This window comes from Lactuca sativa, chromosome 9 (assembly GCF_002870075.4).
Source record: "Lactuca sativa cultivar Salinas chromosome 9, Lsat_Salinas_v11, whole genome shotgun sequence".
In the NCBI taxonomy this organism is placed as follows: Eukaryota; Viridiplantae; Streptophyta; class Magnoliopsida; order Asterales; family Asteraceae; genus Lactuca; species Lactuca sativa.
Window position 1 is genome coordinate 30,614,785 of NC_056631.2, and position 72,089 is coordinate 30,686,873.

The following is a 72,089-nucleotide window of genomic DNA, read 5'->3' on the forward strand; positions in this document are numbered from 1 at the left end:
AACAGATGAGGCACACCCACATAACACGTATTTCATAGAAAATAAATCAGATCTACGAGATAGAAGAGAATGAATATATATTCACACATATAACAACAAAATTATACACATAACACGTATTTCATATAAAATACTTCATAATTATGCGTTAGAAGAAAGTAACTACACACTCACTTGATCAGAAGATGATCGGACAGCACTAAAGCTTGTAGAAATAGTATTCTTCGGCAGATCTGGAAGATCTTCACAAAAACCGGACTCCTTGCGGGCAGAGCTTCGGCTCGGGACTCTTACTTCTCGGGATCTTTGGGACCTCGGGACTTGCTTCGGGGCTCGGGAATGATACCGGGGCTTCGGGATAATTCTTGCACGAAAAACGATGCAAAAACACGAGAAAAAGGGAAGAAATGAGCAATGAACTCGGTTGCTCTCGACCTCCTTTTATAGGGGCTAGAACTTCAAATTACGCTGGGCGTAATATGAAATTACGTTGGGCATAACGACGATAAGGTCGCTGACTCCCCCAAGGATAATATCGGTTTATATATATATATATATATATATATATATATATATATATATATATATATATATATATATATATATATATATATATATATATATATATATATATATATATATATAAATTAAATATTGAAAATATTTAATAAACTTCAAAAATTCATATCTTCCTCATACGAACTCCGTTTTCGACGTTCTTTCTATCCACGCGTAGATGAGACTACGATCTACAATTTTCGTTTAGACTCAGTCGGCTAATTTTGACTTTATTTTTATTATTTATTTTTAGTAGGCCGGGACAGGAAAATTCCGTTATAAATTCATAACTTCTTCATCCGACGTCCGTTTTCGCCTATCTTTTTATCGTTTTACTCCTATTAACGAGACCTTCGATTCTCATTTTCATTGTTTCGGCTAAAAACCGCTCGATCTCAAATCGAGTATTCGGGCTCCATACTGCTAAGTCGAAACTTCGAAAAATCATAACTTCCTCATACGAAGTCAGATTTGGGCGTTCTTTTTATGCACGTTCTCGGTTTAACGAACTCTACGAATTTCATTTAGATCACTAAGGCTAAATATTGCTCTAACGTAAATTTCACTTTTTACGTCATTCAGCATTGTCGGTTCTGTCGCGAAACTTCGATAGGTCATAACTTCTTCGTTATAACTCGGATTTCGGCATTCTTTATATCTTTGGAATCCTTGTTTCGACCACTACATCTTTATGCAAAGATATTAGGATTAGCCCACACTTCAAATTTGACGCTTATTTTATTCTTAATTCATTAAATTATAATAATTAAGAAAATAAACACATAATTCACATAATTCACATAATTCACATAATACTCAAATATTTCATCATTAATACTTCAAAAAGAGTTACAAGGGTTAACCTATACTATTACATCAATGATAATGCCTAGCCTGGAAACGTGGGCGTTACAATTCTCTCCACCTTAGAATGATTTCGTACTCGGAATCACACATCAACAAACAAATGCGGATAGCAACCCATCATGTCACTCTCCGTCTCCCAGGTGAGATTCGGCCCATTCGTGTGTTTCCATCGGACAAGCACTAACTCGACCATCTTGCGTCGCAACTTCTTAGTCTTTCGGTCAACAATTGCCTTTGGTTCTTCAATCAAACTTTTGTTCTCATAGATTCTCAACTTCGAAAGTGGAATCATGTCGGGAACTTCCCTTGTGAACTTCCTCAAATAACACACATGAAAAGTGTTATGAATTCCATTCAGTTCTTCTGGTAGTTCGAGCTTGTAAGCTTGGTTCCCAATCCTCTGAAGAACTTTAAACGGTCCAATAAACCTTGGACTTAATTTTCCCCTTTTACCAAATCTTATAAGTCCCTTCCACGACGAGACTTTAAGCAAAACCGAATCCCCAACTTCAAAAGTCATCGGTCTTCGCTTTTTGTCAGCATAGCTCTTTTGACGATCCTGAGCTGCTAACATTCTTTCCCTAATTATTTTCAACTTCTCAGCAGTTTGATGAACCATCTCCGGTCCCATAAACTGCTTTTCCCCAGCCTCAAGCCAACAAGACGGCGTACGACACTTCTGTCCATACAAAGCTTGGTAAGGTGTCATCTTAATGCTCGAGTGGAAACTATTATTGTAGGAAAATTCTACCAAAGGTAAATGTTCATCCCAGTTACCTAGGAATTCTAGAGTACATGCTCTCAGCATATCTTCAAGCGTTTGTATCGTTCGTTCCCTCTGACCATCAGTCTGCGGATGGTAAGCTGTACTTAAACACAACTTGGTACCCAATTCCTCTTGTAGACTTTTCCAAAACCTCGAGGTGAAACGGCTATCATGATCCGACACAATCGTTAACGGAACACCGTGAAGCCTCACAATTTCCTTCACGTAAGAATTTGCAAGCTTCTCCATAGACCATTTCTCCTTGGCTGCTATGAAATGCGCACTCTTAGTGAATCGATCAACGACCACCCAAATCATGTCGTGACCATTCTTTGTTCTGGGCAGTTTAGTGACAAAATCCATAGCAATGTCTTCCCACTTACCCATAGGCACAGGCAATGGTTCTAAACTCCCGTACGGTTTCTAATGTTGTGTCTTTACTCTCGCACAAGTCACACACTCAGCCACATACTTTGCAACATCAAGTTTCATCGTCGGCCACCAGTAGTAGGGTTTTAGGTCCCTATACATTTTAGTGCTACCGGGATGAATCGAGTACATGGTTTTGTGAGCTTCTTCCATCAGAAGATCTCTGAATCCTCCTGTCTTAGGTATCCAAATCCGATCTTGGAACACCTTCAGTCCATGATTGTTTACACCGAACACCAACATTTTGCCCAAACGTTCTTGCTTTCGGTCATTCTTTTCAGAAGCTTCCTTTTGAGCTTTCTTTATACCTTCCACAATGGTCGAGACAACTTCAATTCTCAACGCTCTTGGCCTTTTCCTTTCAAGACTGACTTTCCGACTGAGAGCATCAGCAACAACATTAGCCTTACTGGGGTGGTAAAGTATCTCGCAGTCGTAGTCTTTAAGTAATTATAGCCAGCGTCGTTGCCTCATATTCAATTCCTTCTGACCAAAGAGATATTGGAGACTCTTATGATCAGTGAAAAGTTTGCACTTTGTGCCATAGAGGTAATGCCTCCATATCTTCAGAGCGAAAACTACCGCTGCCAACTCCAAATCATGAGTCGGGTAGTTCTCTTCATGCTCTTTTAGCTGTCGAGACGCATATGCTATCACCTTTTCTCTTTGGGTCAAAACACAACCCAATCCAACCCCAGACGCATCACTATAAACAGCGAAGTCTTCAACTCCATCGGGTAGAGAAAGTATCGGTGCCTCGCATAGCTTCTTCTTTAGCCTCTCGAATGCTTCTTTATGCTTATCACTCCAAGCATAAGTAGCTCCTTTGTGGGTCAAAGCTGTTAATGGACTAGCGATCGAAGAAAAGCCTTAGATAAACCTTCGGTAATATCCGGCTAATCCCAAAAAGCTTCGGATCTCCGTGGGACTTTTCGGTTGTTCCCACTTCATCACAGCTTCGATCTTTGCTGGATCAACCATTATCCCTTCTTGGTTGACCACGTGACCCAAGAATTGGACTTCACGAATCCAAAAATCACATTTGGAGAACTTAGCATACAACTTCTCCTTCTTCAAGACTTCTAACACTTCTCACAAGTGTCTGCCATGCTCCTCTTGGCTTTTCGAATAAATCAGAATGTCATCTATGAACACTATCACAGATTTATCTAGGAACGGATTACAATCTCTATTCATTAAATCCATGAATGCTGCTGGAGCATTGGTTAGTCCAAACGACATAACCAAAAACTCGTAGTGTCCATATCGGGTTCTGAATGCAGTCTTCTCTATATCCTGCTCTCTTACTTTCAGCTGATGATATCCTGACCTTAGGTCGATCTTTGAAAAATAACTTGAACATTGTAGTTGATCGAACAGGTCATCAATCCTCGACAACAGATATCTATTCTTTATTGTTGCCTTATTCAACTCTCGGTAATCAATGCACATTCTCATACTTCCATCTTTCTTCTTCACAAATAACACCGGAGCTCCCCAGGGTGATGAACTAGGTCTAATGAAACCTTTTTCCAATAACTCCTGAAGTTGCATCATCAACTCCTTCATCTCCATCAGTGCTAATCGATAAGGTGCTTTTGCAATTGGCGTTATTCCGGGCAACAAGTCAATACGGAATTCCACTTGTCGATCAGGCGGTAATCCAGGAAGATCTTCGGGAAATACTTCTGGATAATTACACACAACGGGAATATTCTGCATCACCTTCTTTTCCTTCTTAGCATCGATCACGAATGCTAAGTATGATGTACACCCCTTGGTCAAACATTTTCTGGCTTTCATTAGAGAAATGATTCCAGAATTTACTCTGCGTTTATCTCCATACACCATAAACGATTCCTTCCCAAGCGGGTTCACTTTCACTATCTTCTTCTTGCATAAAATTTCGGCATCATTGGCGCTAAGCCAATCCATTCCAAGCACAATGTCGAAACCATTAAGTTCTATAGGCAATAATTCCTCACGGAACTTATTCCCATTCAGATCAATTAAGATGTTTTTCATACAATGGCTAACAGGTACAAACTTGCCACTAGCAATTTCGACTAATAAGGCATTTATCTAGTCTAACAACAGGCAAAACTAGTTTTCTACCAAATTCATGCGATATAAAGGAGTAGTTGGCTCCAGAATCAAATAAAATTTGGGCAGGCAATGTATTTACGAGAAAAGGTACCTGAAGCGACATCAGCTTCATCTTTAGCGGCTTCCAGTGTCATCTGGAATGCTCTCGCCTTTGGCTTTGGTGGAATGTTGGGTCTAGCTGCCTCCTTCTTCTTCGGGTAGTCCCTCGACATGTGTCCCTCCTCACCACAACCATAGCAAACCTTCTTAGAGAGGGTGCATTCATTTACATAGTGCCCTGGCTTTCCACATTTGTAGCATGTGGCCGCTAGCTCACATTTTCCATGATGCTTCTTCTTACATTTGTCGCACCATTTCGCTTCGCCTCCACTTCCCCTCGAACCAGACTTCGAGAACTTGTTTTTCTTATTGGACCCTGAAGTTCCATCGAACTTCCTCTTTTCACCAACTTTTATCCTTTCCAGACCCTTTTCCTTCTGCTGGGCCTCCACATTCTTAGCTACACGAACTGCCGTTTTCAGAGTAGTTGCCATCTTGACTGTCGGACCAAAGTCGGCAGGTAGTCCATTAGCAAACCTCTCAATCTTGGAGAGTTCCGTTGGCACTAGGTACGGAAATAACTTCATTTTCTCAGTGAATGCAGTAGCATAGTCATCTATGCTCATCCTCCCCTTCTTCAAGTTTTGGAACTCATTGTTCAGATCAATCAGATCTATCTCTGAACAATACTGCACCCTTAGTTGTTCCAAGAACTCCTCCCATGACATTTTCAGGGCTTCCCCTCATGGCATAGTATCTGCCAACAACTTCCACCAAATCAATACTCCAGTCTTCAGTTGTCTAACTGCAAAGACAGTCTTTTGTTTGTTGTTACAGTCGCAACTTTCAAATACCATCTCCATTTCGGAGATCCAATCCATTATCTCAACAGGTTTTGGGCTCCCAGAAAGACTTGGCGGCTTGGCGCCCAAGAAGTTCTTGTACATTTGTCCATCCTTGTTGTTTCTCCTTTCCAGATCGTTCCTTCGTTCTCCTTGAGTCCCAACTTGACTCATAATGCAACTATTGTTCCCTTCCTCCAATTGCTCGGGAATCAATTCAGGTTCCTCAATAGGTATGATAGGTTCGTCCCTATTATCATGCAACATCTGTCGCATCTCATCCCTTTGTTCAGCTAACATAGCCCGAATCATGGATTGCACCCCAGCCATTGTTATTGGTTCTGGTGTTGCTGCTACAACAGGTATTTGCTCAATCACTGGCGGTTGATTCCTGTTTTCATCCGCGTTTCCAACGCCACTCCTTGTTCTCACCATTTTTGATCTACCCACCGAATAAGGTGAAATTAGATCCTCATTCACGATAAATAATCAAATCATCCTTATTACTCCGAAACGTTTACATGCTAGTTCTAATAACGTATACATACGCTTAGAATCCTAAACACATAAACCTTCAGATCCGGTTGGCAACAAACCGTAGATACGAACAAATAATATCATATATGACAACATATAACATTTAGCACATAAAAGCATTTTAGGCAACTTTTCTAAAAATAAACTAGTGCTCGTGTCTAAAATCCAACAGACACACATCTCAAAATTCCACTTAGCATTCTAAGTTTAAGTCTAGAAATCCTACAAATTCCTAGTTCGCTTAAACTAATGCTCTGATACCAACTGTAACATCCCCCTCTGGCACGTATCACAATATTGTCCGCTTTGGGCCACTCGGCATGAGGACTTCCCAGGGGGTCACCCATCCTGGTACTACTCCCGCCCGAACACGCTTAACTGCAGAGTTCCTATGGGATCTGCCGCCCTCACGGCTTTAAAACGCGTTGTGATAAGGAAGGTATCCACACCCCTTTTAAGGAATGCTTAGTTCTCCTTCCCAGCCGATGTGGGATCAGATCTAACCCACTTTAATGGGGGGTCGATATGTTCGACAGGGACGTCGAACCCTATAATGGGGGGTGAAAGTGGGTTAGATCTGATCCCACATCGGCTGGGAAGGAGAACTAAGCATTCCTTAAAAGGGGTGTGGATACCTTCCTTATCACAACGCGTTTTAAAGCCGTGAGGGCAGCAGATCCCATAAGAACTCTGCAGTTAAGCGTGCTCGGGCGGGAGTAGTACCAGGATGGGTGACCCCCTGGGAAGTCCTCATGCCGAGTGGCCCAAAGCGGACAATATTGTGATACGTGCCAGAGGGGGATGTTACAAAGGCAACCCAAAAGGACCATGCACCATCGGGTCAAGTACATACCAAAATAGTTATGGACTTAGACACTAATCCAACAGTCTCCCACTTGGATAAGTCTAATAACTATTCTGCGTATGACTTCAGATCCCGATCTGCAATCGTAGCTTTCCAAAGTCGCTGTCAACTCTAATCTTATCAGATACGCGTGTCATTTAGATAAGGGATCATATATTCCTCCATTCTAGATATCGTATAGACTAAGACATGGATTTAACTCATTCTTTCTGTCTATTTGTTGTTTCCCGATTTCCGATTTATGACGACTGACAACTGACTATAATTGAACACATCAACTTAGTCCCGGCTTGGCCAAGCGCTTAGGTGCCATCACTAAATCATCGAGGGGCCCAAAGATATCGCTTTTATCCTACCTTGGATAAAAGGAACGGATAAACTTTGACTCATTGCTCGCTTGCACTCACTCACCAAATCACACACAACAATATGTTTTATAACACCAAATTACTGGTGCATTTACATATTATCAATGTGCAACCGACTTGCAAGATACAACTCACATACCTCGGTTTTAAGAATATAAGATATTATCGTCTCACTAATCACTTGTGATAAAATCCATGAAATGATCCAAGTGAGCATGGGTTTAATCCAATGCTCAAATCATATTCATAAGCACTCATGAACGTTGCAGCAAACATTTGCTTATGTCTAATGCTCTTCACACAATCCACACACCAATTCACGACAGTCTTTATTCATATCTACTTCCAACATATGAACGACTGTGGCCCGTTTGAATAATTTAACTGTTCTCAACCAATTAAATTATTTAGGAAGCCAAAACATGCAAAGTGAAACACAAGAATAATACTAATCCCATATGGCCTCAAACCTTTGAGTATAAATAAAACACCTTTTATTTATCACCATATCGATTACTCATTATTTGTTGTTTCGGGTAATCAACTTCTTACTGGAATTATTACAGCACTTGTCCCATGCTCTTAGCATGCACACAATGTTTACCTATGGTTATTACTTTGTGAAATAGATCAAATGAACACATTTCCAATCATACTCATGTCACAACTCCTAATCCTTTTTCACAAGTGAAAGAATATCAAATTCTTGCCACTTATAGAATATGTTAGATTCTAACATTTTATGCAATGATCCTTTCATAATATCACTGCACTAAAGTCACAATGACTATTGCCAATGAAATTACAAAGTCCTCTATCGGAAATTATTACAAGAAAATTCCATATATGTGATGTCTCTCACTCAAAGTACATTCCTTTGAACATCCTTTTGCATAAAAGTTTCTAATCTAGACATTGATTCTCAATATCCAACTCCCAATATGAAAACGTTTCCATATTTTCCATATGACAACTCATTCTTAATAGAATCTTTTCTATTCATAATAATGTCGATATGGTCCATCCAATACTATACTTCCAACTACTCACAAGCGACCAATCCTCAGCGGGCTTTGGATTGTCCTTTGATAGTTGTTTAATTATCTTAGTCAAAACGATTCTTGTCCTTTTCCCTCTAAATGCGCTAGACATTTGAAAAATTTTAGAATGGTCAAATATTATAGCATTTGCAATCGATCCTATACCCGAAGCGTATGGGACACGATGCATAATGTCTTACATGAAGATTTAATACTTTATCAATCTTCTGCCATAATATTTTATGTGCTACGTTCTCACAATTCGAATTATGAAGAGGAATGCCGTAATCATAATCGAAATTTAAGAACATACTATGTATCCTTGACTAATTTATTAACATTCCACAACCTAAGCCTTTAGATTTGAAATGAAGCATAATATTATCTCCCTTAATTATAGAAAAACAATTATTCCATCCTTACAACTTTGCAAAGTATGACTCTTGTTTTCTATAACTAATATTGCTAACTTGCAATGCTTGCCTTAATAATCATGCAATCATAACATTTATGCTCCCACTATCACGATGATTATTATAAACATAACACTTATGCTTCCACTAGCTTTGACATGTATTCAGAAACAGCTTAACTTTCAGAAAAACAATACCTATTGAATTTCTTAAGTCCATGTTTCTAATACCTAATGCTTTGATAATCCTTTATCTAAGCTTCTCAAACTTATACACTTTTTCCTTAGATAGCTCACATGTGTGTCTAAACAATTCAGACTAATTGCCAAATCTCACAATTCGAATCATGGAAAGGGATACCATAACCAAAATCAAATTCGAGAATCCAATTTTCACAATTACTATCTTCTTAAAATCTTTTTTAGTGAAAGAATTTCCTCACAGTTATTATCATGAAAGAGGGAATCTTATGACACTTAGATTTTAATGGTGTATGTGTTCCTTTCCATGTGAATTTGTTAAAACCAAAGTTTATGAAAAATTCAAACTCATATGGACCGAACTCTTAATCTTGATTTCTTGCCTTATGGTAACACGGTTGCCCACCATGTCTTCCAAATAGTTAAACAGCTTACTCTTTCCTATCAATGTACTTTTCATTGATCAAGATCCTTGCCTTTTATGCATTCAAATAAGAACTCATAGTGCTCACATGCATAATTAACTCAATTGGAACGACATAGAAACAAGCTAATGTCAACACGATAGGTTGTAAACCTCAACTCGTGTGCTAGTGATGATCGATAAGGTTTATTCTTGATTAGTTCTTAAATTTTTCAAGACCATTAAGACTCCCACTGACTCCTTGACATATAAGATGCTCTTGTCAATAAACATTTCTTGACAAACAAATATTCAAGAGTTAGTGTAGCTTTTATCAAGACAAAACACTTCATAAAATTGGTCCTAGTTGGTCTTTGTCTTATCCAAGACATCACAACTTTCCACATTTCAAATGTGCGAGAATAAGAAAACCTTTTTCCAAATTCTACATTTGATGAATGTTATAAACCTTCTTAATACTTGTCGTTCAATGTCACAATCTTAACTCTAAGACTTGTTTTGGAACGAAGTATGATTGACTTCTTGATTTAACCATTTCTTCAATTCTTGATTCCTCTTCTTAGACATACAATTGTACTAAGACTCACTTAGAGGATCAATTGAGATATGGTTCTTAATCATTAAGACCTATCATAAAACATGATAAAAGGTACTCTTCCTTCTTCTTAGAATAGAGAAACTTTTATCTTTCTGCCTACTTGATTCTTCTTATTCGTTCTGCTATTGATTAAAACTTTTTCAATCAATTCAGAATTACACTTAATCTTGTAAGTATAATCACATTTACTAAACTTTTAGTAAATCATGACAAATATCTTTATTAGTCTTGTGGTGGACTTGATCAACACACAACTTTGTGTACTCAATTTCCTTGTCCTTCACTTGACACTTTGTCAACGAATTAGTCTAATTTCCAAATATGAAATTTCTCATTCATTGTGCAACCAAGTTGCACGATTCCAAGTTTCTTTCCAATTGAACCTTGGGCGATGAGAAACTCTCCCTATTTGGTAAATTCTTTGACATTTCCACAATTATCATAATTAAGAATCACATCCATTCGTGGTAGAAATATGCAAACATCAATTTTCATAATAATTTCATTGCAAGGAAATAAATAAATAAATAAATGAGTCAAACCAAAATTTATTTTATTCATAAAAGCAGCGGAAAACATTTGTCCTTACAATGCAAAATCAACTGAAAAACTATGTAGTCAAATATTTCTAACAATTCTATCATAACTTTCTAAGCTCAAAATCTAATCTTCAAGTCCATGCGATCGAGATCCATTTCTTTGTGATTAGACTCATCTTGCTCTTTCATCAAGCTTCCTCTCTTTTCACTGATCCTGCAAAAAATTCAAATGCAATCTTATCACATCATGTATTAAGAATCAACGAATAGGAACTTAATGGTGTTAGATAGTGGATTTTACCTGAAGCACAACCATACTCTTTGACTCTCCCGTCTTCTGGACTCTTCAGGCTCTTAGGGCAGACTTGTGTCCAACGCCATTTCTCTTGGCAGCAAATGCAGGTCAGTTCTCCTAGAACGTCCTCGGAAGCATGGTTGGTTGACTTTCCCAACAAATACGCTCCATTGCTTTGCCAAATCATTTCTGATTCAGTAGCAATGAGCAAGTAAGTTAGGTCAATGAGGTTTTCGTCATGATCCATCATAGAATACTTTCTTTTGAACTCATTATATGATTTGGGAAGTGACTGCAGAACCCAGTTCACAGCCAACTTATCAGGGAATGACGCACCCAACATTATCAACCTATCGATGTGTGATTTCATTCCTAGAACGTTGGTACACATGGGTTTACCATCTTCTTGTTTCATTTCCAATAGGGCTTTAGTGACATTGAACCTTTCAATTCTTCGATCTTGTGGGTTAGGGAGAATAATTGGAGGAGGTGGAGGAAGTGAAGCATGATCTCTTGTTCCTCGATTGAATCGTGGAATATCATCTTCATGTGGAATGCTTGTTCCACGGGATTTGGGAAGACCATAGTTGTCGTACTTTGACATCTACAAAACGGGAGAAAACAAATTTAAGTTAGTTGATTGATTGAGTCCTTAATAAATCACCCAAATGAGATACTAAGGTTAGGACCCAACACAATATTCTACAACTCGGGAGAGGGATGTCGTAACCCAAATTGCAGAACATTTGAAGGTAAGTGAATGACGATTCACTAATTTTCCACCATGAAAAACGAAAAACCGATTAAGTTTTAAATGCTTTGAAAACTCCTAGATCTTTTGAGATTCATTGAACATTTCAATGGCATGTTTAAATCTCGATATGCCCCTCTAGTTTGTGACTGGGATGCCGAGGATCACAAAGCGGGTGTGAATAACCATGTAAACTTACATGGTGCCCCCACATGTTACAGTCACCTATTCGATGTGCCGGTTAACCACACACGCTCCACCGAACTATGAAAAACATTGAATCACCCTTTGCTACCTTTGCTTAGAACCATTTAGTGTGCCGGTTAACCACACACACTCCACTAACGTCTTTGCAAGGGCACAAAGTGTAATTTCATGGAATTGCATCGATTCACTTTTGCCTAAAATAACTAAGATTGGGAATTTGTAAAACATTTAGTTACTTTTGTACTTCATTATACTTATAGTGGAAGGTTTCTGTCCTATCCTACCTGTTCGGCTAACGACCATCCACTAGTCAAGAGTGTGGTAGGTAAGAGTGGATACCCATTCAATCGCCATTTTATAGGCAATTTCCTTAAACACCCCTTATAGACCAGCTTCGTGAATGAGGCCTACTAACGGTAAGACTGACTTTTACTCATACATATATATAATGTTAGACTTTTAATGTTATATATAGTATAGAGTGTATTTTACACTTTTAAAATACTAGGTGGTCAAACTTAATAATTATACTTTTAATTCAATTAAATTGCAAACCAAAACTTTATGGATTTATTAAACCTCCTTTAATTATACACCTTAATTAATTAATAAAACCATAAGGGTGTGATTTGAACTTTTCAAAACAATACTAGGGTTTTAGAATTTAACATTCCTAAATCAAACTTTTAATCAACTTTTAAATTCCAAAACTTGAGGGCAAGTTTTGAAACATTTCAAAACATTAGGGTTTCAACTATTTAAATTTCAAAACAAAACTTTTGAGTTCAAATTTAAACTATAAAACCTAAAGGGGAGAATTGAAACTTTTCATAACACAAGGATCAAATAACAAATAATATAAATTAAACAATTAATTTTATCATTATCTATATTTGACCTAATTTCAATTTCTTGCAAAATAAGTTATCCAATTAATACAAATTATGAAACTTTAATCATATAAGGAAGTTATTATCTAATCAATTGGTAATTATCTTTTATTTAATCAAGGATATACTCATAAATATGTATAAAATCGGATTTTAATGACCTAAAACAGATAAGGCAAGTATCCATGAGTAAAACAGCAAGAAATCCCGAAATCCCCTCTTTCTGACGCTCAAACTCGCCGAGTACCCCTATGGACTCGTCGAGTAGGGGCCTACTCGCCGTGTCCACAATGGGACTCACCGAGTTCATCAGGCAGGGAGGCCAAAAAACGATTTTGTAGCATGAACAAACATACAAGGCATCAATACAATAGAAACCAATCAAGGCTCTGATACCACTGATGGATTTTATTCATTAGAACATCCTATGTGTTCATACAAACCCTAATGCTTAGATCTAGGTTTCTCTATTGTACATGCAATTCATCCAAGACTATAAACCCTAGATCTAGCATATGATAATCAGTATAACATATAAATTAGGATTTAGATCATACCTTGATTGTTATGTAGAAATAACAATCTCAAATCCTCCTTGTAATGACTTTAGAAAGCTTAGAGTCATAAATGTCACTCCTCTAATGGGTCACAAACACCAAGAAAGGAGGCTGCCCAAAAACGTCTACAAACCCTAGAAGGAGTCTTAGCCACATTTTTGGGGCTTAAGGGCACTTTATATACATGTAGGTTATTAGGGTTTTGAACTAGGAAACCCTAAACTGACTGCTTAAGCTCTAAGCAGCCCATGGACCCTTCTTTAATAAGCCTTGGACGATTTCTAATGGGTTTCCCCATAGAATTCGTCCAACCTTATATTATAAGGTAATCCATGGCCCAATTGCAATTATCTTATAATTACAATTCTAGTCCCTTAAGTTTAATTAATCTCTTTTTAGTCACAAACTTAATTCTTATTATTTCTTGACTAATATTAATTAAACAATATGATTTCTTCTTTAATATATTATTCTCATAATATATTAATAAATCATATTTAATCATTTCTCTCCATAATTCATCCTATCAAGTTGCTTTGGTGAAGGCAACCCAAAAGGACCATGCACCATCGGGTCAAGTACATACCAAAATAGTTATGGACTTAGACACTAATCCAACAACTTATACCAATATCAATTAACTATCTTACGAATACAATTACATACAACAAAAATTGAAAATCTTTCAACTGAAAGATCCTACCCTACAACGGTTGGACTCAAACAAGAGTTGCACAGTAGATCCGAATCAAGCAATCTAAAAGTATTTAATCCTTGTGGCATGTAACCTAACGTATTTGCTTAATAGTTAATTATCATCAATATAGGTTTCACGTAGCATAAAACAAGCAATATTCAAGCAGTGAAACCTACTAGAAATAAGGCATCATAAAGATCAGACAATCCTCACACGCAATTCATAAAGATCGTCACTATCAAGCATCTCTACCAATACACATATCAGGCATAAAAGACATCTCTCCTAAGCATGCATTCTAGCATTCACCCCTTACTAGATCCTATTCTAACTCCTAGTATGAATATCTTATTATAACACATATAAAATGTCCACAACTATGGGTATTTTGGGAATCACTTACTTGAGATTGGTTGATTACTTGCATCATACCTCTTTCCTTTATAAAAACCTTTTTAGAAAAATTGTTTTCTTTTAAAAGATTTTATCAATTCCTCAGGTTGATTTCAAATAGATTCGAGAGTGTGCCCAATCCCACAAACCAAGGGTCTAATACTAACTTATAACGTCCCAAATTTAAAACCAAAATTTTCATTTAAAAATAAAAATATTTATTAAAATACAACTTCAAAGATCTAGATAAAACCATTTGATTTAAAAACATTTATCAGAGTATCGTCAAAAGTTAATAATGTGCGGAAATCTCCAATGGATGCGATGCAATCGAGGCGTACCCCTCCTTTAATATAAGAAACCCTAAAAACATTTAAACCATAAACCGTAAGCAGAAAGTTTAGTGAGTTCTCCAAAATACCACATAACCATACGAGCCCCGCTCACAATATATCGGGTCCCGCCCATCCCAGCATAATGAGCCTCACCCATCGTATCGGGCCTCACCCAACATAATGGGCCTCGCCCAACAAAACGGGTGCCTCCCAACATAACAAATGGGCCCTGCCTACAATGAAAGAGTCATAAAGACAACTAGCATCCTACATAGTATAGTGAGAAAACTCACCAGAACTACTCAACAGAAGTTCAAGAGCTACATCAGCACCAGAAAGACAACCCAAGCTTCATAAAGCTAAACATAGACAAATCCTTAGCCAAATACTCATTATTACCAAGTTTAACCAAAAGTAAAACTAGTCAATGATCAAAGTCAACTCAGATCACCCCTACGTCATGGCAATTCCTCTTCCATATGGTGATCACGTCCAGATAAAACAGATGCATTGCAGCGCGCCACCACGTCGTGGGCCTTCCCTGGCTACTTCGTGGTTTTAGTCAGAAAGATTTTTCTTTATTAAGAGCTTAATCCTTAAGGACCAAAGCTCATATCATCATATTTGGTGCCTAATAGCTTCATAATGGATAAAGTTTCCAACTTTATCCATTAGGATGGTCCAAACAACAAAGATCTAGTCTTTAAGTCTCAAAGGGACCAATAATTCATTTTTCTCAACTTAATCTGTTAAGTCCAAGTCTTCAACCTTTAGATCTAAATCAGCATGGTGTTTAGATGGATAAAGTTTCCAACTTTATCCATAATAATGTCTCAAACTTTCTAGATCTAAACTTTAATACACCAAAATGACCTAAAGGACCAAGATAACTTGCATGGCTAAAAAGAAAAGCAAAAGATCATAACTTTCATAGTCCATGAGGTCCAAGAAGCATTCTAAACTGATCAAAAGGTATTGGAATCCACTCAACTCCAAGATCACCCATAAAACTGACCAAAAGTGCCAAAAACCACAAATGAAGATATCTAAAGAGTTAAGGAGCAAGATATGAACTTTATTTCCATTAAGCCTAAATCCTTTACAAAATCAAATTACGGTCCACAATCGTGAATTAAGAAACTAGGTTTTACAGAGGTTGAGATTCCTGAGTTCACGAGACAATATTTACCCCGTTAACTATCCTTTAGAAGTATACCCTCCGAGTTTGTTTAAATCTGAACCAATCGTCTTGGACATGGAAGATGAAGATGAGACCAATCCATCTTTTGACAACGACTCCTTGGATGATACGGAACTTATCTACGACACCATAGATGAAGACGAAACCATTGAAGAAGAAGTTGGTGATGAAAATCAAATATCATCCCCACGTTTTGTAATTACGAAAATTGGTGACTATAATGTTCTCGATGAGTTTTCTGGTATTTTTATCTTTTTATAAACATGGTCTTCCTAAGGCCACTCAAGAAATCAAAATTAAAGCAACTAATGAGCATATTCGAAACATTTTTGATCAAGAGTATTTTTCCATTTGGTACATTTATGTTCGTTTTAGAGTTTAGAAGTTGTTTGCCCTTTGAAAGCTGTGGTCAAGAAGATTTATAGATGATGACCGGAGGACGAGTCTCTTCAAAGAATGAAAATGATGGAATGGATGGAAATGATGGAATGTTGATGTTGGATGAGATTTTAAGGATAACATAAAGATTTATTTTTATATTAGTCAATATTATAATTATTTATCTTTACTAGGAATCTTCTAATCGGATAATATATGTATATTTTATATTGTTTCTAATTCCAAATAAGGATCATATTAGGGTTTTACTTTGGTTATAAAAAGGATAGTCGTATTTGTTTTTTGGACAATTGTTGAGATAATAAAGTTTATGAAAGAATTTTAATAAAATATCTTAATAAATAAATTGTTTGTGTTGCTTTTTGTTACGATCGAGTCGTCTTATTTCGGTTCCGTGTTTATTCCGCATCACTACTCTTACACCCCATTCTTGAGTTCAACTCAAAGAGAGAAAAGAAAGGAAATTGATGAAAATGAAAAGAAAATAAAAGAAATTAGTGGTCTTTAGTTTTATTAAAGGAAGGAAGTTGAGGGAAATGAGAGGATCACTTTCTCTCCTAACTTTCCTTCCGATTTGGGAGGATCTAGAAAGAAAGAACAAAATGATTAATTTTTTGCTTCCACTTCTCTCTAATTCGAAAACACAAAACAAAATTTTGTTTTCCATTTTTTTCTCACATGACTTTCTTTTTTTTTTTTTTTTTTGTTAAACTCCGAGGCGTTAGTGAGCTTAACCTTTGGGATGACTTGTGTGAAACCATATTCTATATCTCATTTGAGTGTTTGACATTCGTATCAATTCAAATTATCAAAAATTACATACTGACATTATTTGAACATATTTTATGTCATTATTTACTAAGAAAATATATGTAATAAAATTAAGATACCATACAAATCCTAGTTCAAATCAAACGGATGCAGGATTACTCCCGATTTAATAAAGGCTATATAACAATTTTAATTGGCGGTTTTAAGTTTTTCTTGGTCATAAAAATGCAATTGACGTTAGACTATTAACTGTTTTTCAATTTGTGAGAAGTGAAACATCATAAGTAAAATTTAATTATCACAAACAGTTAAAGTAAATATAAGAACCTGATATATGTTGTAAATAAAGTTTAGATCAACATAAAAGGACAACTAATATGTTATGCATTCAGATTTATTTATAAATTGATGTAATAAAAAACATAATTAAGCTATGTACATAATCTTTAATATTTAACTAATATAAACTTTAGAGGAAAAGGAAGAAGGTAAAAAGAGAAGGGCGGTTGTTATATATCATTGTCGCTTTTAGACGGTTTTACTTTTTGGCCTTCAAATTATGCCGTCCTTTCCCCTTCAAATCATACTCTATTCCGTACTGATTCCTTTTTTATATTTAGTATAAATAAATATAATTTTTAATCACCTTAGAATAGAACATAATTTTTTTTACGTTTAAAATTATTTATTAAAATTATCTTTTAAGAAATTATTTATCAGTTCTAGCTAATCCACATTTTTTATTCGGTCTCAATTTTTTTTATTGCTTCTGTCCTACTGTTTATATGGTAAAAACCAGTTTTTGACTATAAATTTTAAAAAATTCTTTAAATTGTCAATAACTTTTTATTTGTTTTAAAATCAGAATGACATGATATTTTTCTAACATGTAGTTATTGTTTGCACTTCATTATATACTTTAACTTACCTTATTTGGCTATACATTCTTAAGTTACAATTCCTTGAAGTAGAAGCATCTTTAAAAAAAGATCATCTTATAATTGCATGGTAGATGTTGGAAACATTATTTGAAATAAATTATCTTTGTATTGAAAAAACTCATTAAACATATTCAAGACAACTTAAATAATTCATCTTTAACTTGTGAATGTTCAAATAACTTAAATAATTCATTTAAACTGTGACATCCTCATTTCATGGTCAATTTAAAACTTTTAATTTACGTTTTATTTATTTCAGAGTGTAAAATTTAATGCAAAATTTGTTTCCAAAATTTGATAATATCATTATCAAAGCATTTCCGAGAAAATGTTTTTCATTTGTATTTAAAATATGAGATGTCATCGTCAATACATATACATAAGCATAAATAAGTCTTAATATGGCTTACAACATCTTATTATACTAAAGCCCTATAAACTCCTCAAATCACTCATCGTCTAAGTGTCTTCGTACCGCTACCTGTGATACAAAGAAACCGAGTGGATCAGGTTTGAGGCCTGGTGAGATCATAGGGTTTTCAACCCATAATAATTAAGTTCTTTAATTATATATTTTTCATCAGATTACCCGATTACCTATTCTCGTTATTCTTATATATTGGTCCTAAAATACTAATCTCAATGGACATATCCTAAGGATCATCATCATCAACGCGTAGATAATACTTCTTGGGAGGATTCATTTAACAATATATGTCAATAAGGCAACCATGGGGGATATAGTGCATCAAATGAGCATATAATTCATTAAAACCTACAGGTTGTGAATCTACTAGTGTTTTCACTTAACTATCTAGAATAATTTGTGATCGTCATCTATACTTTGCTAGATGACTGGTTCATTAATAGTCAAGTCCTTTCATTATCGTCTCATCGTTTTCATCACTCATCATTACTCAATATATTTTATATAAATATATAAGAAAATACATATATGATCAAATCAAGTAAACATTATATAATTTATCTAACACAAATATCAAGTAATACATACAATAGACACACATAACATTTAATCATCTAGATATTTTATATCTATGCGTAAGTGGAAAGTAACTGTGGACTCACTTGTTAAAATCGATGACTGGAAAGTTGGACAGCATTTCACTTCAACACTTAGCCTTTTCTTTGATGTGACCTAGGTTCAATTATCATTAAGTCTTAGTTTATTATTTCTTATGACTAATGATAGTCTAGATTCCTCAGCAACACCAATGTCTACATCAAGATCTATCAAGTAAGGAGCCACTAGATAAGATCATATCGAAGGTAGGGTCCGTTTGGTATATAAAATATACTATTTGGAAATCTCATTTTAAACACCTCACTAAATCTTTTCTAGACATCACCCCCGTAAGTGGATCAATCAGCATAATGACTTGAACCACTGACAAATCTTATTTATAAATTCATAACAACGACTATGAGTATAAATATAAATTACACAAAAATAAAGTTAAGTGTAATTTAACTTACAGAGATTTCCTAGAAAAAAGTCTAAAAATTGTACTGACAGAACTTCGGCCTTCTAGTTACAAGTTTTTGGGTTCTTATAGGCCTAAAGGCTTCGCCAAAGACTAAAAGCTAAATGAATTCTTGAGATTTAGAAGTGAAATTTGGAGAGAGAAAAGTGGAGTTGGTGTGGAAATGTTTTGAACTTCGACTGTTATTTATATATGAAAAAAGCAGGTGCGTGTCGTGAAAGTTGTGGGGTAACAAAGTGCCCTTCTCCTGGACTGAAACATGTTAGGCTTGTCGCGCCTACTATCTGTGCATGCGGCTGCGTGCAAATTTTTATAAAATCTTTAAAAATTCATATCTTCTTCATACGAGCTCCGTTTTCAACGCGTTTTATATCCACACGTAGCTATCGATGAGATCTACAACTTTTATTTAGACTCTGCCAACTAATTGTGAATTTATTTTTAAAGTTATATTTTTAATAGGGATAGACTATTAAAGTCCGTTAAAAAGTCATAACTCTCTTGTCCGACGTCTGTTCTGGACTATCTTTATATCGACGGACTCCTATTAACGAGATCTTCGATTCTTGTTTAGATTGTTTCAACTAACAATGAACCGATCTAAAACTCAATTTCTGTGTTTGCACTGCTATGTTGAAACTTCGAAAAATCATAAATTTCTCATGCAAAGCCAGATTGAGGTGTTCTCTATATGTATGATCTCGGTTTTAAGATTACTAAGAATTTAGTTTATATTGTTTAGGCTAAAAAGCAACCTATCTAAAATTCACTTTTTACGACACTCGTTGTCGTATCGGGTCAAACGTGAAACTTCAATGGGTCACAACTTCTTTAATCTAAGCCCGATTTGAGCGTTCCTTATATTACCATAATCCTCATCACGACTACTACGACTTTCATCAAGGTTATTCAGACTAACTATTATTTATTTTAAGACGCGTATTTTATTTCTTATTTTATTATATCGCTTTAAGCATGTATACTAAATATAGCTACACATAGAACACATAATACTTTAGTAACTCTCTTATTGACTTTATTTAAATGTCATAATTGTTGAACATTACAAGCATATCATTTTATTAATGTTTAGCGAGAAAACGCGGGCGTTACATAAATCATTGGATATATATTAGAAAAGTGAATATGCCATATATTAGTATATAAACTTTTGTATCCAACTCAAACATACTATTTTGTTTTGATTATTTTCATTGTAATTGTACATGGTTCTTATGTTGGAATAGTGTCTAAGGCTGCAACTATATTAGGTAAATATTTGACCCGGTTGTGCATGGTCCTTTTGGGTTGCCTTCACCATAGCAACTTGATAGGATGATTTATTAAGAGAGAGTAAATATTATTAATATATTATGGGAATAATATAAAGAATAATATATTGTTATTTGATTAATATAAGTCATAGAATTAATTGGAATTAATTTGGTGACTTAAAGAGGTTAATTAAATAAAGGGGTATAAACTGCCAGTTGTTTGATAGTTAAGCTTTAGACTATATATCCTTATAGATATATAGTGGACGGATTCTAGAAGCTAGGATAGCTTCAAAATCGTCCATGACTTATCTAAGGAAAGGATTTGGATAGCCTTAAGAGAAGATTATCCAATTAGGGTTTAGGTTGTAACCCTTAAGGAGTCTACAAGTATAAATAGACCCCATAGCCAAGGCAAATCGGCACCTCACCAAAAGTAAGAGAACCCTGGCCGATTTCCTCCCCTCTCCTCTCTCCTAAATCATCTTCCTTGCTATTGGTGGTTGTAAGCCATTAGAGGAGTGACAATTGTGACTCTAGAAGCTCCAAGACAACAAGATCAACAAGGAATTCAAAGGTATGGTTCTAGATCTGTTTCAATGTTGTTATTTAACCTAATTAGCCATTAGAAGTCTTGGATTCAAAGCATGTTTAATTAGAAAGCCTAGATCCAAGCATTAGGGTTTTGCATGCGCACATAGGAAAGTTCTTATGGCTAAAACCCATCAATGGTATTAGAGACTAGCTTGGTTTTCTTTAAATTGTTGCTTGATTAACTGAAACAAACCTGCAAAATTTGATTTTTTGGTTTCTGAGTCATGGACTCGGCGAGTTCCAAAGTGGACTCGACGAGTAGGCCTGACTCGGCGAGTCCCTTTGTGCACTCGGCGAGTCCAGGCGTCAGGAATGGCCAGATTCGGGATTTTTTCATAATTATCTTATGGAAACTTACCTTAATCATAATAGATCAACCTAAATCCGATTTTTTTTATATATATGACTATTATCTTGATCTACTTAAAGGTATTTATCAACTAATAAAATATTTAATTTCCTTATATGATAATTAATTAGTTATTTTAATTATTTTGGTAATTATCTTTCAAAGAAATCTTGAATAAAATCAAATATAGATAATTAGGATATTAATTGTTAATTGGAATTATTTGTTATTTGATCCTCTATGTTTTAAATGTTTTAAAACTTTCCCTCAAGTTTTGAAATTTATATTTGTGATTAAAAGTTTTAATTTAGACAACTTAAATTTCAAACCCTAGATTTTAAAAGGTATAAAATACAACCCTATACTAATATGATATTACTAGAATAATATATATATATATATATATATATATATATATATATATATATATATGTATAACTAAATGCTAGTCTTACCGTTAGTAGGCCTCATTCACGAAGCCGATCTATAAGGTGGGTATAAGGTTGCGGCCTATAAAATGGCGCTTAATGGGTGTACACTCACACCCACCGCTTGCTTGATTGGTGGAGGGTCGTTAGCCGAACGGGTAGGATAAGGCAACCTCATCCTCTCATTAAAAGTATAATAAGTAATACAAAGTAACTACACATATTTTAAAATTTTCCCAATCTTAGTTACTTTAGGAAAAGTGAATTGATGCAATCCCATGAAATTACACTTTGCACCCTTGCTAAGAAGTTAGTGGAGCGTGTGTGGTTTACCGGCACACAAATTGGTTCTAAGCAAAGGTGGCAAAGGGTGATTCATTGTTTATCATAGTTCGATGGAGCGTGTGTGGTTTACCGGCACATCGAATAGGTGATCGTTACAATGAAGGCACCATGTGAATTTGCATGGTAATTCACACCCGCTTTGTGATCCTCGATATCCCAGTCACAAACAAGAGGGGCATATCGAGATTTAAACATGCCATTGAATAGTTTCAATGAATCTCATCCAAACCTAGGAATTCTCAATACACTTAGGACTAATGGTTTAGGTTTTTGTGATGGAGAATTAGTGAATCGTCATTCACTTACCTTTAATTTATTTGCATGTTAGATTACGGCATCCCTTTTCTAGTATGTAAATGTTATTGTTGGATCCTAGCCCTAATTTTTCTTATTGGGTGATAATTAGGGATTCTTATTCTAATCTATCTTTGTCCTTTCTATTTGTAGATGTCAAACGCTAACAACGTTGCTGCTAGTTCTTTCACATTGATGAGCCTTTGCCAAAAGGTCACCTTCGATGGAACGAACTTTAGCGAATGGATAAGATACATTCGCACCATTGCTCGCTATGAGGATAAGGAGAATGTCCTCGATGAGAAGCTCGAGAAGATCAACCCCGAAATCGCTACTCCGGCCGAAATCACCGCTTTTGAAACTCATGAGTGAGATGCAACGAAGGTACATTGCATCATGATTGCCACCATGAACTCTGAATTCCAAAAGTCCTACGAGGACATGTACCCGTACGAGATGCATCAAGAATTATTGGAGAGATACCACCAAAACGCGAGACAAGAGCGTTATGAGATTTTCACCAACATGATTTCCGCTAAGATGGGTCATGGAGAATCTCTTACCGTGCACTTGCAGAAGATGCAAAGGTATGTCGACCGCCTTCGCAAGTTAAATGTTGACTTTGGAGAAGACTTGGCGATCGACATGGTGCTTCACTCTTTGCCTCCGATGTACAACCAATTTAGGATGACCTACCACATGAACAAAGAAGAGGTCACCCTAAGCAAACTCCAAGGTCTTTTGAGGGTCGCTAATAGCAACTTCAAAGACAAGTTTGTTGCATCAACTCCCAATCCGCCTGCTGCTCCCGTCTTGGCTATTGGTCAAGGAAAGGGAAAGAAGAGGAAAGCTTCATCGAAGAACTATCGCAAGGTTAAAGCCCGAGATGGTGCCTCTTCTAGTGGGACCAAAGTTGATCCCGCTAAGCCCTGTCCTAACCCGAAGGAGGCAGAGTGCCACCACTGCCATAAGATAGGACATTGGAAGAGAAGCTGCCCAGAGTACCTGCAAGCAATCAAAGAAGGAAAGATCAAGCCATCTTTCGCAGGTATATACACAATTAAATCTAACAATTCTAATCATGCTATTTCTTGGGTTCTTGATACCGGTTGTGGTTATCACATTTGTTCTAATGTGCAGGGACTAAGAAGAAGTAGGGATGTGGAGCAAGGAAGGATCAATCTAATCATGGGGAACAGAAGATCGCCGCCTGTGACCAAGATTGGAGTGTATTCTTTAGTTCTTAGGAATAGTTTGTGTTTAGATTTGAACAATTGTTGCTATTCACCAGAAATGGCTAGAAACATCATTTCATTTCATGGTTTATATAGACAAGGATTTATATTTTCTTTTAATAATGAGAATGGTTCTATTTTGGCTTATCTAAATGGTGTCTTTTACTCTGAAGCTATACCATGTAATGGAATATATGAAACTGTTATGATTGTTGATAACTTAGGAAATGATGTTTTGAATATAGATTCTTCCACTAGTATGGATAAAGCATCCTTGTGGCATTGTCGTCTTGGACATGTCAACAAGAAACGCATAGCCCAACTCCAAAAGAATGGAGTATTGGAGTCATTCGACCTTAGGGAAGATGACACATGCGAGTCTTGTTTACTTGGAAAGATGACTAAGTCACCCTTCACGAGTACATGTGAAAGGGGTGAAGGTCTATTGGACCTAATACATACCGATGTATGTGGACCGTTTAGATCAACCACGAAGGATGGAAACCGCTTCTACGTGACCTTTACCGATGATTATAGTAGATATGGGTATATCTATTTAATCAAGCAAAAGTCAGAAATCTTTGAAAGGTTCAAAGAGTTCAAGAATGAAGTGGAGAATCAATTGGGCAGGAAAATCAAGATGCTTCGGTCCGATCGAGGAGGAGAGTACCTAAGTCTTGAATTCCACGATTATCTCAAGGAGTGTGGAATAGTTTCGCAATTGACGCCTTCTAGGACAACGTAGTTGAATGGTGTGGTAGAAAGGTGTAATCGAACCTTATTGGATATGGTTCGCTCTATGATGAGTCGTGTTTCACTACCTATCTCTTTTTGGGGGTATGCCTTAGAGACTGCTGCCCATATCCTTAACCGAGTCCCTACTAAGAAGGTTGCCAAAACACCTCACGAGATGTGGACAGGGAAAGCTCCCTCGTTGGCACATATCAAGGTTTGGGGTTGCGAGGCTTTCGTAAGACGAGATACTCACGACAAGCTCGAACCTCGAAGTGAGCGATGTATTTTCATCGGCTACCCGCAGACATCCTTTGGATATCTCTTCTATAGACCGAAGGACAATGTTGTCTTCGTTGCGAGGATAGGAGTTTTCCGAGAGCGAGAACTCATAAGCCAAGGAGACAGTGGGAGGCAAATCGAACTTGAAGAGATTCAAGAGTCGATAGATGAAGGAACCTCTACCGCTGGCACTCAACCCGAGGAGGAAACTCCGGTTGAACCGATTGACGAATCCTTACCTCTTAGACGTTCCGATAGAGTTAGAGTTCATCCCCAGTTTTATGGTTTTCATATTACTACCGAAGGGGACACGTATATTAGTGATGGTACACTAATAAATCTTGATGAACCTAATAGCTATAAGGAAGCCATGGTAGGCCCGGAGTCTGCGAAATGGAAAGAGGCAATGGATAGCAAGATCCAATCCATGTACGATAACCAAGTTTGGAATTTGGTTGATTATGTGCCCGGACGTAAGACCGTTGGGTGCAAGTGGATCTTCAAGAAGAAGACCGACGTGGATGGAAAAGTACACACATATAAAGCACGATTGGTTGCTAAGGGCTTTACTCAAACTCCCGGAGTTGACTATGCTGAGACCTTCTCACCAGTTGTGAAGATTAAATCTATTAGAGTGATGCTAGCAATCGCCGCATTTCATGATTATGTGATTTGGCAAATGGATGTCAAGACCGCTTTCCTTAACGGAAAGTTGGCTGAGGATGTTTACATGGCTCAGCCAGAGGGGTTTGTGGATCCGAAGCATCCGAATAGAGTGTGTAAACTTGAGAAGTCCATTTATGGACTTAAGCAAGCATCTCGCAGATGGAATCTTTGCTTCGATGAGAAAGTCAAAGAGTTTGGATTTGTACGAAGCGAAGACGAATCTTGTGTATATGTCAAAGCCAGTGGGAGTATAGTAAGCTTCCTCGTTTTATATGTCGATGACATATTACTCATAGGAAACGACATCCCGACTCTGCAGGAGGTTAAGTCCTGGCTCGGGATGTGCTTCGCTATGAAGGACCTCGGAGAGGCTTCTTACATTTTGGGAATAAGGATAGTAAGAGAAAGAAGTAAGAGACTAATTGGACTTAGTCAGAATACTTACTTGGATAAAGTACTAAAACGATTTAGTATGGAAAACTCGAAGAAGGGAGAATTACCGATACAAAGTAATGCCAAGTTGAGTAAGACTCAAAGTCCGAGTACCGAAGCTGAGATAGCAGAAATGAGCCGAGTACCATACGCTTCCGCAGTTGGCTCAATCATGTACGCTATGACTTGTACTCGCCCTGATGTAGCCTTCGCTTTGAGCATGGTTAGCAGATATCAAGGGAACCCTGGCAGAGCACATTGGATTGCGGTGAAGAATATCCTTAAGTACCTTCGGAGGACGAAGGAATGGTTCTTAGTCCTCGGAGGGAGTGATGACTTGAAGGTGCGAGGGTACAGTGACGCCAGTTTTCAGACCGACAGGGACAACTACCGTTCACAGTCGGGCTGGGTCTTTACCCTAAATAGAGGAGCAGTGACATGGAAGAGTTCCAAGCAGGAGACCGTAGCTGATTCAACGTGCGAATCAGAGTACATTGCAGCGAGCGAAGCGTCGAAGGAGGCAATATGGCTAAAGAACTTCATCGGTGATCTTGGAGTTGTACCCGCCATAAAGGAGCCTATGGAGATTTTCTGTGATAACGAAGGAGCGGTTGCCTTGACCAAGGAACCAAGGGATCATGGTAGATCAAGACATATTGACAGAAAATATCATTTCATTAGACATCGCGTAGAGGAAGGACAACTCGTAGTGAAGAGGATATCATCAGAAGATAACCCAGCAGATCCGCTTACGAAGGGACTGAGTAGGGTTAAGCACTTGCAGCATGCTAGGAGTATTGGGCTGAAGGGTGATATTAGCATAGATTAGATAGTATTAGAAACGTGTAATAGATAAATGTAATTATCATTTGATGATTAAATAAAAGAGTTTTATTTATGAGTAATGTTACTGTCTTATGTTAATTGGTTAACTATTGTTTCACTTTGCATGTTTTGACTTCCAGAATAATTGAGTTTATTAGGAATAATCGAATTGTTCAAATTATCCACAATCGTTCATATGTTGGAAGTAGATATGAATGAAGATTGTCATGAATTGGTGTGTAGATTGTCTAAATGGTTTTAGACATAGCAAAGGGTTGCTGCAACGTTCATGAGTGCTTATGAACTAGTTTTGAGCATTGGAACAAACTCGCGCTTGCTGGAATCACCTTATGGAATATGATATAAAAGGGTGATCGCAAGACGATAATATCATATAGTCTTAAAACCTAGATATATGGTTTGTTATTTGTTAATTGATTGTACATTGATAATGCGAAAACGCATCAGTAACTCGGTGTTATAAAACGCATTGTTGTGTATAGTTGATTAATGAATAAGTAAATGCATATAAGTCGAAGTTTATCTGTAACTTTTATCTAAGAAGGTAAAAGTGATATCTCGGCCGCTCGATGATTTGATTTGACTTATGTGCCGGGCCCGGTCAGAACTGAATTGATGTGTTCGATTAAGTTCTATGTCGAATAAATCAGAGATCGAGAAACCTAAATGCTTGACTAACCATTCCATAGGATTGTCAGCATGATATCTAACAGAGGACTGTACGATCCTTTATCTAAAGGACAAGATTGATTAGATCAGAGTTTGACAGCGTCTTTGAGAGCTATGATTGCAAACCAAATTGTACTTGTGCATATAGTTACTAGACTTATCCAAGTGGGAGACTGTTGGAATAGTGTCTAAGGCTGCAACTATATTAGGTAAATATTTGACCCGGTTGTGCATGGTCCTTTTGGGTTGCCTTCACCATAGCAACTTGATAGGATGATTTATTAAGAGAGAGTAAATATTATTAATATATTATGGGAATAATATAAAGAATAATATATTGTTATTTGATTAATATAAGTCATAGAATTAATTGGAATTAATTTGGTGACTTAAAGAGGTTAATTAAATAAAGGGGTATAAACTGCCAGTTGTTTGATAGTTAAGCTTTAGACTATATATCCTTATAGATATATAGTGGACGGATTCTAGAAGCTAGGATAGCTTCAAAATCGTCCATGACTTATCTAAGGAAAGGATTTGGATAGCCTTAAGAGAAGATTATCCAATTAGGGTTTAGGTTGTAACCCTTAAGGAGTCTACAAGTATAAATAGACCCCATAGCCAAGGCAAATCGGCACCTCACCAAAAGTAAGAGAACCCTGGCCGATTTCCTCCCCTCTCCTCTCTCCTAAATCATCTTCCTTGCTATTGGTGGTTGTAAGCCATTAGAGGAGTGACAATTGTGACTCTAGAAGCTCCAAGACAACAAGATCAACAAGGAATTCAAAGGTATGGTTCTAGATCTGTTTCAATGTTGTTATTTAACCTAATTAGCCATTAGAAGTCTTGGATTCAAAGCATGTTTAATTAGAAAGCCTAGATCCAAGCATTAGGGTTTTGCATGCGCACATAGGAAAGTTCTTATGGCTAAAACCCATCAATGGTATTAGAGACTAGCTTGGTTTTCTTTAAATTGTTGCTTCATAGGAACCTCCTCTATCTCTCACTCTCTTGATAGATATATAGTTTTTAAATCTCATATATATATATATATATATATATATATATATATATATATATATATATATATATATATATATATATATATATATATTAGGCGAATGCTCGCACGTTGCGCGGAACACCTATATAGTTGAAATCTTTAAAAATGTATGTTTTCTTAAAGATAACAATTACATTGTTGTTAAATTTGATATAATAATTTGTATACTAAGTTGATATAATATATTGATTATTTTGAACTATATGATAATATATACATCTATTGAAATTGCATAATCTCAATCAATTGAATAACCTCTACCTACGGGTTACTCATTAATGAAAATGGAAAAATAATATATGGTATAATGTTATTTATAATTATTGTTATTGTTAATTAGTTTTTTTAATTTATTAGTTTAACGTTTTAATTTCTATCATTGTAATTATTTAAAACATCAAACATTGTTTTTCGTTTTGAAAGATAACAATATAATCATTTATATAGATTTACTTTTAACTATTGTTATTGTATGTTATTCTAAGCTACTTATTTGAAAACTTTTAATGATTATAAAATATCTTTGGCAAATATTTTAGTTAAATTGATATTACACTTTAATTTTTCCATTTAGCACTACAATTTGTCACTTGTAACTATTCAAAAAATATTCTTTAGGTTTTCAAGTGGAGGTCAAATTTATATTTAAATTGTCCATGTAATTTTATATTTAAATTAACAATTTAAGTATTTTATTCAAACTCTTAAATCTAATAAATTAAGTATAATATATTAAAAGTTAAAGACATAACTTTATAAGTAGAAGTAAAAATATTATTTTAATATTGAAATTTAGTTTATTTATTATTATACTTTAGATTTGATATTTATTTACCCTTATTAACTAACATATAATCATTATTGGAAAGACACTATAATTTATCACTTTTAACAATTTACAAAATATTATTTGGGTTGTTTAAGATGAACTAAAATTTATATTTAAGTTGACCCTGAAATGTTATATTTAAATTAGTAATTTAAGTATTTTATCCAAACTGTTAAAAAGTTGTAGCTTTAAAATGATAATGATTTACATACAACAACATTTTAAAACCAATAAGTTAAGTATAATATGTTAAAAGTTCAAGACATAACTTTATAAGTAAAAGTAAAGATATTATTTTAATATTGAAATTTAGTTTATATATGATTAAATTTTAAGTAAGATATTAATTTAACTTTATTAACTAATTTATAATCTTTATTAGAAAGAAATTGAAAAGTCATGGGAGTTTCAAATGAATGTGGTTTTATTGAAATCTTTACAAATATATGTTTTTTTCTTAAATATAACAATAACGTTGTTAAATTTGATATGATAATTCGTATACTAAATTGATATAATATATTGATTACTTTGAATTATATGATAATATATACATCTATTATAACTGCATAATCTCAATCGTTTGAATAACTTCTTCCCACGAGTTACTCATGAATAAAATTAAATATAATATAAGGTTTTTGTTATTTATAGTTGTTGTTATTGTTAAATAATTTTTTAAAATTTATTTTTTAACGTTTTAATTTACATCATTATAATTATTTAAAATATCAAACATTGTTTTTTGATTTTAAAGGTAACAATATAATCATTTATATATAGTTATTTTAATAGGTAGAGTTGCAATTATAGGAAATATGTAAAGTTGCAATTCCTATTATGCCCTTCTGATCATTTAAATGTTACACTTTAATGCCAACAATTTTAGAATTTTTCATAAATCACCCCTTTAATAATAACCTTAGATTTAAATATTTAAATGATCCAGATTTGTTCTCGCGTTTTCAACCTTTTAGGTGTTCTCATTTGATCCTACTCCTATATATATATATATATATATATATATATATATATATATATATATATATATATATATATATATATATATATATATATATATATAAGTTCAAATGAGAACCAAAAAAGATTAAGAACCGTAGGAACCACTTATTTTGGTCTATTCTTTCAAACTTATTTTGCAAGAAAACTTTCCAAACCCTCTCAAACTCTCCTAACAACACTTTCATCTTTTATTATATCAGATTTACACACTATACAAACTCTATCTTCTCTCTCATCTCAAACTTGAAGAACGCATAAACATTACCATCAGTTGCCACCAGTCACCGCCCCCTGCTGTCGCCGCCTCCGACCACCGACGAACCATCGCTATCATATACAATTTTCAGCTTCAGATCTACGACTTTAGTTTTTAGATATATGATTTCATCTTCAGATCTACGATTTTCGTATTCAGATCTACGACTTTCATCTTCAGATCTACCATTTTCGTCTTCAGATCTACCATTTTCTCCTCCATATTTATGAGGTCTGGCGAGCGGTGATAACCACCACCTTCGTCCATCACTGTCACTGCCAATGGAAACACGTATCTGAAAAGATCTGATGAATATACTTCCATATCCACCATCGATCGTTACCTGGTCTAAGATCTGGAGTCATGAAATTGTTCCAACTTCACTTTCCCTCTCTAAAACACAAAACATCTTAGTTCTGGTGCAATTTGTTCAGAGCTGATACCACCGTCGTCACCATTAAGTTTATTTCCACCATCGCTACCACCACTGATGTCACACCACAACCTCCTACTGTCGACATCATGTTCAGATCTAGTCAGATCTGGTGTGTATGGTTCGATTTTTCTAGATCCGGCTTATATTGTGCTATTTCATGCATATATCTGAAGCTACAATAATGGTACCAGTAGCTGATGGTAGTTCCACCATCTTAGATATGTTCCAACGTAGTCACCTTCTCCATCTCTTTCTCTCTGACCTCCAGTGAAACAAATCAGCTATGTCAATTCTTTTTTTTTCCTTCTATTAAACTGTAAATCTAATGTTTTAATATCTCATTTATTGTTTATTTTTGTTAATCATAGTTTTTTGTTGTTAAGTTGTGGATCCATGCTTTTTTTTTCTTATTTGTTATAACATATGCATCAAATTGTTATTCATAGTTTATGTTTGATGGTTGTTATACTGTGAATTAAAACTTAGAAGATCTGTTATTATGTTAATGTTTTCTCGAATAATGTGAATTTATTTTTCTAAGCTGTAAATTATGATTTTTAATGTTTCAAATATTGTTCAGTTATGTTAAAGTTCGTTTTAACTGTGATCGAGTGAATTGATATGGTTTTAAGTAGTGAATACTATGAAAGAAAGTCCTAAACTATTTTTTTGTTTGTTTTTCTGTTAAAGTATGAATTTGATGTTTTAATCTCTCATTTTTCGTATAATTTTGTTCATATTAGTTTTAACTCCTATTAAGTTGTGAATGTATAATTTTTTTGAATTAAACTTTGAATTTATTATACTAGCTTGTGAATTGTCTATATTAAATTGTGTATTAATTGCAGTGTTGTAAAAATCCCGATTAGGTTCTGATTAATCTCCGATTAATCCCTATGCGCTACTTGACCGATTAGAAAGCGCCTAATGATTAATCGATGCATAGTAGAACCCGATGAAATTTTAACACTTTGAAGAATTTATATCTCAATAAAAACTATATGATGTATGATTAATGTTGTATTTATCATATTAACCTATTTTGTTATGATATTAGTGGAATTTACAAACTTTTATATGATATTAGTCATATTTAATTTTTTTTAATTTAACAAATTAGCAATTAATGGTCCCCGATTAATCTCCGTCTAGCCGATTAATCCCTTAACCCAGTCTACCGACTAGCTAATGTCGAACGATTTTTACAACCACGATTAATTGTAATAAGTGTTTTAATAATATGGATGTGAATTTAGTGTACTAAGCTGTGATTTTTGTGTTTTAAACTGTGAATTGATTGCATTAATCTTTGAATTTTCTTTGTGAACAACAAATTGACATACTTTTTGTGTATGAAAGTATGAGGTTATTTGTATTAAGCTATGAATTTTGTGTATAATTAAGCTATTATTTATAATTTTTTTGGTTGCTTTTGAAATAACGTAAATTTTATTCACGGCTTAATACATTAAATTTACAATTTAAAATATGAATGATTTATCTATAACTTTTTTTGTTAATTTTCTTCTAAATATATTTATTTTTTGTGTTGTATAAGTATGTAAAAATACATTATTTTTAATAATAGTTTTGCATAAAATTCAAAATGAGTGAAATAAATCGTTTTATTAGACAGTGAATGTACTATTTAAGATATTAATGTTTGACTTTATTTACAGATCTGATTTAGAAGAAAATGATGGTTGTGATGCTGATACAAATGGTTGGTGGCAGCGTATGATGGTGGTAGTAGTAGAGTTTGAATTTTTGATTTCTTTGAGTTTGTGAATTATTGTAAAATGGTTTGTATTAAGTAGTGAACTTTATGAATTAAACTATAAATCGACTATATAAACTTGTAATTTATATAAGTTTTGTGTTCAAATATGAGAACATTTAAGAATGAAAATATTATACTGCAAAAATTACAATTTTGCCATTTTTGTTTCAAAAAGAGAAAAAAAAGATTTTCAAATGTTTAATAAGAATATCATGTAAATATTTACTAACTCGTGGGAGGTTCTTAGGCTCTTAATATTTTATGGTTCTCATTTGAATATATATATATATATATATATATATATATATATATATATATATATATATATATATATATATATATATATATATATATATATATATATATATGGTTAGGTTCATGTGAGACGGCCTAATTTTGTGAGACCGTGAGACGCAATTTTTTATTTATTTTTTATTTTTTTTTAGTTAATTCAAGTTCCGAAAATAATATTTAATTTTTTTTTTTGGATTTTTCCATTTATTTTGCATTTTAAAATTATTTTTTAGAATATGTAAAGTGTAATATTCTATTAGAATATTTCACGTATTTTTAAAAAAAATGGAATTTATTTTTATTTATTTTTATTTTTTTTAGTTAATTCAAGTTCCGAAAATAATATTTAAAAAAGAATTTTTAGATTTTTCCATTTATTCTGCATTTTAAAATTATTTTTTAGAATATGTTAGTGTAATATTATATTAGAATATTTCACGTATTTTTCAAAAAAAAAAAAACGGAATTTTTTTTAATTTTTTTTAGTTAATTCAAGTTCGAAAATAATATTTAAAAAAAGAATTTTTGGATTGTTCCATTTATTTTGCATTTTAAAATTATTTTTAGATTTGGTTTCACGGTCTCACAAAATTAGAATGATCTCAAATGAACCTGAACATATATATATATATATATATATATATATATATATATATATATATATGTAGGGAGTGTTCAATCGAGAACATTTCTTATTGTGAGAACATTTGAGAACAAAAATCCTTCTTTCATTTGCAAGGTGACACTTTTGTAATTAAATAAAAAAATTATAAAATAATATTCATATAAATCAAAAAATAGTTAAAAACAATTAAAAACCACAAACCTACACCACTTACAACCTAACCAATATCGCCCACCAAAACCACTACCACCACCCACTACCATCACTACCACCTGCCACCACCACCCACACTCCCACCACTAACCACCACCCACCTCAACAAACAACCACCATAACCAACACCCGCCACTACCACCAACCATCACCCACCCACCACCATCTATCACCACTACCCGCTTCCACTACCCATCACCCATCACCCGCCAAAACCACCACCACCATCTGCCACAACCACCTACGTCCACCACCCACCACCACAACCCATTACCACTCCTCATCACCATTACCTGTCACCATCACCCCCACCATCATTACCACTACCACCACCACCCCCACCAACCACCACCCAACATGTGTACCCCAACAACCACCCACCACCACCACACACCACAAAACACCCACCTACATCATCACTACCTACCACCACCATCATCATCCACCACCACCACCAAACATCACCACACGCCACCACCATCACCCACCCATTAACACACTAACTCATCCACCACCAATGATAACCACCATTCTCACCTCCACATACCATACTTCACCACCCACTACAAACCAACTATCCCCCACAACCCCAATCATTCACCACCCATCACTACAACTCGTCACTACTACCCACCAACCTCCCCCACCCTACCACCACCATAACCCACCATGCACCACTACTCACCTCCCCCACCCATCACCACCACCACCCACCACCTCCCGCCACCACCTCCACCATCCCTACCAACACCACCACCACCCCACTTACCACCTGCGACAATCACCACCACTTTTACTACTAATTAATATCGACATCCACCACCTACCATTACTACCCATCACCACCACTCACCATCACCACTGCCTCCACCACTCGCCACCACCACCTGCCGCCACTACCTTCCACCACCACCCATCACCACCACCCACCACCATCACCCATCTCCACCACACCACCACCACCACCCACTACCTACAACCGCAAACACCATATTCAATTAAATGCATATAATCATATAAATCATGTGTGATCATATGTATATAATCATATATGATTTATATATACAAGATTCGTTTTCATGTTTTCCATTCAATAATTTTTCTCATGTATTTTATTATACCTGATTAAATGTATTTAATAACATATGATTAATGTGGACAAAGATTTGTTTTCGTGCTTTTGATTTAAGGGTTGTTCTCTTGTATATAATCACATGTGATTATATGTATCTAATCACGTATAATTTATATAGAAAAATTCTTTTTCGTCCATATAAATCATGTGTGATTTGATACATATAATCACATATGATTAGATGTATTTAATCATATATGCTTATAGTTGACAAAGAACAATTATTGGATCAAGTACGGGATAAGGAATCATGTCCACATAAATCATATGTGATTGGATAGATATAATCATATGTGATTATATGTATTTAATAAAATATTATTTATGTGGACAATATTTATTTTCGTGGTTTCATTTCAATAGTTAGTATCGTATATTTAATCACACATGATTATATGTATTTAATAGCATATAATTTATGTGGACAAAATTTGTTTTTGCGTCCTTCACTTAATAGTTGTTCTCATGTATATAATCACATGTGATTATATGTTTCTAATCACATATGATTCATATAGACAATATTCTTTTTTTTTATATAAATCATATCTAATTAGATACATATAATCACATGTGATTAAATAGATTTAATCACAAATGATTAAAGTAGAGAAAAAACAATTATTGAATCGAGAACGCAAAAATAAATCTTGACCACATAAATCATATGTAATTAGATACATATAATCACATTATATTATATGTATTTAATCATATATGATTTATGTGGTCAATATTTATTTTCACATTTTTTATTCAATAATTGGTCTCATGTATTTAATCACATGTAATTATATATATATATATATATATATATATATATATATATATATATATATATATATATATTCACATATGATTTATATACACACGATTCATTTTAGTATTTTTTATTTAATAGTTGGCCTCATTTATTTTATCTTATATGATTATATCTATTAAATCACATATGATTTATGTGGAAAAAATTATTTTCGCGTTCTTATTAATAATTTTTTTCCATGTATTTAATCTACTCACAAAGTAAAAAAAAAAAATAAAGGTATCAGAAAAGTTTTCACATTATACATCTTCACACTCTTCCTAATGTGACTAGTCTTGTACTCTAAATACAAAATATATATTCATATGTTATGGATGATTAATTGAATTGAATAATCAATATTTTCATATTAGAAGCTATAAAATTATAAACGTTGGTATCAGGTGGTGTCTTCCTCTTTGAGGTCGAGGGTTCAAGTCCCGTCGTGGACATAGGTGGAATAGGTGTTGTTAGTTTAGGAGTAGATTAGATTTTCCGGTTCAAAAAAAATTAGAATGCATATTTGAATTTCCAGACATGATTGGGAGGGGAATTTTAATTTGTTGGGATATACGAATAAAGTTCACAATAAAAAATTAATTCATCTTCCCAACCGAGGTGCATAAGTGTAAATAGAAATAAACTAATGAATAAATTCAAACAAAATTAAAGTTTTGCTACAGCACTGTACACACACATTACCCAAGCAGAGTCACAGACGCTAATTAGCTACCGACGATGGAATTTTTTATATATATACCTCAAGAAAATCTGGATGGTTCATTGACCTGATGATCATCGTCATCTTCAACCAGCCACCACAATCATCGGAGCTCCATTGTCGGAAGACCATCATTGGACCGCCATCGCAAGGGTGAAGGAAGAAACAAAGAGTAGATCTCATTCTCAATTTATGTGACTGTAAAAGGTCAGAATGAAAGATGCGATGGAATTTGATGGCTTCTACTTCAGATCTAGGGAAACAAGATGTTATAGCCATAGAAACGAGATCTGGTGGTGGTATCTGATGTAGCAAGATCTGATGGCGGTTCGTAAAGATGAACAAATGAAAGTGTTTTTCGATGTCGGGAGGGTGTGAACAAGCAGATCTAGGGAGAATGAAGAGGTAACAATCTGGTCAATAAGGAGGTGGTAAGTGAAAAGGTGTAGGAGGTGGTTTATGACAGTGGAAAGTGGAGTCACATGACAAACAAGCAGATTTGGAGAGATTGAATATGTGTCGATCCAATGGTTCCGACGACGGTGTTACGGTGGTTCCGGCGGCAGAGTTATTGTGCTTCCGACAGTGGTCTGGTAATCATGATGGTGGTTCATAATCCAGCTTCAAGGTATGAGAGAGAGTAGAGAGAGAAAGTGTGGGTGTGTGTGATATATTCGAGCTTAGAAAAAATAACGACGTAATTATTTTCATTGAATATAAAATAACCTTTTTAATTAATTTTTAAATCTTTAAATTAACAATTTAAATTTGTTCTCAGATGTTCTCGATTTGATATATATATATATATATATATATATATATATATATATATATATATATATATATATATATATATTGTAACATCCCAAAAATACAGCCCAAAAATTTCATTTTAAAAATATAGTAAAAACCATAAATCATCCATCATCATCAAGAAAATCAAAGCCATGTATCTCAAAACATCATGTCAAATACTGTATCGAAATCATATGAGAAAATATCATAGTCTAAAACAATCTCAGGCTGAAATTGTGGTATGTGTCATACGATCATCCCGAGCCCTTCCCTTTGCTAGTGGAAGTACCTGAAACCAAAATTGAAAACTATAAGCACGAAGCTTAGTGAGTCTCCCCAAAATACCACATCTCATACACATATAACATCCAACTAAGAGATTTGGGCCCCGTCCACACTCATTGAGATACGGGCCCCGCCCACACTCTGCTAACCGGGAGATACGGGCCCCACCCACACTCAGCTGACTTTGAGATACGGACCCCGCCCACACTCAGCTGTTGTGAGGTATGGGGCCCGCCCACACTCAGCTGCTGTGAGGTATGGGCGCCGCCTACACTCAGCTTCTAAACAAACATACAAGTATCACAAAGACAACAAGTATAACTAAATCTGTCAATCAGACATATACCAATAATCAAACTAAGCTATGAGATACGGGCCTCGCCCACACTCGGATACAATGAGATACTCACCTTGCCCATACTCAACTACTAACATAACATGCTACGGGCCAACCTTGGTGCCTTAGACCCGTTCCTACTAAAGGAAACTCACATCGCAAGACTGACTGCTGAAAACTCAAGTGAGGAATCCCTGTCTTCTGCTCCGGCGACTCGCCGGCTATCAATTCAATAATAACACTTAATCAAAAGCTTATAATCCTTCTTAGGGTAAAATGACCATTTTACCCCTGGTCAAAGTCAACGTCAAGGTCAAAGTCAAAGTCAAGGTCAACTCCCAGTTAACCTAACTCGTCGAGTTATCTCCCAACTCGGCGAGTCCTTATAATGCTCAAACTTGTGGTCAACTGAATCAACTCGTAGAGTCCCTTCACAGAATCATCGAGTTCTTCCTGTCATAATAATCAAGATAGCCCGCTTCAACTCGTCGAGTCCTTCCCCGAACTCGCCGAGTTCCCCTGTCTGATTGATCCATCCCAATGGATTAAGCTCCTACCTTTCAGATCTATGCTCCAAACCTCATCTACATACGGGGAATACACTCTTAAGGGTAAAGTTTCCAACTTTATCCGTCCATACTCCTTCTTAATGGGTTTAACCCAAACCCTAACTTCTCTAAGATGTAAATCTTGGTCCACAAGCCATAACACCCTAAACTAAGACACAATATACCAGACCCTAGATCTGAGATATAAGTCACTTGGGACGTCCCAATCCCAAGGACCAAGGTTCTTGAACCAAAACCTTCATAAAATGGAAGAAAATAGATCTAAGAGAAGAATGATCAAGTTAGAGACTTGATTACTAGAAAATTTAGCAAATGGAGTGTAGTTCCTGGATCTACTCCATCCCTCTCGAGACTTCTATCTTCTTATTCTTCCACAAGCTTCAAAAGGCACAAATAACACTCAAAATGGAAAGAAATAGCTCAAGATCGCTCAAGGTGGATTAGGTTTTCAAGATTAGGGTTTGGAGGTGATAGAGGTTGGGGTGGAGGCCAGATATGATGCATAAATAGGGTGCAAGCCCTAAAGATTAGGGTTTCATCCATCCTGTCCTACTCGCCGAGTCAAGACCCCAACTCGTCGAGTAGCTCACTTAAAACCTGCGCATATACTGCCTTCTACTCGACGAGTTAGGGCTATGAACTCGTCGAGTAGCCCTTCTAAGATTCATAAATAATTAAGTTAAATACATACCGGGAAACCAGACGTTACAATTCTCCCCCACTTGTCTTAGACTTCGCCCTCGAAGTCTGTTGTGTCTGAAAACAACTATGGGTAGTGATCCCCCATCTCCTCCTCGGGATCCCATGTCCACTTTGAACCCTTACGGTGTTGCCACTGCACCTTCACTCACTCAACCCTCTTGTTCCTCAGTTCCTTCGTCTTGCGATCTAGAATCACCACTGGTCTCTCAATGTAGTTCAGGGTGTCATCAACCTGAATATCCTCAAGAGGTACCACTGCTGAATCATCCATTAAGCACTTCCACAACTGAGAAACATGGAAAGTGTTGTGAATCTGACTGAGCTCTGAGGGAAGATCCAATCGATATGCTACGCTGCCCACCCAGGTAATGACTCTAAAAGGGCCAATAAACATGGGGCCCAACTTGCCCTTCTTCCGGAACCTGATAACACCCTTCTAGGGTGACACCTTTAGGAGGACCATATCGCCCACCTGAAACTCCAAGTTTGAACGCCGCTTGTCGACGTAACTCTCCAGGCGACTCTGAGCAGTCTTAAGGCTTCTCCGGACCTGTTGAATCCGCTCTATAGTCTCGAGTACTACTTCAGTACTCCCTATAACTCTCTGACCAACCTCACTTCAACAGATTGGGGTCCTACACTTCCTCCCGTCTATGCTAGCATGATAACTGTTGTTATACAAAAATTCTGCTAACGGAAGATACGTATCCCAACTGCCACCAGAATCCAAAACATATGCACGAAGCATGTCCTCGAGAGTCTGAATCGTCCTCTCGCTCTGTCCGTCTGTCTGGGGGTGGAAAGCAGTGCTGAAAAGGAAACGAGTACCTATCTCGTCATGAAACCGCTTCCAAAATCTGGAAGTAAAACGGACATCTCAGTCTGACACCACCGAGACAGGCACTCCATGACGTGCCACCACCTCTTGCACATATATCTCAGCCAGCTTCTCGGCCGATATGCTCTCCTGGATCGGGATAAAGTAAGTGCTCTTGCTCAACCGATCCACGATGACCCATATCGAATCAAACCCATGTGCGGTACTGGGAAGCTTAGTGATGAAATCCATAGTAATGTCCTCCCACTTCCACACGGGGATGTCTAACGGCTGCATCTTGCCATGAGGCCTCTAGTGCTTTGCCTTGACCTTTCTACAGGTCAGGCATCTCTTTACGTACCAAACTACATCCCGCTTCATGAAGGGCCACCAGTAGTTGGGTCGAAGATCTCTGTACATCTTCGTCGCCTCAGGATGGATGGAAAACCTTGACTTATGGGCCTCATCCATTAGAACTTGTTCTACTCCGCCCTAGTATGGAACCCAGACTCTCCCATGCAGGGTCAACAACCGTCGGCTATCATAATCAAATGAGGCCACTCGACCCATAATCCTCTCGCACTTCTGGCGCTCTTCCTTCTAGCCCTCTACATGCGTCTCTCTAATTTGCTCCAACAATAGAGTAATCACAGTCATCCTCAGACAAATATCACGAATCGGGGCTGCTACCGCCTTGCGGCATAGGGTATCAGCCACCACATTGGCCTTTCCTGAGTGGTAAAGGATCTCACAATCATAATCATTTACCACATCTAACCACCGACACTGCCTTATGTTCAGATTTGGCTGATCCATGAGGTACCTCAAACTCTTGTGGTCCGTGTAAATGGTACAACGGACCCCGTAAAGGTAATGTCGCCAAATCTTGAGGGCGAACACCAAAGCCCCCAACTCTAAATCATGTGGCGGATAGTTAGCCTTGTGAGGCTTCAGCTGCCTCGACGCGTAAGCTATCACATGACCCCTCTACATCAGAACTGCACCCATTCCTGAAATCGATGCGTCACAATAAACCATGAAGTCATCAACTCCCTCGGGCAGAGTCAAAATCGGTGCCTCGTATAACCATTATCTAAGAGTCTCAAAGGCTGCCTACTACTCAGGCCACCAGCGGAATGTGACCAACTTCTTGGTCAGACGGGTCAAGGGAACGACGATCTTGGAGAAATCCTTGATGAATCTCCTGTAATCACCCGCTAGACCCAGAAAACTCTGAATCTCATATGGAGACCTCAGAACCTCCCACTGCATCACGACCTCTATCTTGGCCGGATCGACAAGAATACCTTTCTGGTTGACAAGATGCCCACGAAATTGCACCTCACACAACCAGAACTCACACTTGGAGAATTGCACGAAAAGTCTCTCCATCCTCACTGTCTCCAACACCTCCCTCAAGTGCTCCTCATGCTGCTCTTGGGTCTTAGAATAGACCAAGATATCATCAATGAGGACTATTATAGACCGATCCAGCATCGGTCTGCACATACAGTTCATGAGGTCCATGAACGCGGCTAGAGCATTGGTGAGCCTAAACGACATCACCACAAACTCATAATGACCATAGCAAGTCCTAAAATTTGTCTTCTACACATCATCGTCCCTGACTCGCATCTGGTGATACCCTGATCGTAGATCGATCTTGGAGAACCAAGATGCTCCCTAAAGCTGATCAAGAAAATCATCTATCCTCGGAAGTGGGTAATGGTTCTTTACCATTACCTTGTTCAACTCCCGGTAGTCTATACACATGCGATGTGACCCGTCCTTCTTCTTCACAAAAAGGATCAGGGCTCCCCATGGTGAACTGCTCGGCCTGATAAAACCCTTGTCTAGTAGCTCTTGCAGCTGCGTAGACAACTCCTACATCTCGGGAAGAGCCAACCGATATGGTGCCTTGGCTATCGGAGCCGCACCAGGGACTAATTCAATCCTAAACTCAACCTATCTCTACGGAGATATCCCAGGCAGATCCTCCGGGAATACGTCTGGGTACTCTCTCACTACTGGTACATCATCCACTGTCGCCTTACCCTTATCCCGGTTATCCATAACATAGGCGATATAACCTGTGTACCCCTGCTGAAGGTGACACCTAACTCTCACTGTTGAACATAGAGTTAACCCATGCTGCGGCCTCTCGCCCTAAATCACTAACCCTCCCCCACTAGGAGTTAGAACCCTCACTAGTTGCTACTCGTAGTCAATCGCTTCCCCATTGGGGCTCAACCAATCCATACCCACTATAACCTTGTTTCCTCGCAGGGGAATAAGAACCAGATCCACTGAAAACTGCTCATCAAATAATTGTAGCGTACATCCTCTATGAACCCTCATGACCCTGACGGTCCTGTCATATGCTATTTCTACATCAAGTGGGTAATCCAGCTCCCCGGAGCTCTACTAAACCGTTTGCTAAGCACAAGCAACACAAAAGATCGGGAGGCACCCGAATCAAACAGTACCAAAGCTGATATACCATTCACTTAGAACGGTCCTTTAACAAACACACAAACGTAAGCAATAATAAAGATAAATAAAGAGATAAGGAGAAGACACATACCCGTAATGACATCAGGAGTTGACCGTGCCTCCTATGCTGTCAACTGGAAGGCTCTGCTCTTCGCCACGGGTGACTCTGTCCGACCCTAATGGTCGTCTGTAATTATCAATGTAGCAGGGGCGGGTGCCACCACCTTCCCTGCTACTGCCAAACTCGGACACTGGGACCTCTTGTGGCCTCTCTGATTGCACTGAAAGCAAATCAGATCAGATAATGCGGTGGTAGTAGTGGTAGAAGCAACAGTACAATCACTGGTCAAATGTCTAGTTCGGCCGCATTTGAAGCACCCCGAACTACCCTCCCTACACGTCCCCTTGTGTGACCTGCCACACTTTCCGCAACGGCCTCGAACCTGCTGGCCCTTCCCTCGGGAATCTGTCTTGGGCTTCTTGCCCTAGCCCTCCACGCCAGACACCAACTATTGCTTCCTCTTCCTCTCCATCTCTAAATCAATCTCCCTCTCATGAGCCCTAGCAATCATGTCCTCCAGCGTCTTGTAGCTGGAGCGGCTCAAAACTGGCAGATATCACTCAGCAACACCTCATGATATCGGTCCTTCTTCATATCCTCATCTGCCACATACTGTGAAACGAGAAGGGCCCTCTTCCTAAACTTGGCGGTGATCTCCGCCACAATCTCCGTCGTCTGCTGGAGGTCCTAAAACTCCCATGCTAACTGTTGTACCTCAATAACTGGTACAAACTCGGACTTGAACCCAGCCGAGAAGTCACCTCATGTCATCGCTTCCAACGCGACATCATCCCCAATAGCATGTCTGACTTCCTCCCACCAGTCACATGCAGTGTCCTTCAGAAGACAGGACACTAATCTAACCTTGTCCCCCCTCGGGACATCTGTTGGTGCGGAATGCGTTGGCGACATCAGCCAACCATCTAGTACTTGCAATAGGGTCCCGAGCCCCATTGTAGTTGGGAGCTCCACATGCTCTGAACTCCCGAAAAGTAAGTGTGCGCGACCCTATCATGGCCGCCACCTCAGTGTAGAAAGAACTCAATCTCTCATCCATAAGCTCCAGGATACCCTCCTTGATCGATCTGAAGATCACAGGAGTCTGCTCAAGGATACTGTGCGTGATCTCTAATGATATGAACTCTATAGTCTGCTCGTCTAGCTGCTCAGCTCCAGAGCCTGAGCCTAATCCCTCACCGGCACCTGAACTGCCAACTACTGGTCTAGGGCGTAAAACCACCATTCTGAAACACATCATAACAAACATCATAATACTAAACATAACTCGAGGGATCTCATATACTACAAGTCTCATGGATTCATCTCAGCCTTCCTTGATTCGAGTACAGATCCTCTGCTTTCAGTAGTACCCGACCCATACTACCTTCCACATCTATCCGTACTTTCCTCAAGAACTACTTTGACTCCACAAAGTCCCTTCTACTACTACTGCTTCATGCGCTACTCTCATCCTAGGCTTGCCCTAGGGTAATCACCATCCCACCCTCCGCCATCAGGTGCATAAGAAATCCCTGTTATCTTCTCCTAACTAGCTCGCGAATACTATTACATATCACTAAGACTAGATAATTCTTCAAATCAGAGATCCTACCCTACAACGGTTAGACTCAAACAAGAGCTGCGAAATAGAGCTAGACCTAACATTTTGAAATTATTTAGTCCTCGCAATATGTAACTTAACATATTCGTTTACTAGTTAGTAAAAGACAACTAGAAATCCTATAAGCACAAAGCAAGTAGCATTCGAGCATTGAGTAAACATAATCAAGCATATACTAATTAGGCCATCATACTGACTATTATATACTAGCATGCAGTTCTCATAAAGATGATAATGATATAACAGGCACACAAGGCATACTTCCTAGATCCTTAGTCCTAATCTAGCATGTTGTTCTCATAAAGCTGATAATCATATCATAACATAAATTTGTATGGGTAATTTAGGAGTACTCACTTGAGCTCAGCTGATTGCATGCACCACACCCTCTTCTCTCTTTTAATATCCTTTTCTTTTTGCTTGTTCTAAAATTCTTTCCTAAAAATCCTTTTATAAAAATGGTTTTTCTTTTGAAAATATCTATACCAATTCCTTAGTTTGAGTTTAGACACACCCGAAAGTGTGCCTGAATCCCTCAAACCAAGGCTTTGATACCAGCTTGTAACATCTCAAAAATACAGCTCATAAAATTTCATTTTAAAACTTATAGTAATACCATAAATCATCCATCATCATCAAGAAAATCAAATCCATGCATCTCAAAAAATCATGTCAAATACTGTATCGAAATCATATGAGTAAATATCAGAGTCTAAAACAATCCCAGGCTGAAACTGTGGTGTGTGCCATGCGATCATCCTGAGCCCTTCCCTTTGCTAGTGGAAGTACCTGAAACCAAAACTGAAAACTGTAAGCACGATGCTTAGTCAGTCTCCCCAAAATACCACATACCATACACACATAACATGCAACTAAGAGATACGGGCCCTACACACACTCTTGGAGATATGGGGCCCGCACTCACTCTGCTAACTGGGAGATACAGGCCCCGCCCACATTCTGCAGACTCTGAGATACGGGCTTCGCCTACACTCAGCTACTTCGAGGTACGAGACCCACCCACACTCGAATACTATGATATACGGGTCCCGCCCACACTCAGCTGCTATGAGGTATGGGCCCCGCCCACACCCAACTTCTAAATAAACATACAAGTATCACACAAACAACAAGTATAACTAAAACTATCAATCAGACATATATCCATAATCTAACTAAGCTATGAGATACGGGCCTCACCCACACTCCGCTACTATGAGATTCGGGTCTCGCCCACACTCAACTACTAACATGTCATGCTACGGGCCGGCCTTGGTGCCTTAGACTCGTTCCTACTGAAGGAAACTCACTTCACAGGACCGACTGCTGAAAACTCAAGCGAGGAATCCCTGACTACTGCTCCGACAACTCGCCAACTATCAATTCCATAATAACACTTAATTAAAATCTAATAATCCTTCTTAGGGTAAAATGACCATTTTACCCCTAGTCAAAGTCAACGTCAATGTCAAAGTCAAAGTCAAGGTCAACTCTCAATCAACCCAACTCATCGAGTTATCTCCCAACTCGACGAGTCCCTGTAATGCTCAAGCTTGTGGTCAACTGAGTCAACTCGTCGAGTCCCTTCACATACTCGTCGAGTTCTTCCTATCATAATAATTGGGACAACTCGCTTAAACTCGTCGAGTCCTTCCCTGGACTCGCCGAGTTCCCCTATCTGATTGAGCCATCCTAATGGATTAAGCTCCTACCTTTTAGATCTATGCTCCAAACCTCATCTACATACTGGGAATACACTCTTAAGGGTAAAGCTTCCAACTTTACCCGTCCTTAGTCCTTCTTAATAGGTTTAACCCAAACCCTAACTTCTCTAAGATGTAAATCTTGGTCTACAAACCATAACACCCTAAACCAAGACACAATATACTAGATCTAGGCTTTTAACACCTATTGAACACATAAAGTCCTGAGCTTCCATTCCATTCATGGTCTTTTAGGGCTAAAAAGGCCATATACTTGCTTATAAGCTTGCATGGGGCTTCCATCGTCATAAAGTTTGCACCTTTATGCCATGGAACCCTTCCTAGACCCCAGATTTGAGATATAAGTCACTTGGGACGTCCCAATCCCAAGGACCAAGGTTCTTGAACCAAAACCTTCATAAAATGGAAGAAAATAGATCTAAAAGAAGAATGATCAATTTAGAGACTTGATTACCAAAAAATGTAGCAAATGGAATATAGTTCCTGGATCTACTTCTTCCCTCTTGAGCCTTCTATCTTCTTCTTCTTCTTCTTCTTCTTCTTCTACAAGCTTCAAAAGGCATAAATAACACTCAAAATGGCAAGAAATAGCTCAAGATCACTCAAGTTGGATTAAGGTTTGGAGGTGATAGAGGTTGGGGTGGAGGCCAGATATGATGCTTAAATAGGGTGCAAGCCCTAAAGATTAGGCTTTCATCCAGCATGTCCTATTCGCCGAGTCAAGACCCTGACTTGTCGAGTATCTTACTTAAAACCCGCGCATATACTACCTTCTACTCGACGAGTTAAGGCCACCAACTCGTCGAGTAGCCCTTCTAAGATGCATAAATAATTAAGTTAAATACAGACCTGGAAACCAAGTGTTATATATATATATATATATATATATATATATATATATATATATATATATATATATATATATATATATATATATATAGAGAGAGAGAGAGAGAGAGAGAGGGGTAAGTTCAATTGAGAAAATAAAAAAGGTCGAGAATGGGGGAATCATTCTCAACCAATCATTTATCTAATATGTACACCTTAAAAAAAATGTGCATGTCATTTTTCATTAAGGGTATCTTTGTAAATTAGCCAGTTTTTTATATTGAACTTACATGTTCGTTGTTATCAGTTTCCGATTTGATGATATCTTTAGCTCGTTTGAATCGGATATGAGGAATTCATTATTAAGATTCTTTTCTTTATATAACCCGATAGCAATTTTTTTTCATTAATCGTGAAGTTTCGCATCTGTGTTTCAGTTTTCTTCTTCGTATTCAGTTTCCAATTTGATCAGGTATGTATATCCTTTGAATCAAATATATATCGGAGTTCATTATCAAGATTATTGCTTTATATAATTTATTTGGAATTACACGTATTATTTTCATTTTTGCTGAAGTTTCGAATATGTATTGGAGTTGTTTCATCGGATTTTTGCTATGTAGTTTGAGATTTTTATTTCAATCGGAGCTGATTTAATTTTCAATCGGATAGAGGTAAGTTCAATTGAGAAAATAAAAAGGATTGAGAATGGGAATCATTATTAGTCATTCATTTATTTTTGCCGCAAAAGCCTTTATCATACCAGCATAAATGGGAAAGGAATAGACATGTGTTTCCAACAAAACATGTTTCCTTAAACTTTGTTAATCATTACCTTAATATATGCAAAAATATAGTTTTTTTTTTTAATTTTTAAGAAGCTATTTTTATCGAAAAATGATTTTAGATATACCAAAATTCATGATTTTTTATTCTCTACAAACAGACATCCATATTGATATAGTTTTAAGCTAAAATATTTTTTTCAGCTATCGTTATTCATATTGAATAAAAATACATCAAGTTTTTACTACAGTATATTCGTTATTCAATTATGAATAAAAAGTATGATTAATATTTTTTACAATTTAAGTATCATTCATATATAAATATAGCATATAATAAACATAGTATATTCGTATTTAAATATCAGACGATACATTCACTTGTGAATATTACATAATATATTCTCTTGTGAATATTAGATGATATATTCACTTATGAATATTATATGATATTTTCATATGTGAATATTACATAGTATTACATGGTATATCACATGTGAATATTACATAGTATATTCACTTGTGAATATTAGATGATATATATTTACTTATGAATATTACACAGTATATTCACATATGAATATTACAAGGTGTTTTCATAAATATATATAACTTTTATATGTTATTTACATATGAATAACATTCGGACTTGCATATTTGTTTTGTGTTTTAATAATCATATACTCATTCAGGTGAGAAAACATATTCATATGTAAATATAACGTGATAATTTAGTTTATGAATTTCATCAAACAGCTGGAGTGCATACAAGTTAACTTTTTTTAAAAATGTTAAAAACATGATACTTTGACTATTTAAATCTTACAAAATAGTAGATTGATAGAGAATTATATGAAATTTTTCAAAAAAAAAAAAAAAAACAAAACGATTTGATCTTTCTATAACCTTAATTTTGAAGTTTTATTTGATGATCGATGTTGAATGAGTGATATGAAGTGGATTTTTTTTTGTTGATTATCGATGACATTGATCTAATGACGCTGAGAGTATAATTTATCATAAATGTTGAAGATCTGATCGTATTCAAGCAGAACTGAAGGTTGAATTAAAAGAACCAAAAACGAATTTTTCTTGTCAACTTTTAAATAGTGTTGATAAATGTGTTATTGACGAAGATCGATGATTGATTAACATTGGATGACGTTGATGATGATTTAATTGAAGAAATATGGATGATTGTTGAAGGTTGGAGAAGAAATTTGGGTGATGAACGATCCATTAGGAATGTGTTTGAATTGTTATCTAATTCTCTACAGTTACGTATTTGAGATTGAAAGTTATTATCATATTTACAAGTTTGTCACTATGTCTTTTTATGCTTAGATTAAATGAGTGGCCGAGAATAATTTCCGCATTCTTAATTTTTTTTTCTCAATGGAACCCTCCTATATATATATATATATATATATATATATATATATATATATATATATATATATATATATATATATATATATATATATATATATATATATATATATATATATATATATAACGATTATTAAATGCAATATAGGTTATCTTAGAATTTAAATTTGTCAAATAGTATTTAACTAAAATTGGAAAGTAAAAATGTTTTTAATATTAAAATTTCAATCATGTCCAGCTCTTAGAGGTATGAAGAGTTATCCTTCTAACGTTTATCACATTTCCATGTGTGTTTTGGTCTTACAAGAGAGATCAACCGTCGTTATCCGATAGCTAGTAGAACAGATTATTTTTTATCACTAGAAGTTTTGTGATTTAAAATATTAAAAGAAATACCTTTTTTAGTTATATATTGAACATTCAGCATAGTTATAATATTGGTTTTATTTGGCGAAAACAATACAAATACAATTATTTGATTACTAGGTAATAAGTTAATTAAAAGAATTTTGGTAATGAATTTATAAAATTTAATATACAATATTAATTTGAAAAAGTAAAATGTAAAAAAAACATATTTAATTACTTATGGTTATTTGCTTTAACCAAAATAATAAAAAATTAACCAAAATCAAATTAAATTAACTGGAAACCAAATAACTCAAACATTATTCAGTTCGTTTTGATTATTCGGTATCGGTTTTTTTGTCACGGTTATAATATACTTGAGTTTTCCTTAAAATATTATTCAATATAACCCCAATATCAACAATTTTAGGAGCAGTTTTGGAATATTAAAAACCGACTTAACATGTTCCAGGATCGGTTCCAATATTATATGGTCGTAGGTTTCAATTTTAATAGGCCTATGTGCAAAAAAATAACCAAAAACCATAGACAAAATTATAAATTTTAACATATTTTAACCATATATTTGTTTTACTGCGCACCACGCGAGTAGCGTAGCAAGAAGCCCCAAATCCTTGATTTTTCCAGGAAAGACTGCACTGAATACGCCTAATATCATACATACTTATAAAACTAGCATTTTTCCTTGAACCTCATGCATTTGAAACCTCCTATTTTAATGAATATCACTCAAAAGTCTCTTAATATTGATTAACAGTTCAAAGGTTTTTATAACTTATATAATATATTTAATATACAATTAATGGATACTCTACTATAAAAATGTCAATCTTTTTTCAGTAGACACACAAATAAAAATCACACAAATAAGTCACAATGAAAACAAGTTTAAAGTTTTTTTTGTATAGGTTTGAGGGCTTTGAACAATTTTTCTAGCCATGTTATTATGTTGAAGTTTATAATTTGTAAGTTTGTAATATATATATATATATATATATATATATATATATATATATATATATATATTTGTATTTTCTTGATTTAAGTATTTTTTTTTAAGAATATCATTGTATGTTGTGGTTGAAATTTTAATGTAATTAGATTAGATTCATGTTATCGATCATATGTTATGGAAGGTGATATATATATATATATATATATATATATATATATATATATTAGTGTAAAAATATTATCTCAAAGTTAATGTCAATAACATAACCATTTTAAACATATATTTTTCAATATTTTAACAATATATTTATAATCTTCGTCGGGCAACGCGCGCGAATTCGTCTATTATCTTATAATAATTTTTTTTTTCAAAGCATCACATTGATTTTAATCTCCTTTGTCTTATTATATTCTTAAATTACTATTTTTCTAAGCAGCACATTGATTTGAAATTCATTTCTCTTTTCATATTCTGAAATGACTTTTCAAATGTCTTCTAAGTAATTGATTTATCATTAAACACCAAACATGCTATATAAACTCTTACATGTAAGCAGAATGTCATAAGAAAATAAAATGAAAAAATTCCAATAAGTACAATTCTTTTAGAACGTATTAGCAATGATGGAGTCCCTGAAAAAGGTCTACAAGTCAAGGTTTGGGATGAATGTATCATTTTTTACTCATAGTTTGATCGTGTTATATTGTTTATTTTTTTTCCAGTGGTGGTATGCAATTCGAGTTGTGGTTTGCAATTTTCGACGTTACATGTAAAAACATCATCATTAGCCTATTTGTTTTTATCTCTTCGTTTTTGTTATGAACATTTCAATATGCTTTGTTTTTTCTTAGATTTTTGTTTCCTTTTATATTTACATTTGTACATGTATAAAAGGTTGTTTGAACCATATATTGTAATTGATTAAAGCAATACATGTTAAATATATTGATATACTCCATAATTTGTATCATAAAAGTTAATTTCAAGTCCATCAATCATCATATAGCAAGTTGTATAAATCTTATATGAAATGACCTAAAATCAGAAGTTTACAAGTTTAACAAAGTTTTTTTCATAATTAGTTTAAGGTTATTAATAATTTTTTTTTTGATACGACAAATCTAATCTACTCCTAAGCTAACAACACATATTCCACCAAAATCCACGACGGGACTTGAACCCTTGACCTCATAGAGGGAAGGCATCACCTGATACCGCTGGGCTATTATGCCTTAAAAGGCAGCAAACATGCCATAATTAGAGTTTATATATCAACTTCGTATAAATATAATAATTTATAAATTTATAATAACGATAACGATATATATATATATATATATATATATATATATATATATATATATATATATATATATATATATATATATATATATATATAATTCTATTATGCACAACGCGAGAAATTTACTTAAATCAAATTCATTTTAAATTTACACAACAACAAACGAGTTTTCTAATTTTTGTATACTTATGATTTCAAATATAAAGTTATTAATTACAACAACTCAATTGTTTTTGTAACTTATAGTTAGTAATTGGTAGTGACTTTTTATTTTCCTCTCATTTATATACATTGTATCCGTATTATTAATATATAAAGTAAGTTTTCTCACAACAAATCACGTGTATTTTATATATTTTTTATTAAAATATAAGAGTTGAAAAAAAGAGTGTTTTGCCGCATCATGATTATTACCATACATATTTTTCTTAGAACAATAAGTATTCTTTCATAATTAGTTTAATGTTATTAATATTTTTTTGTTGTACGCCTTAAAGGCATCAAACATGCTATAATGAGTTTTTATATCGGCTTCGTATAAATATAATTATTTCAAAGTTCAAAATAGCGATATGATTATTTTAATAGCGTGTATGTATGTATGTGTGTGTTTCTCTCTCTCTCTCTCTCTCTCTATATATATATATATATATATATATATATATATATATATATATATATATATATATATATATTCTATTCCGCCCAATGTGAGAAATTTACTTAAATCAAATTCATTTGAAATTCTCACAACAACAAAAGAGTTTTCTAATTTTTGTATACTTATGATTTCTAATATAAAGTTATTAATCACTACAACTCAAAAGTTTTTGTAACTTATGGTTACTAATTGCTAGTAACTTTTTATTTTCTTCTCATTTATATACATTGTATCCGTATTAGTAATATATATATATATATATATATATATATATATATATATATATATATATAAGTTTTATCACAAACAATCATGTGTTTTAAGATATTTACGACTAAAATATAAAGAGTTGAAAAAAAATGTTTTGCCGCATCATGGTTATGCAGATTTTTCTTGGAACAATAATATGTGTCTTCTATATATATATATATATATATATATATATATATATATATATATATATATATATATATATATAATATGTGTCTTCTATATATTTTTTGTATGATTTATCAGCATTTAATAAAGTTTTTTTTTTTGTTATAAATGTTATAGTAGACATTATAGTGTTTTTATGTTATTAAAAGTTGTAGTATTTATGTTTTTCATATATTTGTTATTCATTAAATAGATAAATTAACATACAATTTATATACAATTTACAAACCTTAAAATGGTCAATAAAATCACCAAATATTTATTTTTATACTATTTGTTATTCGTTATATATATATATATATATATATATATATATATATATATATATATATATATATATATATATATATATATATATGTTTTATATACACTTACTAACATTGTTTTTTCATTTGTAAATTTTAAATCACAATTTATAGAATTAGGAGAATGATTAAATAATTATGTGGATGTGTGTGTTTGTCGTTAAAAAAACTTTATAAATATATTCTTGCGCAACACGTGAGGATTCGTCTAGTAATATATATAAAATATTGCTCAAATGCACTAGGGACACGTCCTAAGGTCTATACCTCTCTTGCATAAGACACACACTAATATAACAAAAGTTAAAATGGGGTGTGGGGGGAGGGGAGGGGGGGGGGAGGGATCTTTGTTGATTATTAAACTACATTGGACATAAATTTGTAAAAGAAAAAATGCAACTAAAATACGAGAGTAAAATTCAGAAAGTAAAAGTAATTTCATTTTCACGGTGACTCTCCTAATCATGCAAACAACCTAAAACACGATTATTGAATTGTGTACTGTTTAAACTGGTACATAAAATTATTAATAAGCACTAACAATTTTCTTTTACTAAAATGTTTAACCAAATCAAGCTTTTTGAATTAAACCTTACTTTTTACCGAATTAACCAAATAAGGTAATTGATTTAGAAAAGTAACATTAGACACAGTGTAAAATTCCCAGTAAAGTCCAATACTTCCCACAAGCTTGAAAGGATAAAGACTTTTTTGATCAGTTTATTTTAGAGTTAATCTTAACAGTTTACTTTAGAGTTAATCCTAACAGAACCAATCTTATATTCGTTACTTTTATTGATTCATAAAGACAATTACGGATCTAGATAAATCAGATAACTGGAATGATTCAATAATAATTAATGTGGCCAACAGAACCTGAATCAAAATCAAACGTTCAATTAAGCATAAAACTGATCAAACTAAACAGTAAACACAATCAAAAGTAGTGCCTAATGATTACTTGCATGAAGAGTCGAGTTGTTTGTGAAACTGGAATATAAGGTTTTTAGCCTGACATGGCTAAAAATGATTATAAGAAGTAGAAACAGAACCTAATTGATAAATCCTACTAACGAATATAAAAATCGAATCATGTTCTTCAGATCTTCTTTAGGCACTCAAATACCTCTAAAAATCGTCTCTAGTCGTCTGGAATCGCTCCTGGTTGAATGTTAGGGTTGTATGAATGTTAAGAAGGCTTATTTATACGTCCAAATATAACGTGCGAAAAATTTGATCGAATTTCTCCAGGCATAATCGAATTAGGTATTTACTGATTTTCTTGAATTTCTGGACCTCAATACATTTATTCGATCAAAATTTTGCATAATTCGATCGGATTTTTTTTTCTTTTCTTTACTTAGACTGAAAACGAGATGATGATACTTCGAAACATTTATTCGATCGAATTTTTGTATAATTCGATCGATTTTTTTGTAATTTGATCAAAACGTCTTTTTTTCTTGATAAAAGTAGCTTCCAAGCATTTCTCAGCATCATTCACAAGTTCCAAGCTCCAATTTGGCTCCAATGTTGCATCAAATGCATCCTCAATGTGTTGTATTCTCAATCCTTGCTAATTTTCCCTGAAAATCATAACAAAAGTGAGTAGTTCGAGCATTACGTGAAAATAATGAGAAACATGCAATTTATAATAAAACAAGGGGAATAGTTAGCATTTCATAAAAAGATACTGACATAAACATGCTAATAAATACATACAAAAGTTCATCTAACAAACCTCCCCAAGCTTAAACCATACTAGTCCTCGAGTAAGGAAATGATAGGTATACAAATAGATATGAGGAAAAAAGGGTAGTGAGGGAATAACCTAGACGAAACTAACAACCTAAAAGGGAAACCTAACTATCAAGATCAATAGAAAATTAAATATGGTATAAAACATGCATGCAAAAACATAACAAAATGAAAATTAAACAACGATATGGAAAAAAAAATAAACAACCTTAATTCTTTTCTCTTTATATATATATATATATATATATATATATATATATATATACACGATCGGACTCTACACCAAGGAAGCTCCAATGAAATCACTACCTAGACGACCATCCTGATACCTTCCATATATCATAGACTCCCAAAGTCAGGAAGACTCACGACTGTGTAACCCAATAGATTGGCCATAGCTTTTTTCTAAACTTTATATCTTAGATAGCCTTGCAAGAAACCATAACACAATTTAGAATCTCATGTCCTCAAGACTAGATAATTAAAAACGAGAATCGACGAATCCTTAAGAACCCGACACAACCAAATCAACTTTCGCCGAAGCAGTGGGCCAACCCCTATAGAAGCCTAGCTTCATGCTTTCACTTTTTCGAGAATGAAAAATATTATACCTGTAACATTCATTATTCATGTAATTTTCAATCCTGACCCAAAGTGGAATTTTATTGCAATTTGTTCCCTTGGCTCATTAAATGAGAATGTGAGTTTGAGTGAGTATGTTGGGCGTACGTGACGAATGTCGAAACCCTAATTTTTAGGATTTGAGCACTATTTAAACCTCATTAAATTCTCAAGACCCTTTTCCTCATCAGCCTCCATCTCCCAAATCATCCCTTCCTAACCTTAATCTATTGTGTGAGAATTTTGAGCTTGAAAGTTTGCTTTTGTTAATCTTGAAGGAAGAAGAAAGGATAGGAATCAACTTGGAATCTCAACGCATTTGGATCCAGAAGTATCTTGCCCTCAAGCATCATTTGGAGGTATAAAGCTTGGATCTTGATGCTTTATTTTCTTAGATCTTGTTAGTCTAGAGTTTGTATGCATTTTTGGTTCCATAGTTTGGTATAATGGAGTATGAGCTACTACAGGTCCTTGAAATGTAGTTTCTTATAGCTTTGAGCTCATAGATTCATAAAAATGAGAGCTTGGACACTCTCATTGATCCATGTAAGAGTATTGGAAGGGCACCCTCTATGCTGGGTGTAGAGGGGAGTACACAATGTGTACACGGCCCGGAAGGAATCTTTGGCTTTTTGACCTTGACTTTGACCATGATTTTGATAAAGTTTGGCAGAGGGGTATTTTGGATATTTTGAGATGTAGTTTGTGACTAGGTCATTGTTTGTTGTATAGGTGACATGTAGAGTCAGTAGTTGGAGTTGTGATCTGTTCAGCTATCCTTTCAGACTATGAGATGAGTTTTCCTCACTATACTTGTGGGTCGAAGGCACCAATGTCGACCCACTGGATTATGTATCCTGGTATATTGGATTTATGTTATGTTGAGTATGTGTTAGATTGGTATATCTATATGATTACTCGTATTGTTGGTTATTGGTTGTTATTGTATATGTCGACATATTATGGTTTGTTGGGTTGAGGTGGTCCGACTTTTCGCTGAAGGCCAAGATACTCAGGGCAGTCCAAATAGACTTAAGGCCTGAGAGGAGGTATAGTAAGGTCGAAGGCTCGGAGAGTGGTCCAAATAGGTTGTAGACCCTGCAAGGTGGTCCAGTCAGGCTGATGGCTCGTGCATACATGTTTTTATCTGTATAAGTTCTGTGTGGTACTTTGGGGGAACTTAATAAGGTTTGGCTTACAGTAAAAGTTTTTTGTTTTAGATACTACAAATGATCGAGGAAAGCAAAGGCGTAACCTTACACATCCTTTGGTGATACATTTTGGAGATGTTATGATTTATTGATTTTGAAACATTTGTACTTGATCTTGGGTTCTTATGACTTAGTTTGATTGAAATCAATGATTCTCCTTAGTTAAAAATAAAAAAAATTATTGTGATTTTGGGATTTTACAAGTTGGTATCAGAGCCCTTGTTTGAGAGAACTGGATGATCATTCGTGTGAGTCCAGACTCAAACTAAGGATCTGTAAGTGTTTTCAAAATTGTTTTGGAAAATGGTTTCCAAATTCTCTTTTTCAAAAGTAACCAAGGAAGGATTAGATGCGTACGATTAGCCAGAGCAAGGAAGTATACCCCAAGTTACCCACATTATTATTTGTTTATGATGTTTATGATAGAACTACATGATAGTCATAGGTTAGGAATCTTCAGGAATTGCATGCTAAAATTGCTTGATATATGATGTCTGATAACCTAGGCGAACTTCTTTTATGTTAGATGAAATGGGCATCATTATTTTAGTTGCTTAGTGTGTGCATCATAGTTGTACATAACTAAGATTATATAGTTTGAGAATATTTGGTTTAGCCTTATTTCATGTTCTTTGTTTGGTTGTGGACTTAGGGTAGAATCAAGTATTCGAGTGTATATGGGATCCAACCTTATGTATGATTGGCATGCAAGAGCGATTGCAGGGTTTGTGGAAGTTTCATGAGTGAGTATGGGTGTAGTAGGCCAGTTGAGGAATGGTTAGCCACTCTTGAGAGAGTAGATACAAGATATATGTGTATCCTTGATGCTTGGGCCTAGGTGTCCGAAATTTGCATGAAAGGACATGTCTGATTTTTATGGTGTCTTACTCCCAGACGGTTTCACTGCTCGAATGATGCTTGCTTTGTGCTTTGTGGGATTCATATTGATGTGAGTTAACTATTAAATGAATATGTTAAGTTACATGTTGCAAAGGTTAAATAATTTTAGAATGATTAATTCAGCCCTATTGCGAAGCTCTCGTTTGAGTCTAACAGTTGTAGGGTTGGGTCTTTTAGGCGGAGGATTATTTAAGTTTTGTTGCATGTAATTGTATTCATGAAGTGGTTAGCTGACATTAGCAGGGTTTTTCAGCAGTTGATGGCAGGGTGAGGTGAGGATCCTAGGAGATCCTAGGAAGTGCTTTAGTACGATTACTATGCTGTTTAGCGGGTATTGGAAGTATTATTATGAGTATGTGATTTAAATGACATGGGATGCTTCTTGATGAAAGTATGGATAGGTGTGAAAGGTAGTATTAGGCCCATATTATTGGAAGCATAATATTTATACTCGAATCGAGGGAAGTCATGAGGATTCTAAGGAGCAGGTTGAGGGTAAATAACACGGTTTGATAACTATGATTCATGGCAGTGTTTTCGTATCTGTTGATCTTTCGTTTATGGTTGTTCAGGTTGAGGATGGGTCTGGTGATTTTTTTGGGCCTTAGTGGTGATGTTAGGTTGGGTTTGAATGGTGCAGTCCTAGGTGAGTTAGTTGATTTTGAGGTCTCAAGGGCCTTAATCGAGGAAGTTCCTATCAAGTTGTGGAACTCAAGAAAGAAGAAATTGTTATGATAGGCTCGAGGTTTGCAGCTAGAGGCTAAGTGATTGGAAGACAGATTGGAATGTCACTATCTATGGCAGGGGCTATGTTCTTATATCTTTCCGTGTTCAGAGAGAGAGAGAGAGAGAGAGAGAGAAAGCACACAAGTGATTTTCAAAGTGGGAATGTAGACCCAACATGGGGATAGATGGCTACAATTTTTGGTGGCAATATGGGAATGAACAAGAGGATTTGTGTAGCATGGTTGTCTTGATATGATATCAAAGGTCTGACTTCTTTCGATTGAGGCATGTCAGGTGCTAGTTAATGGTTCCAGGTGGTTAGGGAAGTGAATTGTGAGTGAAAAGTTTTTTTTTTTGTCTTTGATATATCCCGACTATGTGAATGATGCCTTTTTGAATTTATGAATGATTCTCACATTGAATTTACGGTTGGGATTTGCAGGCGGAGTGTGTATGGTAGTCTAATTATTTCTAGATAGGAAGTTGGTGTTATGAATGGACTATCAAGATTATTATTTGTACATCTGCATGGGATTCTTGTTGTTAGGAACAGTCATGATTGGGGAGTTCCTGAGGTCTCCATATGAGGTTTAGAATCTCTTGGAGTTTGCTTGGTCTCTATTTGGAACATCATCTTACGTTGTGTTATACATTCCAAGGGCCAGGGATGCTATGTATCTGGGTAAGCCGGTTTGAGTTTTTGTCTGTTTGCAATGTCAGTTAGTGGTGGTTCAAAAACTAAGTGGGGGAGAGTTGGATATTCTTTTTGGAGGATTAGAGATCAATTAGAGTTTTAGTTTCAGAAGAATGGGTCATTGGGATTGCGATTCGGGTATGCAAAACATTGGTTCAGGATTTGGTTAAGATGAGGGTGTAGAGCAAGTTGTCAGGTGATGTGTGTGTTCAGGGATGCAATAGTTGTCTCTACGGAAAGACGTTATTGGACAAGGAGATCATTGTTGCCAGTGATTCCATTCGATAACATCGAGGATCAGGTCAAGAGGCGTTTAGGTCGCTCGGGTTGAGTACCGATAGCTGAGGAAATTGTCAACTTGTTGTATAGGTTGATATCTATATTCTAGGATAGACAGTCGTTGGCCGGTCAATTAGTTTTCGGGTTTGGTATGTTTAGTTTCTCATGGGTTTTGTCCAGTAGTGCATCGGATCAAAGGATTAGTTTTTAATGCACTCTCGACCATTGATCTATTCATTCATCATCAATGGAAGTGGTTCTTCAGAAATTTCGAACTATATCAGTTGGAGTTCAATGGATGCACCAACCCATTGTTAAAATTTGTACCGTGTATATTTTGATTTCTGGATATGGGTACCCTTAACGGTTCGTTGTGGAATTGTTGTTCATAGTAGGCTCGATTTTTGCAGATGTCTTTGGTTATTGGAAGTCCGTATGTTGGGACAACATTGTTTAGTTTTTCAGGTGTGGCTTTAGATCTAAGTAGAATCCAATTTTGGCGTGTCACATCGGTAGGGTTGGTATCTGGATTGACCCGACCAGGGTTTTGTCATCATTTTGTTAACTTTGGAAGCTTTTATTGTGCTAGTTGTGTATTAGTAGGATCTGTTCAGTTACAATCAAGGTATGGTATCCTAGTTTCGACCTTTCATTAGGATGTTTCTGTTAGCAGTTGAGGTGTGTCGTTCCGGAAAGATCTTCTGGTACCACGCCCTATGAGTAAGGTTGTGATGAAGAAAGAGTACAGTAGAACTAGGGTTGATTATGTGTTTCCCTTGGGTATTTATGTAGACTGAGTAAGATTGCATGAGAACACTTGGCTCGAGTTATTGGCATGGTTCTTAATTGTTTTGCAGCCCTTGAATTGAAAGGAATTATTGCGATATAAGGGTATGACTATGTTTGAGTTTGGTTAGCAATGAGAGGGATGTTGATTGGGTTCCCGCAAGTTGATGGATTGATGATTGGGTATCTTTAGGCCCTTATGGTGCTGGTCGTGAGTGTTCAGGCCGATAATGGGATGACGAAAATATCGGTATAGTATCGTGAGCTTATCATTTAGTGGCTTGAGGGTATGATTCATGTATAAATGTTTAAAAAAATAAATTTATATATATATATATATATATATATATATATATATATATATTAATTTTTAAATTAAATTTGTATTTAATATCTCATAATAGAAATAAAAGAACATACACAAAAAATACAATCCATTGCATAATATAAAATAAAATTTCATACTCAAAAAATAAAATAAATTGCACAAATTATAATGTCATACAAAGAATCATTCAAATGTTAAACAAAAATAATACATTGCTAACATGGGTTATACATTCCTATAAAACTAACAAATAATCATACAACTCTGTTTCTTACTGGAAACATTTCATGTTATTTGTTTCTGCCAACGCCTTGTGTACGTACCACCTGCTTAATGTGTACTGGAAAGGAATGCCAAACATGATTACAAGTCTCCCTTAATCTTGATTACTCACCTGCTTAAGTAGAATGCTATTGTTGAGAAGGTTACCTTGCAACAGAGAAAAACACAACACCTCTCCCACAATCACATCATCATTTACAGAAAAAGGGTTGTCAATTACTTTCATTAAGACTTTCATTCAGTCACAAAAATATTAAATAAAAGGGTGAAAAAATAACTTAATTACTTTGGATAAGTTGATCTCCCTTAGAGCAAACACAACTAAAGCATTGAACAAGACCCTAGGGCCTTCTTCTAATGTAAACACAATGCTCGTCTACAAAATTGAAGCGATAAAATAAAATTTGAATGTTGTTTGGGTAGTTTATATAGGATTTGATAATTTGATTAAAAATACAATAAAATAAATTATCTTCTTTATTACCTTATGGGGCTTGTCAATTCCTGGGATTATATGTTCTCTTGCTAGTATTAGAAAACGAGTTATGTTATCTAAATCATCCTGAACATTCAATATAACAATTGTAAGACAAAAGGAGAAATGTATATTTGAAAATACTATGAGATATGATTTTTTTAATGTTATCAATCCATAAATTAAGCGCAACAAATAGTTACCTATCTTTTTTAAAAACTTTTATGGGGGTATAATGACTGAAATGCCCTTGTATTTATATACATGTTTACAAATATAACTTTAATAACTAGGTGACACCTGGATTGTTTGTGCTAGAATATCAAGCCCAATTTCAGCAGCCCGAGAACTTGCAACTGCTCCAGTGTCTCATATGGATTCCGAGGCTACAATCTATTAAAAAAAACTATTAACAATTTTTAGACAAAGAAAAAAACACAATATTAAAAGTTTAAATGCAAGAATTAGCAACATAGTTTCATTTATTTGTTTATTATAGCACCCTACTTCATTGATCAAGTTCCTGTGTCATCAACATAACTCTACTAAATTACAAACTAGCACTTACTTTCTTACAATTTTTCAAAATAACCAATGACATTGATTTTGGTCTACACAGTTCTCCAATTTTGTCTATTTTAGACATCTAACTCATACTTGAAAAAATAAAATCTGTATAAAACTGATAGCTGTCCTGTGCTAAAGTAGTTCCAACCACATCTTATGTCTCAATGAACACCAATTTATGTTGCATTATTTTCTGGACCATACATAATGTAACACCGTGATTTCCAAAAACAAAAATTTTCATTTAAATAATCGATTTAATATTAAAACACTTGTTTAAAATCTTATTCACATTCGGATTACAAAACATAGTTTCATTTTCGTTATAATAGGAGACCAGGATCCTCCAAAACACAACTCTTTCTTCGGTGTGTACAATCAAACCGTTGCCATCCCGCGTTACTGTAAGAACCTGAAACAACATAACATAAACAACGTAAGCACGAAGCTTAGTGAGTTCCCCAGTATACCTTACGCACATACGCCTTTCCAGGCCCTGACCTTCCGGTCCTCATAACATAATCGCCTTCCGGCCCATAACATATTGCCTTCCGGCCCACATATCATACATAGCACACATAACAATTAACTTACCACATATAGCATACATATCATATACGACCCTTCGGTCACACAGTCAAACCCTTCCGGGTACAGTATAGTGAGAAGACTCACCTCGCAGACACTGGAAGATAGCAACTCCTGAAATCCCTTGCACTTGATCCTCCGAGCTACAAGCTCCCTGAAACATCATATATCCCTTATTAACTCTTCTATCTCCCACGTTAACTGACCCTAAGAAATCACATCGGTCAACTCTGGTCAACAGACCATTGTCAGCTCGACTGGACTCGGCGAGTTCCCTGGCGACTCGGCGAGTCTGGTCGTCCTTCAATCCTCTAAGAGTCCCCTTCTACTCGTCGAGTATCCTCTTTGACTCGACGACTTACTCCTGGAAGAATCGCGGGGCCACCCCGACTCCACTCGCCGAGTCTGAAGAACAACTCGGCGAGTCCCACTAAATCTTCAAGCTACTCGCCGAGTCTGATCATCCGACTCGGCGAGTCCACGCCATGCAGTCGATCAACTGCTTCCTGAGATACATATTTTCCCGAATATACAAACATGGGACCTTCTGGACCTCTAAGGGTCCTAATACAAGGTTATAAACATTGGATAACGACACAACAATCCATCTAATCTCCAAATGGGTTTCATAAACCCTAAATTCATGTACACATCAAAATAACAGGAATGATCCGAAACATAACCTGAAAACGTACTCTCTGTGTCCCCAACCTCAGAACTCGATCCCCTTGATCTTCCTTTGGCCAAAGTCCTTCCTCTTCTTGCACCACAATTCCTTCAAAGTCAATAATGGCCTTCAAGCTTGCTCTAGATGCCACAGTCGTCTAGGGTTCTCCTCAATCGGCCAAAAGACGAACAATGACGGCATTAGATCCCTTATATACGTCCCAAACTGAACGGCTAGGGTTTTCCACTGAACAGCGTCGACTCGTCGAGTCCCTACCTGGACTCGTCGAGTCCAGTCGCGAACCCGCGACCCAAGCTGCGACCCCACTCGGCGAGTCTGGCTCCAACTCGCCGAGTCTCCCCTTTAAAACACCCCCAAAATGCAACTTAACAATACTTGAGATTTTGGGCTGTTACAATTCTCCCCCACTAGGACTAGACTTCGCCCTCGAAGTCTCACTCTGAAAATAGTTCTGACTGCTGCTCCCGCATCTCACGTTTCGGCTTCCCTAGACACTACCGATCTCTTCCGAGGCCACCACTGGACCAATACCAGAGGTACCTCCTTGTTCCTCAGAACCTTGATCTTCCGATCTCCGACGGCCACTGGCCTCTCGACGTAACACAGGCTCGTATCCACCTAATCGTTCTCAAGTAGAACCACTGCTGACTCATCCGCTATACACCTCTTCAATTGCGACACATACAGGTGTCATGGATCCGTCCCAATTCCGTTGACAACTCCAACGATAGGTCACCCTTCCTACCTTCGTACCTTCACGAAAAGATCCAACATACCGGGGCCCCCATTTACCCCTCTTCCTAAATTGAAACACCCCGACAGAAAAACGAGGTCGCCGACCGGAATCACATGCTCGTAACGGCGTCTGCCTGCATAACTTTCCTGTTAACTCTAGACGATCACTAACTCTCTTTAACCTGCTGAGTCTGCTCTGTCAACTAAAGCACGAACTCCGAACTGCTCATCACTCTCTGTAATCGGAAATTACCCAAGATGCACTCTGCTCCAAATCTCAACGATCACTCAACCCATAAGGGTTAGGAAACCCTGAACCACCGGATCCCCGATCCAAAGCCCACTTCGCCCATTCCGGACCGACTGAGAGATCCATTCTCCCTCTCAGATCAACTCTCACAAGTTCCTCTTGCCATCACATACACATACTGAACTAGTCCCAACACTCGCAGGTTGAAAAACCCGCTACACTGATGATATCCTCGAACATCTCCCAAGGCGAACCACTAATATCCGTCCTGTACCCTAATCAGAATCCCACTGAGAATTCAAGATTCTCTATTCCCTTGCATCCTTTCTGAGTCTCGTCAGTCATCCCAACCCGGATGGTTCCTACTTCACTGCCGCATACACGATGCTCGAAACCATACTTGAAATACTCTAACCATAACTCTGCTCTGCAGCTTTCACTTTCGTGAACTTGCACCCCTTCGGAGTTACACACCTTCCTCTTTTCCTTTTTCCAAGGAACCCTCTTGGCCATAATGCCACTCCAACCGGTGCCACGGTGCTCGCCCTAAGCGACACCACCCTTTTTGCATAACCGCTAACCACATACTCTGGTTCTCATTGCAGGGGCTCTCAATCTCATGCGCTTCCTCCACTCATCCAGATCACTGCCTCAGCTAAACAAGATCACTAACCCGGGGCCAGACCTTCCAATGCAATCACACTACAACATACACAATCCGCAATCTCAAACTGATCCAGCAATACCAACAGAGTCTCCAGCATGACTGGACCGACTCTCATAACACATACTAGCCACTCGAGGCTATGTCTCTGTGGGTCCGTACACCCAACTCTGCGAACCCTCAGGTTCTAACTCTGGAACCTTCCGGTTCCAGCTCTAGAAACATGCACAACATAATCTCGGTTACTTACTCAAGCTTGATCCCGGCCTGCTCTCAGGCCTCCACAATCGAATGCCCTAGGTCTGTACCCCGCCCCGCATACCCGGCACTCGTTCTCGTCGGCCTATACTCTGCGCTGACAAACACTGTTGAATCCCAACAGCTAAGCACCCTCACATACTCATCGATCTCCCGGAGAATTTTCTAATTCTCCCCCACTAAAACACTGACTAACTGCCACCGATCGTCATTAACGACTTTACCGAACAATCCTGTACAAAGAGGACAATTACACACTGACTGCTTCCCACAAGCACAAGCAACCCCCAGCAAAACACACATCCTCCCTGATCAACCCACTCACAAGAATCTAGTCCTTAAATCATCCACTCCACGACTGTAGATGCTACCCGACAATCCACCCAGTGCCGCATCTCCCCTAACAACCCCCACGGACGATAACCAAAGGAATCCGCGACAATAACCCATAACCAAACTCACAACCTGCCCAAAGGATGAACACCACATCGGAAGCCGCACAAGACTACTGACACTAAAACACCAATTATAACCATACCCAACCATCAGGGAATAACGCATGCCAAAGCGAAACCTGAAGTACCAATCCATAACCATGCCAGACCCGCGAAACAACGAATACCGCATCGAAACCCATACAAGATACCAGCACAAACAATACGCCAAATCAATGCAAGACAAACAAGACATCATGAAAGCATCATACCCGCAGCTGCCTCCGGCACTGCTCCGTCTCCCTCTGTCGTACGCAGATAAACACGACCCTGAGCCCTCTGGGGCTCCGCTCCATCCTGTCCTCTTCAAGTCCCGAATTGGTACTGACTGCCAACAATCCCGTGCACAGTGCCCCTCCTTTCCGCACTTGCGGCATGCACCACCGGACCCGCAAGCTCCGATGTAACCCCTTTTTACTCGATCATCGACACCTATGGTCTCATGCTTTTCTACTGCATCTCTATACTCCACTTATTACTACTCCTGACAATTCTTGCTTTCTTACATACTGCACCCGGTTCTCCCCCACTAGGGTTCGAACCAACACCAATTAGTATACAATCAACCCACGACTATCTTTCACCAGCGAAATCGTACCTGCCCCAGCAAAGTGCTGTGCAACACCCGATAGTCCCTCCCCTTATGAAGTCAATCAATCCCCTATACTCTGAACCTCTAGCTAACTCTCCAAGAACTTCTCATCACGGCTGCCTCTAATCGTTCCAAATCCCATACTGATCTAATACTAAGCACCTGCACTGCTCGATAACATATCTGGCTCGCAGACTGCACCGCAGCATCATCGTTCCTCTCATCTCAGCTCATCAACCCGTATCCAACGCCGGATTTGTCCCAAGGACAGGGACTTACTCACAACATAGACGACAACTCTCCGCACTGCAAAACTCGTCTGAACTCTTCACTGCTACCACTATAACCCAACCTGTTATTCTCAATTAGGTGTGGTGTGGTTCTCGACTACCTCAGCCCCAACTGACTGTCCGTTCACGGTAAATCTCTGTCTCGAGGTACACCCGCTACCTGATGCCCTGAGGGAAGTCATTATCGATAACTACCTGCAGGGTGTACTCCCAAATCCAGAACTGAAACACCAGACCTCTCGCGTCTTGCACACGAGCATAAATGACACTACCCACTCAAAAAAAAAGTGACCTCTCCTCTGTTGTCTGATTGCTCGACTCAACTGAAATTCTCCCCTGTCTTTGACTCTTACCAAAATACTCTGGTAGGCACTTGTCTTTCCCCTCGAGGAACGCCTCTCCGTACTCAATCATGGTCTACAGGCCTGAAACCCATAGCGTCCAATCTCTACCTCATCGGTCATAACCGGATAACAAGATAGCCACAAGCATCATCCACTATGAACCATGGTATTCATCCCATGACATCCCTCATCAACATGCTTCAGTGTATGGTACCTGAACCATAGCACCACTCCTCAATCTGCTCCAATGTATAGCACTCGGACCACAACATCTATCTCAATCTGTTCCGATGTATGGTGCCCAGACCATAACATCACTCTGTATCCGTTCCGATGTATGGTATCCGAACCACAACATCACCCCTCAATCTGTTCCTTAGGACCTTTAGGATGCTCCCTGTATCGAGTATGGGTCCTCTGCTTTCAGTAGTACGGGCCCATACTACCTGCCACATCTACCCATACTTTCCACACGGACCATCCCAGAGTTCCTAAATAGCTGATCGACCTGCTCTTTTTCACCAATCCCATCTTGCATGCTCGCTCCCCAGCGAAATCCTCTACTCTACCTGCGCACCCATCTTGGCTAGGTTTAATCTCTAGCCCATTCCGCCGTCCTCCCACTTCTTTGCTATCAGCTGCTGAAGAGCTCCTGATGATGCCAAACATCTACCTCCTGAGTATCGTCATACTCACTTAGTAGCTGTCTCCCATCATCGAGAACTCCACAAAGCACGAAGCAAGCAGCATTCGAGCATCGAAGCATACATAGGACTCCTTAGCTGTGATAGCTCCACCTTCTCGGCTCATCCTCGGAAGTACCACTGTGCTCCGTAGCTCTACCCCTCGTGCATTCTAACTAGATACCCTCACTCATCACATACACACAAAAGCATAACGCACATATAACAGCAAACCCTAGACTAAGGCATCACAAATCAGGTCACCCTAGTCCTAAGATGTGAAATACCTAGCCTGCCTCTAGCATGCGATAATGTCTCATAAAGTGCATAATAGATATTTCATGATACAAAAGTAAGGGTATTTTGGGAAATCACCGTTTGGCTCTGGCTGATTGTACACACTGCTCTTTCTTGCTTTCTCTTTGAACTCTTATTCACTTTTAGAAAACTATTTATTTGAAAACCTTTTCTCAATTCCTCAGTTTGAGTCCAGACTCACCTGTAGGCGCGTCCGAATCCCTCAAACCAAGGCTCTGATACCAATTTGTAACACCGTGATTTCCAAAAACAAAATTTTTCATTTAAATAATCGATTTAATATTAAAACACTTGTTTAAAATCTTATTCACATTCGGATTACAAAACATAGTTTCATTTTCGTTATAATAGGAGACCAGGATCCTCCAAAACACAACTCTTTCTTCGGTGTGTACAATCGAACCGTTGCCATCCCGCGTTACTGTAAGAACCTGAAACAACATAACATAAACAACGTAAGCACGAAGCTTAGTGAGTTCCCCAGTATACCTTACGCACATACGCCTTTCCAGGCCCTGACCTTCCGGTCCTCATAACATAATCGCCTTCCGGCCCATAACATATTGCCTTCCGGCCCACATATCATACATAGCACACATAACAATTAACTTACCACATATAGCATACATATCATATACGACCCTTCGGTCACACAGTCAAACCCTTCCGGGTACAGTATAGTGAGAAGACTCACCTCGCAGACACTGGAAGATAGCAACTCCTGAAATCCCTTGCACTTGATCCTCCGAGCTACAAGCTCCCCGAAACATCATATATCCCTTATTAACTCTTCTATCTCCCACGTTAACTGACCCTAAGAAATCACATCGGTCAACTCTGGTCAACAGACCATTGTCAGCTCGACTGGACTCGGCGAGTTCCCTGGCGACTCGGCGAGTCTGGTCGTCCTTCAATCCTCTAAGAGTCCCCTTCTACTCGTCGAGTATCCTCTTTGACTCGACGACTTACTCCTGGAAGAATCGCGGGGCCACCCCGACTCCACTCGCCGAGTCTGAAGAACAACTCGGCGAGTCCCACTAAATCTTCAAGCTACTCGCCGAGTCTGATCATCCGACTCGGCGAGTCCACGCCATGCAGTCGATCAACTGCTTCCTGAGATACATATTTTCCCGAATATACAAACATGGGACCTTCTGGACCTCTAAGGGTCCTAATACAAGGTTATAAACATTGGATAACGACACAACAATCCATCTAATCTCCAAATGGGTTTCATAAACCCTAAATTCATGTACACATCAAAATAACAGGAATGATCCGAAACATAACCTGAAAACGTACTCTCTGTGTCCCCAACCTCAGAACTCGATCCCCTTGATCTTCCTTTGGCCAAAGTCCTTCCTCTTCTTGCACCACAATTCCTTCAAAGTCAATAATGGCCTTCAAGCTTGCTCTAGATGCCACAGTCGTCTAGGGTTCTCCTCAATCGGCCAAAAGACGAACAATGACGGCATTAGATCCCTTATATACGTCCCAAACTGAACGGCTAGGGTTTTCCACTGAACAGCGTCGACTCGTCGAGTCCCTACCTGGACTCGTCGAGTCCAGTCGCGAACCCGCGACCCAAGCTGCGACCCCACTCGGCGAGTCTGGCTCCAACTCGCCGAGTCTCCCCTTTAAAACACCCCCAAAATGCAACTTAACAATACTTGAGATTTTGGGCTGTTACACATAATAAGTTTCAGTTAAATAAGTTCAATTCCATTCATCACTTAATTTAGCAAACTGATAGTTGTCCTGTGCTAAAGTATTTTTTAATAGAATCTTCCCTTATAGCTCCATGGTACAACACCGTTGACTAAACCAGGACTTGTAACTGCAAAAACAGGGGACCCATTGGCCTCACCGTTTTGCTTTTTGGCATTTGGGCCTATGCCATTTTTACTCATTACTTCAGCAACCTTGAAGGGTGTAATGATTTATGTATCCTATTTATATGCATACACCTGTTCTACTGTAAACAAGAAAAAATGTAGTATTTTATATGGATAAGATAGTTAGAGCAATTATATTCAGAGGAATGTAATTCTCATTGATTGAAATGACAAATTACAGGGACAAAAATTCTCTTTACAGATAAAAAGATTGACCTCTATAGCTCTATGTCTAAAACTAAATCAAAGAAGAGATTTAAGAAAGAATGTGTAGTTGGGAAAACAAAGGGGTGATCAAATGCTTTAATAGATAGCATATATGGATCGTCATTCCAACTATCAGGAAGTTCCTCAGCAAAAGTGATGAGCACCAAATGACTCGAATCCATAGATGTCAAGAATACTAATTTATCTCCCTGACATGTGTTTCCCTGTAGAAAGTGACTTGTTGATTTGTTCAACTAACCAATCAAACAAAGAAGAATATATCGATTTTGCCAATGCATCCCTTGCGTCAATCACCTGAAATAATTCATAATATTTTTTTTATACTTATTATTATACATACAGATGTTTGTATCTATTAATTTTCTTACCTGGGATAGGGTTAGCTTTTTAATGAATTTTTCACCACGAACTTGCATTTCGCTAGAGGACAAAGCAAGTTGTAGCTGCTCAATCCGACACCCAAGCAATTTAGCAACAGTTTGAAGAGCTGCCATTGACATTATATGTTACTAAATGAAAAAAGAAATATGCCTTAATGAATAAAAGATCTAAATTATGAACCCCAAATAGTATGCATTACCTTCATCAACCACAGGTTCCACATGGTTTTCATCATCAACAAGTGAAAACGTTACATTTCCCAGCCATAAAACCGCTGCAAGCATTTCACAAATGTTTTCTTGGTTCTCTTTGTTGACATGAACAACATCCAAAGCATCCTTAAGTAAAGAAATTTTGTGAAAATGAAAACATAAAGAAGTGTAAGATTGTTGATTATTCATATTTTTGGGTATACTACCATTGCAATACGAAATTGTTCAGATTGCATTGACACATTAAGTAGACTGTTGACTGCTAAGTAGACTGCTGCTGCTACACCTCTGGTTATAATGTGGCAATTTTCTAGATATGTTATATGACTAAAGAAATGTGTGAGTTTTGATAAATGAAACATGTTCTTCACTTGAAAGTACTGAGGGTTTAATGGATAAATCCCACTGAATGTTGTTACTATTTTCACCATTGGTTTTTGACACAATCCTTGTGGTCAAAGTTTGACCAATTTTGAAATTGCTGAAAGGATCTTCTAGAATGTTGTCATCATTTGCCTATTGACATGTGATGAAATTACAAATCTGTTGTAGAAAATGTAAAAATCGAGTTTATAATGCAAGAGAGACTTTACCTATGTGATATGTATCCTTCTATGTAAACTAGAGCCAAATTTCAGCTTAAGTTCATGAGTAATCTTTCAGCTGTTAAACAATCTAGAAGAGACATGATAGATGCAATCACCCTACAAAAAAAAGAATATATTTATCATAAAAAAGGGTATTTTTGAAAATGAGATTTCTTAAATAGAGCTGAATAAAAATACTTGCCAAATAATTCTCCTTCACAATTTCCTCTACTGCATTTACAATTTGATTCACTTCCAAATCCTTGAAAGCTAACTATTTGTGCATCTGAAAGACAAAAGGAAACCAAGGATTATAGAAAAAGAAGAGTAAAATTTACAAAAACGCCACTTAAGAATTAATAAGAATAAGAATAACCTTTTAGGGATTGAACCGCATTGACTTAAACCAGTTCTCGATCGAGACAATTCATTAAAACATTAAATAATAACCAATTAACTCAAAACCTCAATCAACGCAAACATATTCATAAAAAGAAACAAAAATTATCAACGATCTAAGCATAGTATGTTCTTTAATGGAAGAATAACCTAAAACAATTACGAACTTGAGACAGAGATTGGGTTGATTGACCATGGTCGATCTAGTAGCCACCAGCAATGCGATTCTGATTTTTCTTCTCGATCGCGACCATGACGATTTAGTACCCACAATTGCTCCAACATTGCAGGTTGGGGGAGGTTCATCATAGAGGGAAGGAACAATGGGAGAAGGAGTTGTGGTCGGAGGTGCGTGGTGTGAGGTTCTACCTAACGGTGGATGGCCTTGCTCAGTCCACCAACAATGTCTCAATCTCCGGTCTTCGAACAAGAACCGGGCGTACAGAGAAAGTTGACTAGAAGTTGGAGAGAATATGTGGAGAAGTTACGGGAACAAGCGACGAAGATGCGAAGCTGTGAGAGGATCGTGCTGGAGATGGGAAATTGGAGAGCAGATGTGGAGA

The 72,089-nt window shown here is 36.5% G+C and overlaps 1 pseudogene; it reads right to left on the reverse strand.

Annotated features, from left to right (window-relative positions):
- Positions 1 to 70,070: 70,070 nt before the first annotated feature.
- On the reverse strand, positions 70,071 to 70,971 carry LOC111878681 (myosin-3-like; annotated as a pseudogene).
- Between the last annotated feature and the right edge of the window lie 1,118 nt (positions 70,972 to 72,089).